Consider the following 72,089-nt stretch of genomic DNA (forward strand, 5'->3'; position numbering starts at 1 on the left):
CTGTTTAGTGTATTTCACATATAAACAATTTAAAAAAACACATAGACGATAACACATAAAAGGACATGTGACGTGCAGCAGAAACACGGATTGAAAAAGAAATGCACTGAAAATGAAAAAGTTGTAACTTTTTGTCGACGTGATGTTTTTACTGTGAAGCTCATGAATCTCACGTCACTGATTCTGTTGTTCAGCGACTAAAATGTTTGTAAATCACTGGTTTAGAGGACATTTGTGCTTTTGGTGAAAGAGAAGTTCTGCTGGACTGAAAGATCAGATAGTGACTGATAATTTTATGTTTCCGGTGAAAACAGATTACAGCCATTGTAGGTGAAAAAAAAGGATCCAGAGGACGAGGTCATATTTTGATAAGATTTAAGAAACTAAAGTTAAATTAAACGTTTATTCTCAATCGTCACAATTAACGACATCTCTTCAAAGTCCAGATGTTTAACATACATATGTATCTATCTATTGGGCAGCTTCTTACCTGACCACCAGAGGGCGGGCTCTTCTGTTAAACCAGTGGACTCACCTGCAGTGAAGGGCTGTAAAGTGTGATACAAACAGCATCTTGAGTGAGTTGTGAGTCGAGCTGTGACGTTCACGAACGAGTCAAATCTTTTTAACGGCTCTTTGAAATGAACCAGTAACTGAGTGACTGAAAGTCCATTATTAGCATAAACCAATGGGCTGTGCCGATTGTTCAGTCAGCCAATGAGGGTCATGTCGGCCAATTCTGTGGTTAAAAAAAGTCTTCTTGCTGACCGGCCCACATTAGGTCAATGTGGTCCACCCATGTTAGCAGAACTTGTAATGAGTGAGTTTTATTCTCCCAGCAGGTGGCGCTCTGTAGAGTTGTTCCGATTCCGATACCGGTATCGGAAATGCCTCCGATACTGCCGAAAATGTGGGTATCGGTATCGGCGAGTACTGGAGTCCATGCACCGATCCAATACCACGTTATTTAATAGAGCTCCGTTAGCGCTGACGCGGTTCTTCTTCGCCGCTCTTGAAACAGTTGCGCTGTGCTGTTTTAGAGGCGTGAAGAAGAACTGATCGCCCGACACCTGTAGACAAGGAGCTAACGTTAGCTCATCATGTCGGCAGTTTGGCAGTATTTACCAGTTAGCTCCTTTAGCGTTGTTAGCTGCGCTAGCTCCGTTAGCGCGTCTACAGTCAAACTGGAGCGGCCCGTTTATTAAACGAAAAGAGCAGCGCTACAACTAACCAGCGTACCTGTGTCCTGCGTATGTATGCCTCTGTTTTTAAAGTTTAGCGTTACTTCAGAGACTCATTTTAACAATCTGGAGTCGAGTAAAAATGATGTCACACACGTCCTTTCCCGGTCAGTCGTCATGGAAACATGAAGCTCTGCCAGTGCCGCGGTGTTTGGACCAGAGTGAAAACAAACGTACAAGCTGAAAAACGAAATAACATATCACTGGTAAAAATAAATGATGTCCATTTGCTGTATTCGTTCATGTTTTACAGAGGGTTTAACCTGAGCCAAACCTTACCACCAATGATTTATTTATATATGTATATATATATATATATATATATATGTTTATTTCGGTCATGTCAGTTAGATCACTCATCATCACACATCACCCTGGATTTCCACTGGACGCGGAACGGCCGCGGAACGGCCGCGGAGCGGTAGCCGTTGCAAATCGCTTCCATTCTAATCAATGTGAGCATTCCCACCGGCCGCGCTGCGGCGCGGATCAGCAGCGGCCCAGAAGCGGCTCGCCGCGCCGCAGCGCTATCGATAGGAATCAGTTCTATTTTTTCCGTTGCCGCTGCTGAACCTCGTAAATTTCAACGAAGCAGATCGCACAAGACAGGAAGTCCGACACAGTATCAAAGTAAAACACTTCCGCCCCCCTTTCAAAATAAAACACAATACGCAGGTCACAACTTCACCTCAACGTTACGTCATAACCGGTGCTCCCAGGTCAACAGTCATTTGATCCGAGGGTCTCGGAGACAATGGACGACGAGAGACTGATTATGGAAGTGGAGAAATGAAAGAACAGACAGACAGACAGACAGACAGACGACTTTATTAATCCCTTTGGGAGGTTCCCTCGGGGAAATTAACAGCTCCAGCATCCATACACAGCACTGTTAAAAATAGAGAATAGAATAAAATAAGATAAGAATAAAAATAAAAATATAAAAATGAAAGTGACCCATGCTATATATATGTATGTATACCTACATACACACAACCAATGTATATATATATATACATACATACACAGATACATGCATACATACGCACACATACATACATATAAATACACATATACTTATATATGCATACATACACATACATACATACATATACACACATATATACATATATATATATATATATATATATATAAGAAGCTGTGTTGTTGTTGTTTCCTTTATACACACAGTCTATCGCGGGATCTCGCGTCCGTTCGAGATTATCGCGCGATCTTCCGTGAATACCGCTGGCTCCCAAGGCTCCGCGCCGCTGCCGTAACGCGCCCGGTGGGGATTGACGTTTGGGAGAGGACGAAGCAGAACCGCGCCGCGGCCGTTCCGCGGCCGTTCCGCGTCCAGTGGAAATCCAGGGTTAGTGTAGTTTACACAATACACATAACCAAAAGGGAAAGCCGGAGAAGCAAAAGCTTATCTAGTCCCGTCCCCATTATCCACAGAATACATATTTTCATCATACAATACATCATTTTTCTTTTTCTTATGACATTTTGACAAAAACATGTTTCAGCATCAGGTAGCACTCAGAGATGCAGTCTAGCTCTAGACAGTCAATCAGACTCCATGTATGTCAGCTGTTGTTTGGTTACATTTGCTTCCACTGCCGTATCCACATGGTGTCTACAGATTTCTGTCTCTGACCTTTGTCATACTTTCCTCCTGGGTCATTCTGTATCGATTAATGGTCATCTCTACATACTTCTTTTTAAATACACTCCGTTTTGCTGATTTTTTCATCTCCTAATCCAGATTATTCCACTGTCTGACACCCGTGACTGATACGGTAAAGGATTTGGTGATGATAATCATATCACAGTCATGCAGGCGTAGTATGATATATATTTTTTTATAACACACTGGTATCGGTATCGGTACTCGGTATCGGCCGATACCCACAGCACAAGTATCGGAATCGGTATCGGGAGGGAAAAAATGGTATCGGAACATCTCTAGCGCTCTGCTATGAATCAGATCAAGGACAGTGAAGAGGAAGCTCCGCCCTCTAAAACCACTCTGTGTGAGGAACATGAGGGTCAGAGGTGAGATGAGGATCTCATGGATCATGTGACTCGTCTCCATGTCACAGCTCAGTGTTTTATTTACACATCATGTGTTTGTTGGAGGATCCATCAACAGAGACCAGACTCTGCTGGACCTGGACCTGGACCTGGACCCAGCTGTGTGTCCATGAAGAGTGACTGGTCCATGGATGAACCTGTGACCTTCAAACAAGAACAGAGGTCAGATGATGGAGGGTGGAGGTCTTCACAGGTCAACAACTCAAATGATCCACCATGTAGCACCAGAGACACCTAATATTTGAGAATTCAGACCCAGACCCATGCAGACCTAAGACATTCTGGACCAAAGTCCCAAACAGACCCGTCCCCATTTAATCTCAGATCTGGACCCATGAAAAATAAGAAATGTTGAATAAATGTGGAACAGTCCTGGCTCACGTGCTTGGGTTTGGGTAAAGTGATCTGACTGAAGATGTGGAAGTCTTAAATGTGTTAATCAGTGTAGTGTTTGACACCATCTGGGTCACACTCAACCATTTCTGACACAAACCTGTTTTCCTTGTGTCTCCTGATACTGTAGATCATTAATGAGATCAATCACAGCAGATGTTGTATTTACATGTCATGTCCTGAGTTTGTAGGAGGATCCATCAACAGGGACCAGACTCTGCCAGTCCTGGACCTGGACCCAGCTGTGTGTCCATGAAGAGTGACTTGTCTATAGATCGTATGTTTAATTTCAAGGATGGACAAAAACATGGTGAACTGATGTAAGAATTTCACACATAGTAACACACACTTACATGATCCTCCACCAGGGGGAGCCTGTCTAGTCCAAAACATGTTTAATCCAGAAGAACACTCTTCTTCTCTTTGGTGGACCAATGTTGTTTTTCTGTCTCCACTAAACTTCTTCAGCCTGTCCTCATCTCTGAATACGTTTCCAGCAGTAAATCTAGTCAGAGTCCGTGATTGGTCAGGGACTCATGGACAAGCCTCTCTGATTGTGTCTTTGAGACTTCACACATAACAAACACTAGAGACTATCCTTCAGGGACTTTTGTCTTCAACCTGTCAAACTCATGTCATGTGAACTTGGCTGAAGAAGAATCGTAGGTGCAGCACATTGAAAACCTCGTAGAAACAAATGATTGTTTAGTAAATGACACTGAATCTTTTCAAGACAGTCTAGCTGCAGACCTGCACTGTCAGGACCCTTCGTTGCAGACCTGCACTGTGAGGTCTCCTGCACTGTCAGGACCGGAAGTTGATTCGAAGCCTTTCAAAATAAAAGCGACCATACCGGAAGCACGTATTTTTCGTTCCCAATGTTTCTTGGATCTTTATTTTATGTTTACAATGTAAATATGTTTATGTGTATCCATGTGTTTAATGAAAGAGATTTTAAAAAAACTGTATATCTTTCCAGTTCAACTGTATAAGGTGAAAAAACTCAGAAAAATGTCAAGATAAAAAACGAACAAAATATTACAGTATATATAAAAAAAAGAAAATACAAAACGTTATGACCACTTCTAGGGTTATTCTACAGATAATCAGTGCAAACTAGATGTACAGCTATTGTTATGATCCCCTATAAACATAATTAGCCTACTCAAAAATGCATTATTTTACGCCAGTATTTTAATTTAATATAATTCACAAAAAGGACAGCTGTTAGTTTAGTCTGCACTACAAATTCATATTGAAACAATACATCTCTGTAAATACACCTTAATGTGTGATGCATCTACACTCCAACCTATTGCTGACTGTTCTTTGCTTCTATACCATTATTTATCATTGAAAATTTAGCCCCCTGCACTGCTGGATCCATTTACATATTGATTTAATTTTTTTTTTTTTATATAGGCATATCTTATGTTTGTTTGCAATTATAACACCTCATAATTCATTTAATAATTGCTTAATATTGTTTGTGCTATGGTCTTACCTTGTGCTGTTGGACCACATGAAGGGTGTGAGGGTTGATGATTTTAAATGAACTTAGCTTTGTGTATTCAAAGTGAATTACTGAATACCTAGTTACATGACCCAGGTAACCAATATCTCCTAAGCAGTTTTTTTTAATGATTTTAATTATTAGTGTTTTAAGAACAACAACAACAACAACTTTTTCCACAATTTTAACTTTTTTTTTTTTCTTTCTACTCTTTGTACTCACAGTTCGCCAAGTACCCTCGTTTGTCCATAATCTCTTTACAGAAGAGCCACATATCTTCAATCTGGTAAAAAATAAATTTAAAAGGCTCAAGAATTAATTCTTTCTCTTCCTCATTCAGATCCATGGTGTCAAACAGCTTTCCCATTTCCTGTGCAGCCTCCTCAGTTTGGGTGCTGTTCATATTCAAAATCTGAGGCACTCTGGCTGCAAACAAGTGTTGATGTCGTAATAAGTAAAACAAAATTATATTAAAATTATATGATATAACTCAGTTTTCTTGGTCTTTGAGTAGGAAAATGGCACATTTAAGTGAGCACTATCATACGATAACAACGCTGAAAACTACCCAAAAGTCCAAAACCCAAAAATTTCTTTCAAATTAATATAACTTTACAGGACAATATATAGTGTGCAACATAACGTTCTAGTGAATAAAGACTGTTTCTGTTTCTTCGTGTGACGCAAAGTTGTTGTCACTTGACTGTTACTCACCTCGTCGTCTTCACACTTCACATGGGGAACGAAAAATACGTGCTTCAAGTATGCTCACTTTTATTTTGAATATATGCTTCCGGTATGCTTGCTTTTATTTTGAAAGGCTTCGAATCAACTTCCGGTCCTGACAGTGCAGGAGACCTCACAGTGCAGGTCTGCAACGAAGGGTCCTGACAGTGCAGGTCTGCAGCTAGACCCCTCTCAATCTTTTCTCCTCAGAGTTGATCAGCAGAGGACAGAGGTTCTCAGTGGTCAGTCTGTCCAGCAGCATGGAGCAGACCTGGACTCCATATTTAAGGTGTGTAAATGTACAAACATGACACTACTGTTAATACTGAAGCAGAGTCCTGGGGCCTCATGTATAAACCGTGCATACGCACAAAAAGACGGCGTACGCACGGTTTCACGCACAGACGGCATGTATAAAAATGTACTTGGCGTGGAAGTTTGCGCATCGCAGCGCAAACTCTCGAGCTGCCGTGAGAATTTGCAGAGAGCTCCGCAAACTCTTGTCAGGTGGAGATGCTGCAATATTAAGCTCTGAAACTTATCACAGTGTTTGAAAATAATATTATTAATGTGTCTACAGTGACAAACATGAATTTTCTGTGACAAACAATACTGATGCACCACGTACGTTTGAACATATGTGGATAACATCAGAGAGGACACTGAAGACGAAACTGATCCTGTGAGCGAACACACACACTACAAACCTGTGTGTGTGTGTGTGTGTGAGAGAGAGAGAGGGAGACTCACTTATTTACTTTGAGCAAATTACTGAAATTAATTTTCCACAGATGAATATTTTCTTTATGTAACACAGTGATGTAAACACAGCTGCTGACATGAACACATGAACACACGTCAGTCTATAATGTTTTAAACACAAAATAAAGTTACAGACTCATTTGTTGTAAGAAAACGGGACTTGAACGTTGAGTAGAACATTTTCTTTATCCCATTTTAATCCACACGATAACGAAATAACTACGAAAAAGTTATTCCACCACCGCTGCGCCTTTCATCGGAAGAGAAAGGCGCAGCATCCACAACACAATCAGTGACAGTAATGAATGGTTACATGGAGTAACTCTGTGAACTCTGTCTGCTTATTTTGTGCGTAATGTGTGTAGATGATGACGTGTGACACTTATAGATTGTTGAAATAATCTGTAAATTCAGCTCACATGGATCAGTCATGTCTAAACCAGGGGTCGCGTTAACCGAATATTTTCCGTCATTGACCGTTTTTTTAAAACGGTGACGGAAAAATCTGAGCGCCATCCGTCATTTTGACAGATTGCAATTCACACCCTTAAAAACGATGTTGATAAAAGAGGTGAAAAAAGAGAGATAGGTGCAGATGAAGGACAAACTCAGCCCTTGCCCTCAGGGGAGCGAGGAAGCGCTAGTAAGGAGGTTAGTGGGAGCGGGAGTTCTCCTGGCTGAGGAGGGCGGATAGAAAAATGTTGTGCGACAAAATAAAGATTCCCATCGGAGAATCTGAGCAAAATTTCTGACCTGGACACCGTACTCAATGCATCTCGCTATCCTTGTAGTGCTGACAGCGTGTTAAAGAGCTATGGACAGGAGGCTTTGGAGCGCGTCTGTGACCGGTGCAGCTGATCCACTGGTGCAGAAGGAGCGCATGTTGCGGGATTTCCTACCACGCGCAACTACGCGCAAGCAGGCACGCGATTTAAGTCCATGTGGACCAGGAGGAAGGTGTGAGACTGTGCGTTTAGGCCACAGGTGAACTGTTCATATTCCACTGCAATTGAATATGTCATTATTATCATTTAAAGTGACCGGTAAAAATTCATTATGACGGGATTTTTATGACCTGTCAGTCAAAATGACAGACAACGAAAAAGTCTAGCGCAACCTCTGGTCTGAACACAGTTAAACAATTTACTATAATGCCTTCGCCAGAGCTCAGCAATAGCACTAGCACCAGAGACTCCATCTACTGTATATGGTAAGGAGGGTTTGCAGTTATTAATGCATTTCACCTCCTTCCAGAAATCTTTATTAGTATTATCTAAAAGTTTCTTGGCCATAGAGTCAGCCCTCAAAGATTGCTCGTTTTTACTAATGAAACGTATTGCATATCTATATTTTGTGTTTGTACTCTTTTTATATTAAAAAATGGGCCCCTGTCTTGGTTTACCAGCCATTGCCCAGGATTTAGTGGCTTCACGAGCCTCAGCACAAAATTTAGCCACATAGGTATTCCAACCAGGCCGAACTTTTCCTCTCTTTATGTGCTTAAGACGAGGCTTACTAGCTTCAAGTAAAGCTGAGACAATATCAGTATACATTGCAGAAATATCTGTCTTATGTTTGGTATTTGTACAATTACTGTTTTTACATATGAGTGCCTCTCTAGAGAGACATATATTGCTCAATAACTGATCAGTATATTTACAGTAGGAAGCAATGTCTTCACATGAAAGAGAGGACCAGTCCAATTTACCAAGATTAGAATTATTTGCACATTTTACAGTTGCAGGTATGTACTCAGATCTGATGACCATCTTTACAGGAATGTGATCAGAGGTGGATACATTGTATAAGATTTCCATGTGTGCCAAAGAAGCGTGAGCATCAGCTGTAGAGAGACAATGGTCTAACCAGGAAATATTCATGTCACAATACCTATGTGCTGATCTAGGTGACTGATGGTTTCTTCACTGGAGTCATCATCATTATAATCACTTATAGCTACTTCATCTGATTGAGTAAAACACAGTCAAGAAAAAGTAAAGGATAAACACACATAAATGATACACTAATGAAAGTGTATGATACGCCATAAAAATGATGTATGAAAATAAATTAACCTTCAGGATTGATCTCAATGTCATCCAACCCTTTCCCCTGCAGGTCAGACAGTTTTCCTTTTTCCATTGCAATCAATAGTTTGCTGATTTTTGCAAGCTGCAGTGTACTCTCTGTAGAATTCTCGGTGCACACGGATGTCATGGCCAAGAAAGGTGGCAAGTTGATCCATTTCATTTTCTTTTAGGTTGAGCACTGTGGACAAAGTTGCAACTTGTTTCCGCAGTCTTGTTGACGTGAGTGCCTCTGGGTTTTTTGCACCACATTGGTTGGCGTAGGTGCGAAGGCAATCAGACCCTCTGTAATGGGAAAGAACACCTGGGCGTGCAAATAAGTACACATTCTCTGCGTGGACTTGACACTCAATTCTGTTTTTTATAAGCAGATCCATTGCAGCAACCATATCAGGTGTAAGAAGCACAGGCACCATTCTTGACCTTTTACCACGAATCTCAACTCTGTCAAAGTGCTTTGCAAGATTCCTTTCCAGCTCAGTAAGGCCCATCAATGTGTCAGGATTCAACCGTGTACGGTTTTGGGATGTGAAAGTCTGCAGCTCCATTTTTGAAACTTCCCCCTGCCTTTTTCTGTTAAAAAGTACTACCTGCAGGGGGCGCAAGGGAGCAGCGACATGTGAGGACGTGACTCTGTGAGCTCTGCTTAGAATGGACATTTATTTAATATTTCTCCTCCCTTCCTTGTTTTTTTCCATTATTACCGTGTCTCTAAAGTGCTAAGTTCTTCATTTCAACCGGGTTTTGCAGTCTGAAATGCCTAAATCTCAAAAATCGAGGCCAGGGCCGGGAGCCTCGGACTCGTCTGGTCTTGACCCGGCTGTGGAGGCGGGATCAGGTCCAGATCTCGACTCGATCATGGCTACCATAAAGCGGTCGGAACAGAGTGTGCTAACTAAGATCGACTCGTCTGTGATGACGGCTGTAGGTGAACTGCACGGGAAAATAGATAACTTGGCAAGTGATTTAAGGTCGGAAATCCTGAGTGTGCGCGCTGAGTTTAAGAAGTCAACTGAAGAAGTGCGGAGGGAAAACGCCACACTTGCAACCCGCATCGGTGATCTCGAAGAGGAAGCTAACGGCCATGCTAACCGGGTTGTAGCGCTCGAAGCTAAAGTTAACACATTATCTACCCAAGTATCCAGGTTGACAGATAAGACTGAAGATTTGGAGTCCCGACAGCGACGAGATAACTGCAGGCTAATCGGCGTGGAAGAAGGATTTGGGAACATACGACCAGAGAAGGAGTGGCTGAGTTGACCAGACTACACGCCGGCGCTTGACCGGGCGCACAGGAGCCTGCAGCCGAGGTCAAAGGATGGGGTCGCCCCGAGGCCAATAATCGTCAAGTTCCACTACTTCCAGGAGAAGGTGGATGTTCTTCGCAAGGCCATGGTTGCAGGCACCATCACCCACAATGGCAGGCGTTTTTCCATCTACCCGGATTACTCGGCCGCAGTTAGGAAAAAAAGAGCGATCTTCACCGAGGTGAGAGGTTTGCTTCGCCGATGTCCGGGCGTGAAATACGGCCTTCTATACCCAGCCACACTGAAGATCACAACCCCAGCTGGTGATCAGGTATTTTTTGAAGACCCGATCAAGGCGAAGCACTACATCGAGACCAATCTGTGTCCACGGGAGACGGGGGAGAGTGTCAGTTAATTCACTGGGACAAAACAGGTGCCATAATGCTGCATGTTATTATTGTTTTAGTTTGTGCAGGCTGACGTACGAGGTGACTGATAACAGATACCACACTGCAGTTGGATGCTCTTTATGTTTGAACCATGTATAGGGATGCATAATCTGCAGCAATACTAATGATGGGGGATGAGTCGTCACTGTTTTAAAAGCACCCTTATTTCTGTTTTTATTGCTAATTTTATTTGATATTACTCTTTAGTTGTGACATCTTCCAACTCTGTGTGGTCCTTTTTTTTATTTTTTATTTTTTCGTTTCAGCCTGTGATCAAATAAGGTCCAGTACACATGCAGCAGAAGCGATGTTTTGAGGAAAGCCCTATTATTATATTCTGTTCTGCCTTTGCAGAGTTTGAGTTAGTGTTGATGTGTTATATGCTTAGGAGTGAGAGGAGAGTTTGTAGAGCAGTCTCAGGTGTAAGGAAGACCAGCTCAGGGGTCCAGGATGGTAAGGGGTTCATGTATGTTTATATGTTTTTTGTTCGCCCATTTTTGGGACTGTTTGTGGTTTATGGTTTGACTCAAACATGCGCACGCATACTTGGATGTAGCCAACTTGCAGGACTGGTTCACTACATATTACTATGTTGTGATTCTGGATAGTGTAAATAAGCAACAAGGAGAATTTTCGTTCATTAGCTGGAACGTCAAGGGACTGAATAATATGATTAAAAGGAGCAAAATATTCAGTCATTTGAAATCATTAAAGCCGGATGTGATAATGCTGCAGGAAACGCATTTAAATATTAATTCCCAAAAAAGGCTAAGTTGCAAGTGGATTGGACAAATGTATCATTCTCGCTTTAACTGTAAAGCCAGGGGAACGGCTATTCTGATTAGGAAGGGGATTCCATTTGAACACTTTGAGGTAATATCAGACCCTAACGGTAGATATATTGTTGTAGTTGGTAAACTATTTAATACACCATTGATATTGGCTAACATTTATGGACCAAATTGGGACAATGCACAGTTCTTTGTTGATTTCTTTTCGTCTCTCCCGGACCTTAACTCCTACAAACTGATACTAGGGGGAGATTTTAATTGTGTCCTTCATGCCCAGCTTGATAGGTCACGACTCAGGCTTAATAACACTCTCTCATCAGCTGCAGTGGCCATTAACTCCTTCCTTCATTCTTATGGTTTATCAGACCCCTGGCGGATAAAAAACCCAGATGTGAAACAATTTTCTTTCTTTTCTCCTGTTCATCATAGCTACTCCAGGATTGATTATTTTATTGTAGACAATCAGCTACTTCCCTTAATTTTCAAAACTAATTATCATAGTATAGTGCTATCAGATCATAGCCCGGTCCGGATGGATATAATTTTTCCAGCTAATGTAGCACCCCAGCGAACTTGGCGTCAAGATCCTCAATTACTTCTATGTGAACGTTTTAGAACATTTCTCAATAATCAGATAGATTTTTTTTTGGAAATTAATGACACACTTTGTATCAGTCGGAGGTAGATACTAGCTCACCTGAGATTCATTCGTTTCTTGATTCCCTGGATACCCCAAGACTCTCTCCAGAAGCTCAGTCATCTCTAGAACAGCCATTATCACGTGAGGAAATTGCAAATGCTATCAAGTCGTCTCAAACAGGAAGGGCGCCGGGACCGGATGGATTTCCCATAGAGTTTTATAAGCAATTTTCTTCTAAGCTTGTACCCATTCTACAGTCAGTCTATGATGAATCATTGGCTAAAGGACACTCACCCAGGCCACGATTTCGGTTATTTTAAAAAAGGATAAGGATCCTGTGAAGTGTGGTTCATACAGGCCTATAAGTCTCCTGTGCTGCGATTATAAAATTCTAACCAAAACCCTTGCACAACGATTAGACCCTATTATTTACACTATCATTAATGAGGACCAAACAGGCTTCATTCCCGGGCAGCAATCTTTTTTTAATGTGAGACGGTTATTTAATGTGTTATTTTCCCCCCATTCAACAGTGCAACCTGAAGTCATTTTAAGCCTTGACGCCGAAAAGGCGTTTGATAGAATTGAATGGACTTATCTTTTTGCAGCTCTCGGAAAATTTGGGATGGGGCCCATTTTCTGCAGTTGGGTTAAGGTGCTATATTCAACACCTATGGCTGCGGTCAGGACAAATGGTCTGATTTCAGAATATTTTCAGCTCAACAGGGGTACAAGACAGGGTTGCTGTCTGTCGCCCTTCCTGTTCGATATTGCTATTGAACCGCTGGCAATTGCCATTAGGTCAGAGAGCAGGATTAAGAGTATATCCAGGGGAGATACAAAACATAAAACTTTGCTTTATGCTGATGATCTGCTCTTGCAAATATCAGACCCAATCGAGAGTATGCCCTATCTTCTCGTCTTGCTGCAAAAATTTTAGTAGCATATCAGGATATAAAGTTAATTTGTCAAAATCTTTGTTATTCCCATTGAATGATCTGGCAAGACAGATTGCTTATGAAAATCTGCCTTTTAAAATAGAAAATAATAAATTCACTTATTTAGGGATAGAGATAGCAGGTTCAATTAAGGATATCTTTCGATATAACTACAGGTCTATTCTGGACCGTACCAAAACTGATTTAGATAGATGGTCAAAACTCCCATTCTCTTTGGCAGGACGGATAAATGCTGTGAAGATGACTGTATTGCCCAGGTTTCTCTATTTATTTCAAATGGTTCCCATCTTTCTTCCAAAATCTTATTTTGTCCAGCTGGATCGCTTTATTTCTTCGTTCATATGGAATAATAAACCTGCGCGTATAAAGAAGGCAAGCCTGGAGAGAGTTAAGTCCGATGGTGGTTTGGGTTTACCTAACTTCCTATTTTACTATTGGGCAGCTAACATTGTCAAGCTCACATATTGGATAACCATGTTTGCGGATAGGGAGGGTCCGGTGTGGACGGATATGGAATTAAGAGCTACACTCTCTGTTTCCCCAATTTCAATCTTAACTGCCCCTCTCCCCCAGGATACCAAATCATTTGACCTGAACTCAAATTTGGTGGTCCAAAATTCGATTAAGATTTGGCGCCAGTTCAGAAAGCATTTTAATATGACAAATATGTGTAGCCTCTCTCCAATAATGTCTAATCATCTTTTTGCACCATCTCAAATGGACCAGGCATTTGCAGTTTGGCATAGAAGAGGCTTGATCTACTTTCAAGATCTCTTCACTGATGATGGCGTCGCATCATTTAAATTTTTATGTGAAGATCATAATCTACCAGAACAGCATTTCTTCAGGTATCTTCAGGCTCGTAGTTTTGCTTCTAAATATTTCCCAGGGTATCCGTCTTCACCTTCGAAAGATCTAATGTATTCTGTCCTTAATGTAAATCCATTTAATAAAGGAGCAATATCTAGGATTTATGCATTGGTTCTGAATAGTTGCCCTCAAATGTGGGACAAAGTTAAGGCGGCCTGGGAAGGAGATGTTGGAGAAACAATACCGGAGGGCATGTGGAAAAAGGCTATACAGCGCATACACACATCTTCTCTCTGTGTTAGACATGGCCTGATTCAATTTAAGGTTGTTCACAGGTTGCATTATTCTAATGACAGACTGGCTAAGTTGTATCCGAATGTTGCACCTAACTGTCCAAGATGTCAGTATTCTCCTGTTTCTTTGGGACACATGTTTTGGTCATGTCCATCATTGTACGTTTTTTGGTTGTCAGTTTTTCAGTCACTCTCAGCAATACCTGGCAAGATACTGCAACCTGACTCGCTGTTAGCTATCTTCGGTGTAATCAGTGATGAGCTAATTTTTATCACATCTCCACAAAACTGCACTCGCCTATGCATCGTTACATTCCCGCCATCTGATACTGCTGAATTGGAAGGGATACGGTAAAGGGGTTGGAGGGTAAATATGACAAAACTTGGTCACAATTCATGACCCATGTCAGGAACTTGCCTTTTACGTGACCTCTTGTTTTTATTCATTTATTTTTATTTTTATTTTGCTTGGGTAGTGGCCCTGGTCTTCTTGATACCCAGATTCGGATGTTGCACTATTTTTTATTCTTTCTTTTTTATTTTTATTCCTGTACCAGAAGTCCGAATTGTTGGTGTTACGACCATACTCGTCGCTATAGATCATTTGAGTAATTTTTGTTGGTGTGTGTTTTTGTATTTGTTTATATTTATTTGTTTTTGTTTTCCCTTTCCGTGTTGTGTTACCGGGTTTGTAGTTTGTACAGTGTGAATGTATTTGTGGGGATGCCACCTGGATGGGGGGTGGGAGGCAGGGTTAACAACTTGTGTAATAAATGCTTGTATAAATACTTTTGATATGGAAAAATTATGAAAAAAGTTGAAAAAAAAAAAAAAAGTACTACCTGCGTCAAAGTCACTTTAGCAAGATTACCAAAGCTTGTGCTGTCAGGTTTTTCCTCTAGGTCCTTCATGCATTTTGCACACTCAGTAGCAAGAAACCTGTGCATCAACGTCACATCCTGAGTAAATAGTCAAACCAGTGGTTTATTCCATTTGGCTTGTTGAAGTGTACCCAATGCAGCAACTGAAATGGACTCTGTCCACAATTGCTTGGCCAACTCTGCAACTTCAAGGCGATTTTCAATGATTGCATTGCACTGCACAATGCCAGCAACTTTGGCCAAACTGTGCCCCAGTTTTAAAGCCAAGGATGGGATTTTGTATGAGTTGCTATCCAACTCATAACCAGCAACAGCTCTGACTGCTTGTATAACATGACAAAAATGACTGGGCATGACAAGGTCTTCTGTGCACTTCAAAGGTGTTGTAGCTCTAGCTGTTATCAATAACCTTGCCATCTCTCTCATTTTTTGGCGTATGTAGTCATTCCTTCTCTCATGTGGTTTCCTTGCATTGTACAATGACTCGCCAAGGCAAAGAATTTCTCTTTCACTCCTTACTACCAAGCAAATCTCGTCCTGGTTCATTTCACAGGCAATCTTCCAAACAGCTTCATGAATTTCATGAGGTTTTGGTAAGTCAAGTCGGATCCTCTTCTGCCCAGTGGGAAAGTCTTCAACTGACCTCTGAGGGCACCTTCTTACGTGTCTCCAAAGGCAATCTCTTGCATAAAGTCCATGACAATATTTGCAATGACTGAAATGATCAGATTGTTTCGCTGATGAAGGTCTTCGACAAGGAACCCATTCTCCAGCACCATCACTTGCCGCAGTGGCATTATGGTCAAAGTTTCCTCTCTTCTTAAGACACCTAAACAACTCTCTTCTTTTGCGAGATTTCTTATCAAAACTGAGAGCCTTTGCAACATCAGGCTGATTACTGTGATTAAAATTATTTACCCACAGAATTATTAATTCTGCTTGCCAGACACAAAGTCCTAAGCCTCTCTCTCTCAAAGATCTTTATTTTGGCTTCATCATAACGTTTCTCACAATGAGAATGGTGTCGCTTCAGATTTTGCAGGCGGAGGCTTCCTGTCAGCTGTCCCAATTAAGAATCAGATGTAAAGTAATGAGATTATTAATGCTGTGGACATTTTTACATCAACTGATACAGTAATTATTGTTTTAAGAAAGTACTTTATGGTGCAATGGACCAAACTGAGATATCTATTATATTCCAAATAGAAAAAAATACATGTGTAATCACCTGTTTATAGGATGCAGTGGATCTCTTGCTGACTTCAGTGTCTGCTGAATTAGTCACAATCTCAACACTTGATGTCTGCAACAAAGCACAACAGTACACAGTCAGATATATTGTGTACTATAACATACAGTAGAGCAGAACTTATTATAAAACATAACCACACTTGTTTCATGAAGATCTGGATTTATTCTTCCAGACTCTACAGAAACTGTTAATACTGTAAATGATATACTTCTCAACAATATGGGGACACTGTAACACACACACACTCTAAAGTCAGTGGATCAGACCATATGAGGACGTCAAAACAAACACACACTCAAGTCTTTCACAGCTAAACAATATGAGGACCTCAAACCAAACACACACTCAAGTCTTTCACAGCTTAACAATATGAGGACGTCAAACCAAACACACACTCAAGTCTTTCACAGCTAAACAATATGAGGACGTCAAACCAAACACACACTCAAGTCTTTCACAGCTAAACAATATGAGGACGTCAAACCAAACACACTCAAGTCTTTCACAGCTAAACAATATGAGGACGTCAAACCAAACACACACTCAAGTCTTTCACAGTTAAACAATATGAGGACGTCAAACCAAACACACACTCAAGTCTTTCACAGCTAAACAATATGAGGACGTCAAACCAAACACACACTCAAGTCTTTCACAGCTAAACACTATGAGGACGTCAAACCAAACACACTCAAGTCTTTCACAGCTAAACAATATGAGGACGTCAAACCAATCACACACTCAAGTCTTTCGCAGCTAAACAATTAAGAGGACGTCAAACCAAACACACACTCAAGTTTTTCACAGCTAAACAATATGAGGACCTGACGACTGAACACATGTATGACTCATGTCAATAACTACCAGCATCTTCTATTGTCGGGTAACAACAAACTGTTGACAACATTTTAGACAACTGTCTCTGTACATGAAGAATAACGTTTGTTTGGTTAGTTTTACAGCGTGTCCATCACCTTAATTGTTAGCCAATTAGCTAAGTTAAGCTCACATGGGGATTGTTAAACTTAAACAGCCAAAATTAACAAAACTTTAACTCTGTATGAAGGTGACAATAAAGAAAAATTAATGATCAGGCAATTTGTCTAGTCAGTTGGAATAATTTGTTTGCAGTTCCTTTTAAATTACCTTTAACTTACCTCTTCAGATCAGTGTTAGCGTGTCCGCATTGCAAATGACATCAAAGATCTTGTATATGCCAAGATGGATATCTCTACAGTACTGAAATTCCTGGATGGGACGATCGTCAAGAGTGCCAGTGCGGTCTACGTTTCAGAAGCTTTAAAGGCGACATCGAATGCTTGTATCACACATATATGTTAGTTATGGAGGTCTACTTACATATATTAACTTGTTTTCATGGTTCAAAACCTTCTAATCGCTGCAAACGAGCCGATCAAAATATCTCCTCACTGACGCTCTCGTCAGCCGCGCTGTTTCAGACCAAAACCACCCCCCCAGAACGTGGACTGTGTTGTGATTGGCCAGCCAACGAGAGCTTTCCCACTTTCCTGTGATTGGCCAGGTACCTGGAAGTGACGTGTTTAGAACGTCAGCTCTCAGATACGCAGCTCTTTTTTTTTTTTTTTTTTTTTAAACAACTTTATTGAAATACGGTTACATTACAAAAGTGAAGAAAGAAACATATTACATTAGTGAACAAACAGAGCAAAAACAGGAGAAATAAAACTTTGCCAGGGTAGCTGATGAGTTATTAAAAAGAGAAAGAAAAGGAAGACCAAACATTGACAGTCTTAATTGCTTTTTTGTTATTAGAGCCAGAAATCAAATAAATCAGATACGCAGCTCTCCCTCTGGCACGATTGATGCTCTGCTCGTCATTATCAAAACATTGTTAAATGGCTGTGTCACGACCCCGCGCCGTAATCCCTTACACATTTGACCCGGAGTCTGACCCAGAGACAGAAGATACTGTCGCAAGTGAAACACCTCCACAACAAAGACTGCTGCAGGACGCCTCAGAATGGTAATGTTTTCTCTGTGTATATTCCCAATACTGTATGTGGTTAATTGTAGGGAGACACTGGTTGAGGCTTGATAACCCGCCCCTCCCCCCACCATTTTTTCTAAGTATAAGCTACAGCAATACCTGTACATGTCTTTTTGTTTTCTATTTAGATTTTATCACTTGCTGTTTGGTGAAACGCTCATTTTAACATTTTGTGTAGATATCTGGTGGGACTGTAATGAAAGTAGTTTTGTTCCCCTGTACGTAATATGAGTAACTGATGAATAGAACTCTTGAATCTATGAAATGTGTTACTGTACTTTTCATACACAATACTGTATCTCTGGAAGGTGCACTTGTGGGAACTGCATGACGATGCCCACAGAAGGGGAGAACGTCTGCTGTAGAGAAACACTTAAGGTATTATTTTGCCCATAAGCAATAACTAAGTGTTGTAAAATAATGGATTAGTAAATGTTAGTTTAGATTTATTTTTTTATAAAGCAATGTAGTACAAATTTAACTATTTTCAATCCTGTAATTAGGCCAGTGCCCTATAATGTAGCTCCATTTTCTTTAATCCTGTCTGTAACTATGATTGTACCAACCTTTTTACAGTAATAATCCATCACTTTTTGAGTGATCCAGCTATTTTCACCTAATTACTCTATGCCATTACTGTAACAGTATTGCTCTGCCCCTTTTTAGGTTATCCGAAGAATGAATGAACTTCCGGACACACCAACATGCATGATCTACCATCCAGGCCTGGAGCCTAACTGTTTGAACCCATACACACTGCAGAACATGAACAACATCTACCGGGCAGACTATGGGCCTTTGCGGGGAAGAACAATACACGAGTATGTATGTAACATACAAATAAGAGGCATATTTAAATCATAACACACATAAGTGATAAAAGAATTGTGTATTAGAAATGTTTAATAAAAACTTTTTACACAAAATGTGCACAGTGCAAGAGCAGCATTTAATTTTTTTTACATTTCTATCCACTTTCCAGTCGCTACCGGCATTTAGCATACCGCAGCTTTGTCAGCTGGTGCTGGGGATATTTGGGACGACGTGTACGAGTTGTCATCCCGTCGTGTGTTGTGTGCCGGATACGCCAGGAGTTTCCTGATCTGGCTGGACAATATGTTGGCTTCCGCCCACCCCTTGACTGAAGCGGGTCACATGTGAGGCAATGACTTCCTCCTTTGAGGGTCTGTCATACTGGGCTGACAGGGTCTCTGGGATGGCGATCTTCCTCATGTCCTCAGCGAAAGACTCTGGGTCCTCCATCACCTCCTCGAACACCAGCCTCATCAATTCAGCCACATAGTCTTTAAAATGTAACAGAGAACCATGACATTACATTCAGACAGTAATTTCTTTACTGTGTCATTACATTTTCAGCTATTTAAATTTAAATGTGTTATTTGTTGTGTTAGGTGTTAATTTAAGTTAATAAGAAAGAAAAAAAAGCCAAAAAAAGTTTGTCAGTATTTGTCAGTTTTTGTAAAACATTTTATTCAATGTAAATAAAACATTTTAGTGACTTACTGTACGTGGGGTCTGTTTTGACCGGCTTTGCGGTGGGTTCTCCCTTCTTGGCCTTCGAATACGACACTCTGTAGACAGCTTGGCCTAAAGCTGTTGTTGCCTGCTCACGGCTGGAATTTTCGTTGTGATGCATGGATGCAAGGTACAACCTATGTAATATAAAGATTCCAATCAATGAGACAGTCTTGTTTTGATTTTTAGTTCCAACGGTTATGATACCCAATACTTACTTAGTCAACTGCTGTTAGAGAATTCATTATAATGTATATTACCTGCATAACATCCCAACATATGGAAAAACCACATTTTTAGGAGCAAACCGCAGAACCAAACTGTGGAAGGACTCCAGCGTAGAAGTCTGGTAGTGGTGGCTTAGCTTCTCCACGTCTTTCAGGACCCTCTTGTTGGTCAGGGTCTTTTCTACCTTGTACAGTGCAACTGACCCTTGAGTAACAAAAGGTATTTATCAAATACAAATCTTTTAATTTGATTGCAATATGTTCATTCGATAATTGTTGATCTTGCATTTGAGAAAGGTGGGTTTATACAATGAATTTGAAAGAAAAACAGTATCATTTATCACAAAGTACTTATAATATCCATTTCTTTTTCATTACATTTGGAAAGTTTTTTCTTTTTCTCACCTGGCTGGAACCACTTGTTTTTATCCTTCGACACCCTGTCAGCATGTGCACACTTTGGGTAAATGGGGTTGTCGTGAGTATGCACATCCTGCATGTGATTTAGTATAGATGTCCACTTTGCCACCTTCTCTGGGCCCGATGTTGAGGACGTTGCACTGTAGTACACGTGGTTCTTTATGGCACGCAGCCACTTATTCAAAATCTGACAGTCTTTGTTTTTAGCAATTTTCTGCAGTTTCTTGGACAAACCTGAAAAAAGAGAGAAAATACAAATACATTTTATTTAACACATTTTCACCCTGGCCTGGCCTACTGACAAATATGTGCAATATGTCTGTACATGTTGTTATTCATCCATGTCTTAGGTATCAAAATGTGGTTGAAGCAGTAGTGAAAGGACTCAGACTTTAGTTTCTTAGTTACTTAGTCTGTGGTCGCTATTAGAACATTTTTTTCTTAATTTGCGCAACATAGTAATACAAGTGCGTTATGAAAAGCATAGTGATAAAATATTACCTTTTTCAAAGTGCCACACGTCATAAAACTGTGTAATTTGTAGATCTCTCAGAAACTTCTGGATCTGTGGGCGTCTGTCTGTAACAATATAATCCACAGCCAAGCCATTGGATTGCAGATGGTCCAGACTTCGTCGTAGTCCCTCCTTTTCCATGTGGTAGCTACCACCCACACTACCAAACACAAAGTAGAAGCAACAAATTAAAAACATATCTTTCTTCAAAGTAAAATGTCACGAGAATCCTACACACCTGAACTATATGAAGGTCCAAAATTTTGTTGCTGTCCATGTGCATCAAGGAATAGCTCCCAAATTTTGCAGAGTGCCCTGAAGTAAACAGAACAATATGAATTCATTTCTTGAAAAAAACTAGTGATTGATTTTTTTTTATGTTTACAAGTGGTATTTATGATTTTGATGATGGTCTGATTTTTTTCATTACCTGGAGAATCTGCACGCATGTCTCCTGCAACTTGAACTTTCCCCCCCGGTTTCAATGTGGAGAAAAGGACCTGCTGGTCACTCTTCCACTTGTGGACGATTGCAGGTTCCAGGTATTTCCTTGCATGTTTCCGGAAGGTGTCATAATGAGAAATCTGGAGCTGCAAGGCACGGCATAGCTAACATAACAATAATACAAACAGTGTTTAGTAATTGTTTATTGGTCGAAAGTGTCATATGATTTGGACGACAAAACATTAATAGTAATACCTTTTCCAGCTGGATGAAGGATGCACCAGTGAAATATGTAGCAGCAGATAACTGTACATTGCCAACTGGGGTGTTCTTAATCATGGGCTGACTTTGCCACTTCCTGGAGTAGTTGCATTTTGGACACGTTTGATGAAATGCAACATACGTGCCCTTCTGTTGCTGCTGCACTTCGCAATTTCTCTTGCACACTGGACATGTGTCAAAAAGCTCCCTCAGGCAGGACTCAAATACAATGTATTTTTTATCCATGTATACAGCACTTTCCGTCCTACAAATGTAACAAGACAAAAAGCATTTAGCCTCACTTCTTTGATCTGAAGTGACATGCCTAGTGAACTTGAAGTCAGTACTTACAACATTGTTGAATCATGTGTTGTTAGGGATCCGCCAGGAGTAAAGGTTGGGTCATTTGGGTCGACTTGTGACTCTGGTGAGGTGAATCCCTCTTCCTCCTCTGACTCAACACGTGCTCTTTTTTGTGGTCCAAACCCTGGCCCCTTTATAGGTGTGGATGAAAACATGTACTCCGGCAGTGTGGTTTGTGTGCCAGCAGTCTCATGTGACAACACTGGTGTCTGGGTCCCTATGGAGTAGATACAATGTGTGAACATTTCATGCTCTTCAATAATTTGGTTCTTATGAAATTTCAATTCTACTTACTTTGGCTGTGCACGTGTGCTTTCAAGGTCCCAATTGACAGTTGAGTGGCACATGTTCTCACACTTGGAGCTTCTGTTTGTGTGCCCGTGTGGATAAAACGATCCTGGTATGGAAAATAGTAAAGGTTAAAACAATAATACAGATCATGCTCAAAAGACTGGCTTTCTACTTCATTAACTTTCCTGAATCTGCCCCAATTCGACTATAACTTGTTCCCTACTTTAACATAAACACACGTTTCCAACACCGCCTGAATAACGTTGTGTTTACAAGTGAGAGAGACACATGCACGCAATTGAAACGAGCGAACACGGTCCCAAACTTCTACAGCGATTAGCCTGCTTAGCTCTGTGCTCCCCGGATAGTCACCCAAAATACAGCCGTGTTTATCGGCATGGAGAGACGCATACACGCAACTGAAACGAGCGAACACGGTCCCAAACTTCTACAGCGATTAGCCTGCTTAGCTCTGTGCTCCCCGGTTAGTCACCCACAATACAGCCGTGTTTACCGGCATGGAGAGACGCATACACGCAATTGAAACGAGCGAACACGGTCCCAAACTTCTACAGCGATTAGCCTGCTTAGCTCTGTGCTCCCCGGTTAGTCACCCACAATACAACCGTGTTTACCGGCATGGAGAGACGCATACACGCAATTGAAACGAGCGAACACGGTCCCAAACTTCTACAGCGATAAGCCTGCTTAGCTCTGTGCTCCCCGGTTAGTCACCCACAATACAGCCGTGTTTACCATACGCATACACGCAATTGAAACACGAGCGAACGCGTGTAGCTTAGCATGTAGCCGGCTATCGCTAATGCTAAACGGCAGAACGAGCACACAAAGACAGTATTACTGTTTGAAATACTTACTTGTGCTGCAGGTAATCCAGCATGTATTGTAGGTACTGCTCCTTCTTTGAGGCGAAGTGTGGTGCTGTGCCCTGCTTTGTATTGCGCGAAGTTTGTGTAACAATCCTCCGTGAAGTGGTTGCCACATACATGGAGAATTTTGGGAAATGTAGCAGGCACATTCCCATCAAAAATGAACAATATCCACTGAGCTTTTGTTTGCTCATTGGTGGGGAGCTTGTGGAGCGTCTGTCCTTGTTTACTACAACCCAGAACAGAGCAAACTGATCTTTTTTTCGAAGACATGTTCTCAACCGATATGCTCAGCAGCTACAACGAGACTAGCTCTTCTTCTGCGGTTGAATTTACGCAACCGGATGTGCCCGGAGTAGTGCCCGCACCAGGAGGAGCTACGGTGGTGAGAGGAGTGTTGAGGATTTCTGATGACATCATCAGCTTCGGGAAGTGCAGATCCGCTTGGCAGAGCCCAGGACAACAATACAACACTATTTTCTCAGCAGTGGCTGAACTGTTTGTTCTGAAACTTCAGGGTTTCATAAACGAGGTAATGACGCAGATACACACACAAACGCAGCGTTAATTGGAGCTTCCGGTCTTTGTCGCCTTTAACTGACACTGAAAACAACTGCTTTACAAGTCACAAGACACTCGTTTGTGTGTGTGCGTGTGCTTGTGTGTGTGAAGAATGTCCTTCATTTGCATAATTATAATAAGAAGAATAATAACCATTTTGTATTTAGTAGTTTTAAGAAAAATCGAAAATCGTATCTGATCTTAAACAATCCAGTAACTGTAACTTACTGTAATATAGTACAACCACCAGCAGTGAATTGACAGTGTGCTTATAAATCAGTATCATCAGTTGGGTCTATCTTTCAGGTGGTTACAGCTCAGAAACTGAAAGTCCGCGGTCAACAAGTAGTTCAACCACACCTCGTCAACTGTCTGACAACAGCTGGCATTTTAAATTTCAAATTCCTTGGCAGAAAATTCCATCTGAGATCATCAGAAAGCTGGAAACAGGAAAGCGGCCAACAAAGAGTGAGAGACTTGAAATCATACCACTCAGTGTCAGTGAAATCTTAACCACGTGCCCAACACCTGGGAAGAAACATATCAGTGTGAGAGCAAGGAAGATGACTAAGGCCTACCCTGTGGCATTTACTGATGTCATTGAAGGTGAAGTTGTAGGCAGTGGGTATGACTCACTCACCAAACAGATGGTCAGCAGAGGGGATAACCTGAAGAGAGGAAACACTTCACTTTCCTTAAAGAGACAAGTTATTAGCAGCAGTGAAGGAGAGGGTACCCCAACTCCCAAAAGAAGACTAGACACTTACGGGTGTATAAACTGCCAACCAACACGGCTGCCACCTGGTGAAACCCCTGAATCTCAGAAACATGCACAAGAAGAGTTAAAGAAAATGTGGAGAGTAAGATGCTGTGACCGCAAAGCCATTGAGAATATGATGAGAGACACTTTCTGCAGTCAGAGAAAAGACATTATCAGTGGGACTGAGACTTCTGACTTGACAAAGGAATGGCCATATCTGTTTGAGACAACTGGCATGAAGACTCATTTTATAGAGCTTAAAGATGTGGACATGGAAGACAAAAACATAGCTAATAAATGTGCCAGAGTTATTTCATTTCTTAAATCTGGTGACAAGACAGGGAAGATGGGGACCATCTTCAGGGAAATGGAAACATCAAGCAAAAATGATGTGAATGTTGCAGAGTTTCTTCCACTGCTCCTCAAGTACTTCAATGAAGAAGAAGAACAGATGTTCTACAAAGTGGATCAAACAACCCTGCCCTCTGAAGTGGACTGTGCTGGACTTCCAAGAACACCATGTATTGTTATGTGTGGTATGAATATTTGTCTTTCTAAACCACAATATATTAAAACCAAAAAACAGAAAACTATTACTACTATTACTTTGATTGTTATTGTTGTACTGTAACATAATTTCATTTAGTTGTTGTTGGAGTTACGGTCTTTTGGCTCAGTTTGTCACAAAAATGTTCCCCTTTTCTCTTGTCCTTGTACACAACAGGAACTCGACTTTGAAAGTGGAGAATTTTATGCTGTCTGTGGACCAGACTACTGTGAACGGCCATATCAGAATCTTCAGTGATGCTCTTACGCTGATGTTTGGTTCGTACTACTGTATGAACATATCTTACCCAGAAGCCCAAGCATCAACTTTGGAGTTCTTACAGAGGTAAGACAGCACAAGTCAATTTAATACATCAAAATAAGATGTATAATGCACATACTGTAAAACTGACCACTGCTCAAGTGCTGAAATGATTAGGGTTCCAAAACTTTGGCAACTCAAGGCCCACTTGAGCCAGCATTTGGGACAGACAAGCACTTGACCGAAGTTACGTTCTTCTCCCTGAAATAGTATTTGCAATACTTCTACTACTAATAATAATGATGATAATGGCTTGGATTTATATTGCGCTTTTCAAGGCACCCAAAGCGCTTTACAGAAACTATTATTCATTCATTCATTCATTGAGGAAAGTATGACAAAGGTCAGGGCAGTGGAAGCAAATGTAACCAAACAAAAAAAAAAAAAAAGTGAATGTACCCAAACAACAGTTGACACTGATACAATTGTCAACACATGAGAAGTATTTAGCTGCCACTGTGAAACAAGTCACTAAGGAGAATCAATTGATCCAAGATGGAACTGCTAAGCTGGTCACTGAATGCAGAACCTGTTCTCAACAAGAAGTACAGGTTCTGGTGAACCTAGTTGCCCAGATGGGACCTTCATGGCTGGCTACATTCGGGACGGATGGGATAAGTGGAAAGTTGTGTGCCTTGCCGCACTGGCTGTAGAGGATGTGTACATATTCACATTCATGATGATCGGAATGCTCTCCCTGGGATGAGGAATGTTCCTGCAATACCGGGAACTGAGAAAGATTGGCAATGAGATGACCAATGAAGATGCATTGACCTCTATTGATTGGATTATTTTGTGACTTTTGGGAAGTTGAACATGCCAGGCAACAAGTCGAGACTGTCACTCGCGACGGAATATCATGGACACATGTACAGACACACATGGAGTCTGATTTGACTGTCTAGAGCTAGACTATATCTCTGAGTGCTACCTGATGCTGAAACATGTTTTGTCAAAATGTCATAAGAAAGAGAATAATTATGTATTGTATGATGAAAATATGTATTCTGTGGATAATGGGGGCGGGACTAGATAAGCTTTTGTTTCTCCCGCTTTCCCTTTCGGTTATGTGTATTGTGTGAACTACACTACGACGATGTGTGATGAGTGATCTAACTGACATGACTGAAATAAATAAATAAATAAAATAATATACCACCTTTTTACATAAAATAATGCCATTAAATTTTAGCATTATTATTCATATTACAATGTTAATTTACCAATTTACCATCTTCATAGGTAATTTCATAGTTTTAAAACATAAAATGTTTGTAATTAAACAATAAGAACAACGTAAAATAATTAAATATACATGCGATGTTATCTAAAATTAACAGTAAATTATTGCAGTTGTAAACCAAATATCTAGTTTTTCAACATGTTTTGAAAGATGAATCACATTATTTTGTGTGTCATATACTATTATATTACATCAAATATAAATTATTATACAACCTCTTTCCATAAAATAATGTCATTAAAACCAACTAATAACAGCACATTTCTGTAAATGTAAGCATTCATATTCGTAATAGCAGGTTAATTTACAATTTTTCTAGGTAATTTAGTTGTTTTAAAATGTGAAAATGTTTCTAATTAAATGTTAAAAACAATCTGAAAATAAGGTAAAAATCTTGTTAAAATTACAACTACAAACTGTATTTTAATTATAAAAAATAACCGTATTTTTTATGAGAAAGTCATTTTCTGTTATTTCACAGTATGTTTTTGGCGCCCCAGCTGCCGGAAAATGACAGTTTTTTTAGGATTTTTTTTTACAGCGTATAACCACTTTCTCCTCTTTCTCCCACACTTCCACCACTATATACTCCTGATCCTCCCCCTTTTCCAGCACCCTGTATGGAATACCTTGCTTAATGAATGTGGCACACCCCACCCCCCTCTCCTTATCACTGTATACCCATGTACCACAAAGTCTAACCTTGGTTTTAGCCATGTTTCTTGCACACATACTATATCTGGTCTTACCGCCATTTCCTTGATAAATTGCTTAAACTCCTGTCCATTCGCCAGCAAGCTCCTCGCATTCCATTGTAAAAGAATTACCATGATCAATATCAACCCACACATGTTGCATCCTGGCTCGACTGATTTGTGAGGTTCTCCCTCACTTCTTCCCATGTCAGTCCCAATAATCCCAAATGGTTCACTGCTGCTTTAACGATGAGCTGGATTTGAACACTTTTTGATTTCACTTCGGCTGTACTATTGATCACTCCTGTTATGAACGTCACTAAGTCTCTTTTCTTCACATGCATCCTGTCATCTGCCCTTAGTTTGCTCATTTATATCTTGATTCCGTGTTCTTGATACACTCACAGCTTCTGCATCGGTGATTCTTCTCTCAACTCTTATTTTTTGAATATTCGTTTCCCTTCTCATAGTCTCACACCCACCATATGCTACACTATGAGCTCCCCCACAGCTACAGCATTTAGGCTGCACCCCTTGTCACCCCCACATCTTGCACACCTCCTCTTCTCTTTGCAGTTCTTGGCTATATGTCCAAACGTTTGACAGTTAAAACATCTTAATGGTTTTTGCTCTCACTGGGAAACTCACAAAACCCAGGAACACTCTCTTGGGCACATTCTCGCCTTGCAACTCAATCATCACTGTTTCACTATCTTTTTTCACTCCATCTCTTGTCGTCTTTAGCCTTTGCGCTTCCTTTACTTTTCCACCTTTGATGCTTTTCTTTAACTCCTCCATTCTTACATTCATAGGCACTCCCGTTATTACTCCTTTGCACCCTCCTCCATTTTGTGTTCCCACCCTTCTGGTGCTGACCACCTTGTTGTTCCCTATCTCTTTTAAACTTAATGCTTTATCAGTTTGTTCTTGACTATTACACCTCACCAACAGATTGCCATCACTTAGTACCTTTGCTTTTGTATTTCTCCTATTTTACTGGACAGATTTGTTGTCAGCGTGAATGGATTTATTTTCTTCATTTTTTCCTGTCCCTTTTCATCAAACCTTATTATAGCAGTACACCTCTCCTGTCTCACCGTTTGTGTTTGCTCAAGCCCCACTTCTTCACTCTCATTATGCTCATCACTGTCCCTTCTTAATCTCTTCTTCCCTTTTGCTAGGCTGCGTTGGTTCATACCCTTATATCCTCTCCACTCTCCCTCATTGTCCCCCTCTCTCCCTTCACCAAATTCCATTCCTGCCCAGCTGTCTATCTCTGAGTCATTTTCAGAGCAGTCACTCTCAATCGCCTCAAACACGTCATTTGCACGACTTGAACTTTCTCGATCGCTGCCACCTATCGCCTCAGTCATTTCTGACAGAAAGAGTTTGATCCAGAGTCGTACACAGATATCGTATACCGGAGCTTACAGGTCATTGGCCGATATCCATCCTACCACTCAATCCAACTCCTCCTCCTCCCACACTCCTTCAAACTACTTTTGATATGTTGTTAAATCACTCGTTATTCCAAAAAACACGCTTTCTCCCTCTAACCGAACGCCAAACACCCTGCCGACCCACTGTGACGTCCCGCCCACAGTCATCAACTGCACCTGTGTCAACACGCCCAAACATTGTTTACGTCAGCGGCGCACTTAAATGACGACGATGGCGGGACGCTTAGTGTGACGTCACTTTTGTTTGTAGTTCCATTAATTATTTATTAATTTGGTTTATTAAAGATGGGGACAATAAATATTGTGGCACCGTTAATTTGGGACATATTTTGGCTTTATTTTCATCTGGGTTGTTTGTTATAGTAATCATGCTTGTGTTCATTTATTGTGATTTTTGGATAATTGATGTTTGGATGGGAGGGGCAGAGGACCTATATAAAGAGCGCTCTACCTCCCACTCGAGCAGTGTATATTGGGTTACAGAGGAGGTAACACACCTATTTTTGCTCACAACTGAATTCAATTATTTTGATTGAGACTTGTACAGGTTTTTTTTTTTGAAATAGCATTTTGGGACAATTTTCTAATTTTTTTTGATTTTCACCTGTAAATATTTTTCACGGTATGCATCTTGGGTTGGACAAATAAAAAGGGAAACATAACATCAGTCGACTACGCCATCATCTTTGGGTCTATTGAGAAGTTGCAGCAGAACCCCGTGACACGTGAGAAATCAATTCATTTGACTGAAGATGGCAGCATTGTTGTTCTGTGTTAAGGTCTGTTCTGTTCATGTTTGACTCCAGTTGATGCAGAGATAAGAGCTGACACTTGGTTTCCTGTTCAAAGCAGCAGTCATTTTGTGCTCAAATCAAATGTAGCAAAATAAACAAACAAAAACAACCAAGTGGATATTAACGCTCTCTCACTTGCACATGAACAAGAAGTTGTCTGTTGACGTCTTCTTCATGTGTTGTTTGGGTAACTCTGTGCTAACACCCGATACAAAGGGGGCACTGGAATGTTAAGGCGATTTAGGATTTAAGGAGTTGTTTGAAGATGGAGTGACAGATTCAGAAATGTCCTCCACGCTGCAGCAGGTCTTCACTACGGTCTTCGGTTGTGTGGACACAGAAGTCTGATGATTGTTTTTGCTGCCAAGGTTTTATAGAACAGTGAATAAAGTCTGGGATTTGTAAAGTTTCAGGAATTTATTTGAATTACGTAAACCTCGGAGAACACAGGCAACATCAAGACAGGCAAATACACGACCTGATGCTACCTCCAATTCTGACGCTCAGTCGTCCAGATGAGGCTGTTAATTTTCCGTCTAACAAACATGTTTCATTAGAATCAGGAAAAACACCAACTCTCTCTGGAATATCGTGCTCTCAGTTCCATCACTATCTGTAGCCGTGTTTCCATCAGCTCAGTCTGGTACAGTACGGTATGGATTGTAACAGTAAAGCCCTGGGTCAGGCTTGGGTTTCCAGTACTTTTACTTGGTAGGCGGGGTGTGCGCTGTGCCTGATGGCCACGCCAGTGAGATACGTAGTGTGACGTAACAACAACAATGGAGGACATCCTTTTTTGCTCACTTTGTATGAGAATAGACTTGAGGTGTTGAAGAAACACCGGTTGAGTGACGCTTTTCTGTCACTGACTTTCTAGGGTCGAGCTCCACCCGTACCGTACCATTACTCCCCCAAGGAAAGGGTACAGAGAAAGGTAATGGTTGGGACCGGTTATTTTGGTACTATTCCTGATGGAAATGCAAAAAAAACCCTGTCCCATACCAAACCGTTCCACTCGGTGGAAACACACCACATTTTGGTTTAAAATAAAAGGAGAGAAACTCATGGTGTGGCCCCCATCCTCCCCTGACCTCAACCCTATTGAGAACTTTTGGAGCATCCTCAAGCAAAAGATCTATGATCTATGTCATGTCAAATGACTCATTTCTCTCTGGAGTTTGGTGCAGAGAGTGAGTGGTTTACAAACTTCAGTTTTCAGTCAGAAAAAGTAGAAATTTAAATAGACCTTTAATTGAGCTCAAACTCGTGTAATAATAAGATAAACAGATATTATGTCAACACACTTCTGACAGGAATGTGTGATCTCAGGGTCTGAGGTGTAATTAACATACTGACGCGCGTCAAACAACACACAATCAAGTTGAAACGTTTCCCTGCAGCGAACACACACACACACTCTCCCACACACACACGCACACACAGACACTCACTCACTCACACACACACACACACACACACACACACACACACACGCACACACACAAAATCCTTTGTTCAGATTGACGTCAGTGACACAAAGTGACCACACGAGGCAGCAGAGGACCAGCAGCTCCTGTGTCCCCGCAGCTAAAATCACTGGTTTTCTCTATGGGCTTTGGTGTGGGAGAGTGAGTGGATGGAGCTGTTAATCTATGACCTAAAAGAGCGTAGACTTAATCTGACATAGATTGTATTAGGTGTCAGTACCTCGTCATCAACACAACAAAGTAGATTAAAGTGATATGATGTGGTTTTTATTGATGTTGAAAATGTCATTCTTCATTAAGCCACAGAAACAGAAACCACAGACACTGATGATGTTTGGAAAGTGCAAAAACCCTCTGAGTGTCATGAGTTTCCTGTCACTGTGGACACGTTCTTCGCTGTCGTTCACAGAGCAGCAGGAGGACAGAGGTCATCCTGAGGTCACGCACACTCAGTTTCACCTGCATCACAGCAGAAACCACACTTCCTCATTCATGGCATAATCTGCTCATGTGTGTTTCATTTTCCATGTGTGTGTGTGTGTGTGTGTGTGTAACTCTGAGTGTTGTTCTGCTCACACACAGCAGGGGGTGCTGTTGTCAGGCAGCATGAAGAGGAGGAGGAGGAGAAGCAGTGCATGCTGGGACAGAAAGGCTCGTCAGTGAGAAGATGATGTTCTTCAGACAAAGAGTCAAACTCTTAACATCTTTATTTACTTTGTTTTCTATTGGATTGAAAACCTTGAATTTTATTTTATATTATTTTGACTTCTTTCTTTTTATTTTATATAAAGCATTTATTCATTTTTAATTGATTTTACTTTCTGTATCTTTTAATTTCACTTTCAAACATTCACTTTTTGTTATTTTTATCTCAGTGTGTGTGAACCTGTGTGTTTCAGGCTGGTTCTCAGCAGCAGGGGGCGCTCACAGCGCAGGACGGCGGCTCAGTTAATGACAGACATGTTGATTTTTTTAAGTCTTTTTTTATTGATGGTTTCAACAAAGAATGACTGAGACGAGCTTTGACCTCGTCCACCACTGAAGCTGCTGTCTCTTCATGTCCTACAGAGGACACAGAGACACTGAGGAATCAAGACAGACCCAGAACCCAGGATAAACCGGTTCAGTGAATGTGGTCCTGAAGGTGTGGAGGTGGATCAGTGAGTCAGAGGAGACGCTGTAGAAGGACAGAGTCCCAGTAGGACAGTCCACATACACTGATACTCTGTGAGAGACAGAGGACATGATGGGTGTTCGTGTCCCACAGTGAAGGACAAAGTAACCAAGATCATCAGAGCAGATCAGACTCCAGGACTGTTCATTACGTCCAAACAAACAGTCAGAACTGTGGCCTTTCCTCTTGATTCCTCTGTAACTCAGTGATATATAAACATCTCCTCTCCACTCGACCTCCCAGTAACAGCGACCAGTCAGACCAGGTCTACACAGCAGCTGAGACCAGACGTCAAATCTGTCTGGATGATCAGGATACGACTGATCTTCTGTCACAAGGGTCACTTTCCTGTTGTCGTCAGACAGTTTGAGTTTTCTGTTCATTGTGTTTGTGTCCAGTTCCAGTTCACATGAATCTGATGAAGACAACGAGACACAGCTGCAGTTTATTGATGATCAGCTGATATGTTGTTATTTCCTGTAAATCCATACTTACACTTCCTGAGACCAGGTTTTAACCTCTGCTCTCCAGCATGGTCCATCCTGGAGGAAGAAACAGTCTGAATGAGTTTCTGTCCAACATGAGTCCAAACTGTTGTCTTAATGACGCACTCTGGTGGACACAATGATGAACTACAAGGACAGGTGTGTTTCAAAGAGAAGACGGTGTCTGCAGAACCAGAGACCACAGTTTCAGGAGGCTACGCATTTACTCAACAGCGCCACCACGTGGACAACACAGAAGACAACTTCTGTTTATACATTTGAAACCCACCACGAGTAAACCAGCAACAAGTTGGCCCAGCACAAACCAAGTAAACAAAGAAAATAGATAAAATAGAGGGATTTCATTTTTATTTTTTACAATCTTTCAAATCGCAGTATTGTGGGTCTAAAAACCATAAACTTTGTATTTGAATTACGGTTGTTTGATCGCTTGCTTGAATCGATACCTAGTTTCCAGTGCTTTTGTGGTTTTTTCAGCTGCGCGTCACAGAGGAAACACATGGCTACTTATGCAGCTGCTGCTGCGGAGGCTCGTCGCTGTTACTGCTGCTTCCAAAACTTGTGTGTTTTCACCGTTGAATGAAGAATGAAGAACAACTTGATTGTAGCTGTTAGATGACGAACATCTCGTACACAACTCACTACAAACACCACAGAATAAAGACATCTTTACTTTAGTTTGACCGTAGACTGTTTGAAGTGGACCAGGACTGTTCTGTACCCAGTACCAGGACTTCTCACATGATGCTGCTACTCTGTGCAGATGATCTGTCCAGTTCATGGTTCTGGTCGTTTCTCAGGCTGAACTACGTGACATTCTCTCGTTCTCACCAGAGTCTAGTGTTTGTTTCTAGTTTTCTAGTTTATTGTCAAACAAGAACAATATCTATCAGGCAGATGATCTGCTGTGGCGCCCCCTAAAGGGAGGAGCCAGAAGACGGAGAAGAACAACAGGTGTTTAAAAAGTGTCACTAATGTTTGGTTATACTCACTGACAGAGGAAAACATAATAACAGGACATCTTCAACCTGAACCTGCTGACAAGTTTGAATACTGTTGATGAACATGAAGAGGAAGGAGGAGGAGGAAGAGGAGAATACCTGAGAGTGTCCAGTCTCCAGTGAGGACTCTTCAGTCCAGCAGACAGCAGCTTCTCTCCTGAGTCTCCTGGATGATTGTAGCTCAGGTCCAGTTCTCTCAGATGGGAGGGGTTGGAGTTCAGAGCTGAGGTCAGAGAAGAACATCCTTCCTCTGAGACCAGACAACCTGACAGACTGGAGTTAAGAAGATATGATGAACTCAGTGATTCAGAAAAAACATCTTCATCAATAAGAACCTAAAGAAGCAAAGAGTCTGAGTCAGAGTTCTGACCTGAGAGTCTCCAGAGAACAGTGAGGACTCTTCAGTCCATCACACAGCAGCTTCACTCCTGGATCCTGCAGGTCGTTGTTACTCAGGTCCACGTGTCTCAGACGAGAGGACACAGAGCTGAGGACTGAGGACAGAGCTTCACAGCTTCTCTCTGAGAGGTTACAGCCACTCAGTCTGAGGTAGAAAACAGTGATAAACAAAAGGTTAAACATGTTTGTCTTGTGCTCTTTAGAATATGTCTTATTAATATTTATATACTGATCCACGTACAGAGCTTTGTTGGAGGCTTTGACCACCGGCAGCAGCTTCAGAAGAGCCTCCTCTGAAGCAGAGTATTTCTTCAGGTCAAACTCTTCCAGATCTTTTCCTGATGACAGTAAGATGAAGACCAGAGCTGACCACTGAGCAGGAGACAGTGTCTCTGTGGACAGGAGTCCTGATGTGAGGGACTCTTGGATCTCCTTCACAAGAGAACGATGGTTCAGTTCATTCAGACAATGGAACAGGTTGATGCTTCTCTCTGCCGACAGATTCTTACTCAACTTCTTCTTGATGTACTCAACTGTTTTCTGATTGGTCTGTGAACCGCTTCCTGTTTGTGTCAGTAGACCTCTCAAGAGCTTCTGATTGGTCTCCAGTGAAAGACCCAGGAGGAAGCGGAGGGACAAGTCCAGGTGTCCATTTGGACTCAGTAAGGCCTCGTCCACAGCACTCTGGTGCAGATGATTCAATTTAGGTTTTTTTCTAAACGGTCTGGTCAACTGGCTTGTTGTTGGTTCTGACAACAGATTTGTTCCAGAGGTGATGAAGGTCAGATGAACATGAAGAGCAGCCAGAAACTCCTGAACACTCAGATGTACAAAGCAGAAGACCTTGTCCTGGTACAGGCCTCTCTCCTCTTTAAAGATCTGAGTGAAGACTCCTGAGTAAACTGAAGCTGCTGTGATATCGATGCCACACTCTGTCAGGTCTGATTCATAGAAGATCAGGTTTCCTTTCTGCAGCTGCTCAAAAGCCAGTTTCCCCAGAGACTTAATCATCTTCCTGTTCTCTGGACTCCAGTGTGGATCTGTCTCAGCTCCTCCATCATATTTGACCCTCTTCACTTTGGACTGAACCACCAGGAAGTGGATGTACATCTCAGTCAGGGTCTTGGGCAGTTCTCCTCCATCTCTGGTTTTCAGCATGTTCTTCAGAACTGTTGCAGTGATCCAGCAGAAGACTGGGATGTGGCACATGATGTGGAGGCTTCGTGATGTCTGGATGTGGGAGATGATCCTCCTGGCCTGCTCCTCATCTCTGAATCTCTTCCTGAAGTAGTCCTCCTTCTGTGGGTCCGTGAACCCTCTGACCTCTGTCACCATGTCCACACAGTCAGGAGGGATCTGATTGGCTGCTGCAGGTCGTGTGGTTATCCAGAGGCGAGCAGAGGGAAGCAGTTTCCCCCTGATGAGGTTTGTCAGCAGCACGTCCACTGAGGTGGACGCTGTGACGTCAGTCAGGATCTCAGTGTTGTGGAAGTCCAGAGGAAGTCGACACTCGTCCAGACCATCAAAGATGAAGACCACCTTAAAGTCTTCAAACCTGCAGATTCCTGCTTCTTTGGTTTCAGTGAAGAAGTGATGGATGAGTTCCACCAAACTGAACTTCTTCTCTTTCAGCACATTCAGCTCTCTGAAGGTGAAGGGAAACATGAACTGTACGTCCTGGTTGCTTTTGTTTTCAGCCCAGTCCAGAGTGAACTTCTGTGTTAACACTGTTTTCCCAATGCCAGCCACGCCCTTTGTCATCACTCTTCTGATTGGACCGTCTCTTAGAGCTGAGGCTTTAAAGATGTCTTCTTGTCTGATGGTTGTTTCTGGTTTGTCTGGTTTCCAGGAAGCTCTTTCAATCTGTCTGACCTCATGTTCTTCATTGACCTCTCCAGTCCCTCCCTCTGTGATGTAGAGCTCTGTGAAGATCTCATTCAGAAGGGTGGGGTTTCCTGCTTTAGCCACGCCCTCAAACAAACACTGGAACTTCTTCCTCAGGTTTGATTTGAGTTCACGTCGACAAGCTGAAGCTCTGATTTCTGACAGAACACAAGAAAAAAAATCAGTGAGTGGATCATTGAGAAAATAAGATGTTCTTCCTTTCACATTAAAAGTCCTCTTACTGTCAGCGAGCTTCTCCTGCTTCATCCTCCTTAAGAATAGAATAGAATAGAATAGAATGCCTTTATTGTCATTATACAAGTTGTACAACGAGATTTACTTGACTTCACCTTGAAAGTGCATACAGCTAACAACGAAGAACAATAACAACAACAACAACAACAACCAGTGTATGGGTCAAGGACATTAAAAAGAAAAAGTGACCCTAGTTAACGTGAGGTGGGTTTTCAGTTGCAGCGTACTACATTAAAAGGATATACAGCCATCAAATTCTTATTGCACAATATGAAATAGCAGGTCTGTAGCAGGGTTTAAATATAAAAAGTGCATTTCTATGAGACGTGACCCATAGCAGGGTATAAAAAATAATAAATAAGACTATTTCCACAGTATGAAGTGTATTTTTTTTTTTTTTTTAACAGTATATGAAATATAGAAATATAAATATCACAGTGTGAGATATGATTTTAGCAGCATATAGAATATAAATATCACAGAGTGAAATGTAATTTTGCAGTATATAAAAATAGAAATATAAACATTTACACAGTATGAAGGTGATTTTAGCAGGGTACCATTTAAAAATACAGATATTGCACAGTTGGAATGTAATTTAAGCAGGATAAAAATCTGTATATACAATATAAGTAGTGCACAGTATATAAGTATTGCATAGTGTGGAGTAAATTATTAAATAAATAAGCATTTCAGCATGAAATGTAGAGTATTGCACATGCCAGAATGTGTGAGAGTATGTGGTAGAGGTAGGATGGTCAGTGCATGTCCATGTTCAGTGTGGTTATGGCTCTGGGGAAGAAGCTGTCCTTAAGTCTATTTGTCCGAGCTCGGACACACCTGTAGCGTCTGCCAGAGGGCAGCATGTCGAACAGATGAAAGCCGGGGTGGGAACTGTCCTTAACAATGTTCCTCGCTCTGTTCAGGCAGCGAGAGTGGTAAATGTCCTTTAGGGAGGGGAGAGTGCAGCCGATGATCCTCTGTGCTGCGTTGATGACTCTCTGAAGACCCTTCCTGTCTGCTTCAGTGCAGCTGGCGTACCACACTGTGATGCAGTACAGCAGCAGGCTCTCTATGGAAGAGCGGTAGAAGTTCACCAGCAGCTTCTCATCCAGGTTGTTTTTCCTGAGCACTCTCAGGAAGTGCAGGCGTTGTTGGGCCTTCTTGGTGATCTCCGTGATGTTCGGGGTCCAGGAGAGGTCAGCCGAGATGACGGTGCCCAGGAACTTGAAGGTCTGGACCCTCTCTACACAGACACCGTTGATGTAGAGGGGAGCTGGGTCTGCGCGGTGCCTCCTGAAGTCGATGACGATTTCCTTTGTCTTTGTGGCATTCAGTGCCAGGTTGTTCGCTGAACACCACGTTGTCAACTTTAGGATCTCATCCCTGTAAGCAGACTCATCTCCCCCTGAGATTAGTCCAACCACAGTGGTGTCGTCTGCAAACTTGACGATGGTGTTACCAAGGTGGGTTGGGCTACAGTCATGGGTGTAGAGGGAGTACAGTAGTGGGCTCAGCACACACCCCTGTGGAGAGCCGGTGCTGAGTGTGCGGGTGGAGGAGATGTGGTTACCAAGTTTAACAGTCTGTGGACGGTTCGTGAGGAAGTCTTTTATCCATGAACAGGTGTGTGGGTGGAGGCCTAAATCCACAAGTTTACTGACCAGAATGTCCGGGATGATTGTGTTGAAGGCTGAGCTGTAATCGATGAAGAGTAGCCTCACATAGCTCCCCTGGTGTTCCAGGTGGCTCAGCGCAGTGTGGAGAGCTATGGCTATGGCATCCTCCGTGGATCTGTTTGCTCTATAAGCAAACTGATGTGGATCGAAGGTCTGAGGAAGGCTGTCTTTGATGTGGTGAAGAACCAGCCTCTCAAAGCACTTCATGATGACCGGTGTTAGGGCGACTGGGCGGTAGTCGTTGAGGCTGTCTGTGGATGATTTCTTGGGCACGGGGATGATTGTAGCTGTCTTCAGGCAGGATGGGATGGTGGCTTGAGACAGGGAACGGTTGAAGATGCAGGTGAAAACTTGTGAGAGCTGGTCTGCACAGGCTTTGAGCACCTTCCCTGGTATCCCGTCCGGGCCAGCTGCCTTCCTTGGGTTTACTGCTCTTAGCACCCGTCTCACTTCAGAATCCTGTACAGTCAGTGTGACGGTGCTGGGTGCTGGTGGCTGCGGAGGTGGTGAGGCTGTATGGGGCTCAGTTTTCTCAAATCTTGCGAAGAAGCAGTTCAGCTCCTCTGCCAGCGAGGCGTCTGGGTTCCCAGGTGTGATGTTACAGCCCCTGAAGTTTGTGATATGCTGTATGCCTTGCCACACCTGTCGCGGGTTGTTATCAGAGAGGTGGTCCTCTATCCTCTTCTTGTAGGCCGACTTAGCATCCTTGATTCCTCTCTTCAGGTCTGCTCTGGAGGCACTGTACAGTTCCCTGTCACCTGACTTGAAGGCAGCGTCACGCTTCCTGAGCAGCATTCGGACCTGGCTGGTCATCCAGGGTTTCTGGTTGGGAAAAACCCTGATGCTCTTTTCCACAGTGACGTTCCCAATGCAGTACCTGATGTATGACAGTACTGCTTCTGTGTGCTCTGCCAGGTCCTGGTGTTCAAATACCTCCCACTGAGTGTTCGCATAACAGTCCTGTAGCTGAGAGAGTGCATCGTCCGGCCAGGTTGTAACAGTCTTTTTGAGAGGTGTAGTTCTCCTCCTGAGAGGGGTGTATGCCGGGGTAAGGAGCAGAGAGAGGTGATCTGACTGGCCTAGATGAGGTTGTGGTATGGCTCTGTATGCATGCTTGATGTTAGAATAGACATGATCCAGTGTGTTTGCACCCCTGGTTGGACACTTAACGTGCTGAAAAAATTTCGGAAGAACCGTCTTAAGGTTCGCCTGATTAAAATCCCCAGCTATAATGTGAACTCCGTGTGGGTGCGCGCGCAGCTGTGTGTTTATTGTTTTTAGCAGGCTAGCGAGAGCTATGCTAACGTTAGCATCCGGAGGTATGTATACAGCTGTAACTATCACTACTGTTAGCTCTCTGGGTAAATAATGTGGTCTGCATTTAACTGACATGTATTCTATGTCCGGGGAACAGTGTTTATCTATGATTGTGCTATTGTTTGACCAGTCATTATGTACGTAAATGCAAAGACCTCCTCCTCTGCTCTTACCGGAGTCTTGGTTTCTGTCCCAGCGGTGGAGAGAGCGGCTAGCTAGCTCTACTGCGGCGTCGGGGATCCGCGGGTGAAGCCAGGTTTCGGTTATAATCATAACACAGCAGTTCTTAACATAGCGATTCCCAGCCAACTGTAGTTCCAGCTCGTCCATCTTGTAAACCATAGATCTCGCGTTTGTGAGGAACAAGCTGGGTAGGGGAGGCTTGTGTGGCTGTGTCCTGAGTTTCACCAACAGGCCTGACCGGCGTCCTCGCTTCTGCTTTCTCTCCCTCCGCCGTCTCCGACGCCTGCCGGACCCGATAACAATCCACGGAGAGCCCGGTTGCCTCGCGACGTCGTCGGGTATATTGTGAGTTCGTTGAAAGTCACTTGTGGTGGGTAACTTATGCCTAAAACCAACGTCGAGTAAGTCCTGACGGCTATAGCAGCGATTTGAACACGTACTTACGAAAAACACGAACGAAAAACACAGAAAATAGCACAAAAAGGGAGAGCCGTGAGCCGCTGCGTCCGTGCGCGCCGCCATCTTGGATAGTTATAAGAAGTCCTCTGTGATCTTCAGAAAAGCCTCTCTGCTGCTCCTCTGCTCCTCATCCTCCCTCTGACTCTCTGAGACTTCTGTGTGATCTGTATCCAGAACCTTGTGGATCTTCTTCAGCTCGTTCTTCACAAAGCAGATGATGTTCTCCTCCAGCAGCTGGAACAGAACATGTGAAGTTTAACTTCAGATGATCAGTGACAGAGTTAAGTCCTGCAGGTCCACAGAGCAGCATCCAGACTGTCAGGACCAGGAGCCTCATGTATAAAAGAGTGCGCAGCTTTCATACTAAAAGACGGTGTACGCACAAAATTTATAAAGTACGTACGCAAAGAAAATCTCAGATTTATAAAACTGTGCGTACGCCAAGTCCTGCGCACCTTTTCTTTATACATCCCATCAAACGTGAAACTGAGCGGAGATGAACACACCACGCCCACCCACAAATAAATATACAAATGACTCTAAAACGCCTTCGTTTTGAAGAAAAACGACAACTGCGGCTGCAAAGAAAGAGGGAAATAAAAGAAAAAGAAGAAAAGTGCACGATCAACTCGTCAATTTATGATGTATAAATCTGTAAAAATAGATCATTTTGGTCGTTTTTTTGGAATTAGTGTTAAACACAAAGGAACTCAATGTCAGGGTCACAGCGACTGCTCTCATATTAATATTGATGCTTAAAAAACTGGCTGTGCATTGATAGTTGATCCTGTGCATGTTTTTTTCTGGTGTAACATGTATGTTTAGACATGACTGATCCATGTGAGCTGAATTTACAGATTATTTCAACAATCTATAAGTGTCACACGTCATCATCTACACACATTACGCACAATATAAGCAGACAGAGTTCACGGAGTTACTCCATGTAACCATTCATTACTGTCACTGATTGTGTTGTGGATGCTGCGCCTTTCTCTTCCGATGAAAGCGCAGCGGTGGCGGAATAACTTTTTCGTAGTTATTTCGTTATCGTGTGGATTAAAATGGGATAAAGAAAATGTTCTACTCAACGTTCAAGTCCCGTTTTCTTACAACTAATGCGTCTGTAACTTTATTATGTGTTTAAAACATTATAGACTGACGTGTGTTCATGTGTTCATGTCAGCAGCTGTGTTTACATCACTGTGTTACATAAAGAAAATATTCATCTGTGGAAAATTAATTTCAGTAATTTGCTCAAAGTTAATAAGTGAGTCTCTCTCTCTCTCTCACACACACACACACACACACACAGGTTTGTAGTGTGTGTGTTCGCTCACAGGATCAGTTTCGTCTTCAGTGTCCTCTCTGATGTTATCCACATATGTTCAAACGTACGTGGTGTATCAGTATTGTTTGTCACAGAAAATTCATGTTTGTCACTGTAGACACATTAATAATATTATTTTCAAACACTGTGATAAGTTTCAGAGCTTAATATTGCAGCGTCTCCACCTGACAAGAGTTTGCGGAGCTCTCGGCAAATTCTCACGGCAGCTCGAGAGTTTGCGCTGCGATGCGCAAACTTCCACGCCAAGTACATTTTTATACATGCCGTCTGTGCGTGAAAGCAAGCGTACGCCGTCTTTTTGTGCGTACGCACGGTTTATACATGAGGCCCCAGGACTCTGCTTCAGTATTAACAGTAGTGTCATGTTTGTACATTTACACACCTTAAATATGGAGTCCAGGTCTGCTCCATGCTGCTGGACAGACTGACCACTGAGAACCTCTGTCCTCTGCTGATCAACTCTGAGGAGAAAAGATTCAGTGTCATTTACTAAACAATCATTTGTTTCTACAAGGTTTTCAATGTGCTGCACCTACGATTCTTCTTCAGCCAAGTTCACATGACATGAGTTTGACAGGTTGAAGACAAAAGTCCCTGAAGGACAGTCTCTAGTGTTTGTTATGTGTGAAGTCTCAAAGACACAATCAGAGAGGCTTGTCGATGAGTCCCTGACCAATCACGGACTCTGACTAGATTTACTGCTGGAATTTTCAGAGACGAGGACAGGCTGAAGACGTTTAGTGGAGACAGAAAAACAACATTGGTCCACCAAAGAGAAGAAGAGTGTTTTTCTGGATTCAACATGTTTTGGACTAGACAGGCTCCCCCTGGTGGAGGATCATGTAAGTGTGTGTTACTATGTGTGAAATTCTTACATCAGTTCACCATGTTTTTGTCCATCCTTGAAGTGAATATAACGACCTATAGACTGGTCACTCTTCATGGACACACAGCTGGGTCCAGGTCCAGGTCTGGCAGAGTCTGGTCCCTGTTGATGGATCGTCCTACAAACACAGGACATGACATTACATTATGACATGTAATGTCACGTAACATGTAAATACAAGACATGTAAATACAACATCTGCTGTGATTGATCTCATTTATGATCTACAGTATCAGGAGACACAAGGAAAACAGGTTTGTGTCAGAAATGGTTGAGCGTGACCCAGATGGTGTCAAACACTACACTGATTAACACATTTAAGACTCCACATCTTCAGTCAGATCACCTTACCCAAACCCAAGCATGTGAGCCAGGACTGTTCCACAATTATTCAAAATTTCTTATTTTTTCATGGCTCCAGATCTAAGATTAAATGGGGACGGGTCTGTTTGGGACTTGGGTCCAGATTGCTTAGGTCTGCATGGGTCTGGGTCTGAATTCTCAAATATTAGGTGTCTCTGGTGCTACATGGTGGATCATTTGAGTTGTTGACCTGTGAAGACCTCCACCCTCTATCATCTGACCTCTGTTCTTGTTTGAAGTTCAAAGGTTCATACATGGAGCAGTCACTCTTCATGGACAGACAACTGGGTCCAGGTCCAGGTCCAGCAGAGTCTGGTCTCTGTTGATGGATCCTCCTACAAACACATGATGTGTAAATAAAACACTGAGCTGTGACATGGAGACGAGTCACATGATCCATGAGAATCTCATCTCACCTCTGACCCTCATGTTCCTCACACAGAGTGGTTTTAGTGGGCGGAGCTTCCTCTTCACTGTCCTTGATCTGATTCATAGCAGAGCGCCACCTGCTGGGAGAATAAAACTCGCTCATTACAAGTTCTGCTAACATGGGTGGTTCTTTAGTTTCTTAAATCTTATCAAAATATGACCTCGTCCTCTGGATCCTTTTTTTCCACCTACAATGGCTGTAATCTGTTTTCACCGGAAACATAAAATGATCAGTCACTATCTGATCTTTCAGTCCAGCAGAACTTCTCTTTCACCAAAAGCACAAATGTCCTCTAAACCAGTGATTTACAAACATTTTAGTCGCTGAACAACAGAATCAGTGACGTGAGATTCATGAGCTTCACAGTAAAAACATCACGTCGACAAAAAGTCACAACTTTTTCATTTTCAGTGCATTTCTTTTTCAATCCGTGTTTCTGCTGCACGTCACATGTACTTTTATGTGTTATCGTCTATGTGTTTTTTTATATTGTTTATATGTGAAATAAACTAAACAGCTGATGGAGACTGAGAGTGAGTCAGAGGAGGCGGAGTTAAGTCATAAGAACATGATGGATCTGTAACAGGGAAGTGATTGTTTTGCAGTTAGCAGCACTAGCCAAATTAGCTGAGAGAGGATCCACTTTTCAGACAAAGGTCAAAGTAAAAGAAAACAAGTTCATATCTTAGGAATTATTGAACAGGAAATTCCACTTTTCACTGTAGCTGTCACTTTTACTCCATGATTGATTCTTTAGCTGTGACAAAGGAACACGACTCTCTCTACAAAAACAAACACAGTGAACTTGTAGAAAAGTCTTTTGTTACAACCAGGTGACGTTTGAGCTCCAAACAACATCTGGTCGTTAACAAGAGTTTGTGTTTATAGATGTTACATTTAAATATGTTTGATGTCAAACCATCACTCAGTGAATTAAGACCATACAGAAGTTCAGCTTGTGGGTTCTGAGCATCCACGTGATTCCAGTGTGTAATATCACATGTCAACCAGCAGATGTCAGCATTTATACTGTGTCAGCAGAGCTGCTTCAAAAGGGTTGGGCCTTCTTCACGTTCAGAGGAACCAGGACATGTTCACATCCCATAATAAGACAAGATTGCAGTATTACACCAGACATTGAAGCCTCTCAGTGTCACTACAGGGTCAATTCATTCTGTGTAAAAACCTCAGTCACTGAACAAGAGTCAGTGACGTGAGATTCATGAGCTTCACAGTAAAAACATCACGTCCACTCAAAGTCACATGTGATGAGATGAGTTTAGTTTTGTTACCTTGTGAAAGCAGGAAATGATCGTCATGAAGCTGCTGAACGTCTGTGAAGTGATTCTGCTGCTGAACAGGAAACAAACCACAGACCAAAGTTTTCTCAAGTCTCATCTGAAGGAAATGTGATGAATGTGATCAAATAACTGCCCTGATCTCAACTTTACTCTCATCGACTCGACTCAGTTTAGTATCAGCTATGTTGTTTTCCGTGACTTCGTAGCGCCTCCTCAAAGTGGGCGGAGTCATCACAGCAAGCCTGCGTGATACTATGGTGACGTGGTTTTCTATGGGAGACTAGTAAAGGATTGTCTCCTTAATGAACCTGTTTTGCCAGTTTCCAGCAACATTTGTAGACCGTCAAGGGTGCACACTTGCTGCTCCTACATAATCATCCTGTTAACATTTCTCACTCGTTTCCATTACTCCCTTTAAATGAAATTCTTGATCCCCTAATTTCCTTAGATTATTTTTCATCACCTCTGGATTTGCCTCATATGCCCTACACCTCAAAAGTACATGTTCCACAGATTCCTCCTCTCCCTGACACCTCTCACACAGTCCTGTCTGATGTTTCCCTGCCAATTTAAGTGATTTATTCAGTGCACAGTGCCCTAGCCTCAACCTCATTATCACAACCTCCTCTCTCCTGTGTCCCATACCTACCCTATTGACCCTAACACTGTTCTGTATTTGATCTAAATGCCTCCCTCTACACTCTCTATCCCACCTCTCTTGCCACATGTAGTTGTTTTCCCCCAAAATTACACTCTTAACCTCAGCCTTACTAACACTCACTTCCATTTCCACTCTTTCTTTCCTAAATGCCCTCTTTGCCAATTTATCTGCCCTCTCATTCCCCCTCACTCCTACATGCGCTGGTACCCACATAAATCCAACCTGACGTCCTCTGTTCATTACTCTAGTAACTGACTGCAATATTTCATACAACATGTCCTGTCGGCTATTAGAATGAAATGAATTCATGCTCCACAGAACTGACGAGGAATCTGAGCAAATCAGTACCCTGTTGTGTCTGGCCTCTTCCACCCATCTTAGAGCTACCAACACTGCCAGCATCTCCACCGTGTAGACCCCCAACATATTCAATGTTCTCCTACTTAGCCCAATCCTGCTCTCTGGCACAGCCACCCCTAATCCTGTCACTCCTGTTTCAGGTTCCCTAGCCCCATCTGTATGTATCAGCACAAAGTCTCCATACTCTCCCATTACATGACGTTCAAACGCACCTACCAAATCGATTTGACCCTTTCCTTTTCTTTTAACTTTTAACAGATGCCAGTCTATTTTCGGGCCCTCAAGCATCCATAATGGTGTTGCTGGACTACAGACGATTGTGGGGCTTATTCTCACCGCTAAGACTCCCAGTTCATTTGCCAATTCCTCTCCTACTCTCCCTCTGATTTTCCCTCTGACTCTTCCCATTCTCCCAGCACTCCTGCAGTACCACTTTCGTCGGGTGAGAATCATTGTGTCCCTTCAAATTCGCCCAGTAATTTCCCATCAACTGCTTCCTTCTCAGCCCCAGAGGCACCTCTCCCATCTCTACCTGTAACACAGGTACTGGCGTTGTCTTAACAGCCCCACTGCAGACTCTCAGCGCCTGTGCCTGAATCACATCCAGCTTCTTAAGCCTTGATCTAGCAGCTGACCCATAGGCAATACTGCCATAATCAAACACTGATGGTATTAAAGCCACATACACTCTTTTCAGTGCCGAGCAACTAGCTCCCCAACTCCTACCTGTCAAACATCGCAACACATTGATCACTTTTTTGCATTTCTCTTCTATTCTACCAATATGCCCTGCCCATGTTAACTGTGAGTCAAACACTACACCCACAAATGTAAATGTTCCAACTCTTTGCAGCTCATTCCTGTACATTTTCAGTTTCATTCCTTCCTCTCTTCGTTTCCTGCTAAAATACACTGTCTAGGTTTTTTTCCACTGAGAACTGGCATCCCCAGTCATAGCCCCACTCCACCACCTCATCAATAGCCCCTTGTACTTTGCCCACAACATATGCCACATTCCTTCCTCTTTTCCACAAGGCCCCATCATCTGCAAAGAGTGACCTACCTATCTCCTCTGGTACTTTTGAGAACACGTCATTGATCATTACTGTAAAGAGTAAAGGGCTAATCACACTCCCTTGAGGGGTCCCATTCTCTATGTAACCCGGTTAAGAATCCTTACTAAAATAAATGGAATTCATGGTTTAAAAAAAAGGTTCATATTTGGTTAAAAGTGTATTAAAAATTTAAAAAGGAATAGTTCATAAAGGTTAAAATAGTTTGATAAAAGAGTATAAGATTGAAATGACACAAATGTACATATTTAATATTTTATTTTATTTTGAAGAAACTCGTAGGGAGAGAGGAAGTACGGATGGAGAAGAAGTGTGATCCTGGTCATTGATTTGATTAAGGTGCGATTGACAGGTTCAGACCGGAGGTGAGCGAGTGGAGAGTGTGTGGTTTTTGAAGGGAACTTGACAGAGCGAGTGAGAGAGAGGGACGACGGTGTGAGAGCTCAACAGAGATGCATGGTGCGAGTATGACCTTTTATAGATTTAATCATTCAAGTGTGTAGTTTTCAGTGTTTAAGAGACTGTCTGCTCGGCACTCCCGGACATTGGAGCTACTGTTGTTGGGAGTACAGTTCAAGAATTTCAACGCTGGACTTCTGGCGAAGCTGCACAGTTTTAGCTTAGCCCAGCTACTGAGCTAACTCGAGCGTGTTGTTAGCATTCGCTATCAAAGCAAACGTATTTAGCCGCGAGGAGTTAAACCAGCTTCTGATATCGGCTGTGCCTTGTTGTTATCATAGCCGTGTTATCATAGCCGTGTACATTCCACCGCGAGCTAATGCTAAGCTAGCACTGGAGGAGCTGTACTGCCTCATTAGCGGCCAAATGAACGCGAATCCAGAAGCGGCTGTGATAGTGGCTGGGGACTTTAACCATGTGGAACTAAAGGCTGTCTTCCCCAAATTCCACAAATTCATTAAGTTTCCAACAAGAGACAATAACACACTGGATCAACTGTACTGTAACATCAAAGGGGCATACAAGGCTGCAGCAGCACCTCACTTTGGCATGTCAGACCATATTTCTGTGGAGCTGATTCCTGCCTACAGACCTCTGATCTGCAGGACCAAACCTACCACCAGGACCTTCCAGGTTTGGACTGAGGAGGCCTCTGCAGCCTTACAGGACTGCTTTGAACAGACAAACTGGGAGGTGTTCAAAAGGGATGCAGACCTAGAGGATTACACGTCATCTGTGCTGTCCTACATTCACTTCTGCACCGACGCTGTTCTACTCACAAAAACAATCACGGTTTTTCCCAACCAGAAGCCATGGGTGGACGGCACAGTGCGGTCCCTGCTAAAAGCCCGGGATGCAGCCCACAGAGTAGGAGACAAACTGGCTTATAGCAGGGCCCGAAAAGAACTGAAGAAGGGCATCCAGCTGGCAAAACATCGGTACAGGCAACGCATCGAGGAACACTTCCGCGACAACAACACCCGCAACATGTGGAAAGGCATCAAGACCATCACTGACTACAAGCGTAGTGAGCAGCAGGCCAGCCACGACCCCACTCTGCCTGACACTTTAAACAGCTTCTTCGCACGCTTCGACTCTCCGAGCAGCAGAAGGACTGTACATCTTCCTCAGCCAGAGGTGCAGCACCAGCCTCTCACCCTGCAGCTGCACCAGGTGACGTCCACCCTGAGGAGGATCAACACCAACAAGGCGGCAGGCCCAGATAAGGTGTCAGGTCGGACACTGAAGTCATGTGCGGATCAGCTAGCAGCAGTTTTTCTGGACATTTTCAACATGTCGCTGCAGCTCTCCTCAGTCCCTGTCTGCCTGAAGTCCTCCATCATTGTGCCTGTGCCCAAAAAATCCACTGTCACCTGTCTCAATGACTTCCGTCCTGTCGCCCTGACCCCAGTCATAATGAAGTGCTTCGAGCGGATCCTCCTGAAGTACATCAAAGACGCCATCCCTGCGGGCCTGGACAGTCTGCAGTTCGCCTACAGGGAGAACCGCTCTACGGAGGATGCTGTCTCATTAGCACTTCACACGACCCTGACTCACCTGCAGCATCCAAACACCTACGTCAGGATGCTGTTTGTGGACTTTAGTTCAGCGTTTAACACTGTTCTCCCGGACGTGTTGGCGCTGGAACTGCACAATCTGGGTTTGGCACCATCGCTCTGCTCCTGGATCAGCAACTTCCTCACCAACAGACCCCAGGTGGTTAGGATACGGGGGTCCACCTCTGCACCGCTGATCCTCAACACCGGAACGCCACAGGGTTGTGTGCTCAGCCCAGCCCTCTTCACTCTCTTCACACAGGAGTGCTCTGCCATCCATCCCACAAACATGGTTGTAAAGTTTGCGGACGACACCACCGTGGTGGGTCTCATATCCAACAATGATGAGACCCACTACAGAGAAGAGGTCCAGCACATCACACAATGGTGCTCCAGGAACAACCTCATCCTGAACACCACCAAAACAAAGGAGGTCATAGTAGACTACAGGAGGTCCAGGAAGAATGAACACGCTCCACTCTGCATACAAGGAGAGGGAGTGGAGCGTGTAGACAACATCAAGTTCCTGGGAATCCACATTTCCTCTGACCTCTCATGGAGTGTGAACACTTCGCACCTGGTGAAGAAGGCCCAACAAAGGCTCTTCTTCCTCAGGAAGCTGAAGTGGACTGGACTCTCTCCTCAGCTGCTCACAAACTTTTACAGAGCCACGATAGAGAGCATCCTGTGTCTCAGTGTGACGGTGTGGTACGGCAGCTGCACGTCACAAAACAGGAAGGACTTAACCCGGGTGGTGAGAACTGCACAGGGGATTGTGGGCCGCCGTCTACCTGATCTGGATTCTGTTTACACCGCACGACTCCAGAGGAGGGCCAGACGGATAGCAACAGACCCCACCCACCCGGGCAACGCTCTTTTTGCACCACTTCCATCAGGAAAACGGTACAGGATCATCAAATCCTCCACCAAAAGACTCAGGGACAGCTTCTTCCCCAGAGCTGTGAAATCAATAACCCCCTCCCCCCTCTGTAGTGGACGACACAGGTCTTGCACTAAGCTGCACTTTATATTTATATTTATATTTATCATACAACTGCCCCTTTTTCCCCCTGTACATACATTTCCCTGCACTGTTCACTTACAATTTGCACACTTCACCTGCAATAACCTTTCTTGTTTTCTGTTTTGTTCATTTCTGTTTCAATGTTGCTGAGAGTCTCGGGAAGAAATGTTGTTATGCTTGCATAATGACAATAAAGAATCTTGAATCTTGTGGTCTCAACGTGGGAGCATAAGGATTCGGCATCGGACGCTGGCAGTGTGTGTGTGTGTGTGTGTGTGTGAGAGACTCGTCGTCGTTGGACAACGTCCCGGGCTGCGAGGGTGGCTCCATCTCTGTTCACCGGTTTGTCTTCAGTCTACCTGTAGTGTCGTCTGCTTGGAGGTAACACTTTCCCTTTACTTTTCCTGGATCATTCGGAGTAGTTGGATTTCCGCGCACTCAGAAGTCACCATATCAGGCCTGCAACGGGGTTATTTTGTTTGCCGGCTGTGTGTATGTGTGTGTGAGTGTGGGCCCACTGAGTTTTGTTTAAGTGTATTAATGAAAGTTACTGAAATCTGAATATTTAGGGGTTTGAATGTAATTTGATTAATCTGAAAGTATTTTTGCATACCTGCAGTTAAAGTGTTTTGTTCAAATACATTTAAAACCTGAATTAAATAATTGATTTGTTTATTTTTTCTAAAAAAAGTCTTGTTATAATTCTTCAAAGTCACCATAGTTCACGTTTAGATTACAGACAGTTAGAAAAAACATTTTATTCAAAGTTCTATGGCAAAAAGGTAAATTAATCTAGGTGTATCAGTTGAGTGTGTATTAACAAACGAAATCCAAATAACTTACTGCATGCCCTTAGTATAAGTTCTATTGAGGGGAGTGCTACATCTACTTAATCCAGTTGTACACCCTTCCTCTTATACCCATCTTGCACAGCTTTATTAATAATCCTTCCTTCCACATCATATCATATGCTTTCTCAATATCAAAAAACACTGACACTACTGCTTCTTTATTTGCCTGTGCCTTTCTTATCTCTGCCTCTAGCCTTATCACTGCATCCATTGTGTTTCTTCCTTTTCTAAAACCAATTTGGGTGGAGGAGGATGCTGTGGTCGATGGTGTCAAATGCTGCACTGAGGTCGAGGAGGAGGAGGATGGAGAGGGAACCAGAATCGGCGGAAAGGAGGAGGTCGTTGGTAAATTTTAGGAGGGCTGTTTCAGAACTGTGATGGGGACGAAAACCGGATTGGAATGTTTCAAACAGTTGGTAGTTGAGAAGATATTGCTGGAGCTGTGAAATGATGGCGCGTTCCAATACTTTTGACAGGAGTGGGAGGTTGGAGATGGGTCTGAAGTTGTCCAGGTTGTCGGGGTCCAGGCCAGGTTTTTTCAGCAGTGGTGTGATGGTGGCTAGTTTGAGAGTAGGAGAAACAATACCTATTATTACTACCTATATTATATATATATATATATTAATACCTATTACTATTCCTTTTTGAACGTGTGCATCATGTTAATAGTACTTATTGCTAACACTAGCTAATGTTAACTCAAAGAAGAGTCAGCTGAATGTTAATGTTCGCTTCGTGTCCTCAGTCTGAGGACGGCTCACATACCGGCGAGTGTGCGTGACTGTATCATTTCTATAACCGTGATTTTACGCAATAGAAAAGCGATTCTACCGCTGTCTGGGTAAAGAAGTGTAGCAGGCGCTATGGAGGAGGTTACGTTGCGAACACCGCGAGCTGCTTGCAGCGCGTTGATCCGCTTGACCCGTCCTTGGCCGCTCTTTTTCCCTCTCACTCACTCTCACACACACGCTCGTTAACATGTCAGTTTTCTCTGTAACATCGGCGTCGTTTCGCTTCTAATACCTTATTGTATTTAACAGTGACGTTGTTGAGCTGAGTTGTTGAACTAAACATGTTCTCGTTTTCTATTTTTACAGATCCCTGTGGTGTGAGGAAGCTTTGGAAGTGTAAGTATTGTGAGTTTATCTGTGATAAAAGGGGTCACCTTTTAAAACATTATCGTTTCAAACACGATCAAATAAAAGTGAAACTGCTCAAGTAACCTTTCACTGTCAGTCATGTGATTTTTCTGCACCCTGCACAGAAGCATCTTTCTCACTCACTTGCACAGTACACATTTAAAGGTAAATCACAGAGTCCAGTGTAACTTTCACACACATGTGTATTCTTCATTTAATGCACACAGAAGTAAGGAGCACAGAACACACAACTGGAAGATGTTCAGGCCAGAAATAGTCTCTAGTAGTGTAACTAATTTAGTGTGTAACTCTTTATTTATCAGGTGTTCATGGAGTTCAGCAGGATCGTGGGCAAGAACCTCAAGCAGGACTTTTATGAGAACATCGATCGGCACAGTCCTCGTCTCCTGGAGATATTTGGATCCAAGAGAGGGAATGTTGGACAGTTGTTGACACAGATTTCACAACAGACCAATGTAGGTCCATAGACATTTTGTACTTGGCATTGTTTTTCACAGGTTTTGAAAAACATCATATCACAATGATACTCTATTAGTTGTATAATTGAATCCAAACATTGCTTGGTTTGTTTAAGCTTTCTTATAGATCATTATTTGTTTTTCATTTTAGCTATCTAACTTGTGTTACTGTGTTTAATTCTCAAAAGACTACAGAGCCAACTGCGCTCCGGACACAGGTGCTCAGAGGGCTTCCTATCATCCTTGGGGACAACCCCACAAACTTCTTTAAAGCAGGCTTTGTAAGTAAGCTCTTGCTTTCTTATCATTTTTGCCATGACACTCTTATATTGATGAAACTTGTTTTTCAAATGAGAACTCTAATGTAATGATTGTGCTCTTCTGTTACTCTTTATTAAGGAATCTGATGATGATGATGATTCTTTTCGTGACCTTGACATTGGGACACTTGTCATTGAGCGTGAAGGTGCTGTGCACACATCTTCCCAGCATCTCAGTCCAGCCTCGTTGCAAATCATCATTGAGGGAGAAGTTGTGATGGACAACATTCAAAATCTGCCGACAGCAATGTGCATTCTGTTTGGACTCACGTATGCACTCCATCTTAACTACCCCAAGACTATGAAGCTCACATTTCAGTTCATCCAACAGGTATTGCTCTCATTAGACCTAAAGCCAAAGCTACAGCGTTTGAAAAATCAGCTTGAAATGTAAAGAGATGTCAATTCTTCTGTAAGAAGCTGTTGACTAATTTTTTTTGCCACACCAGTAAAACAATTTCTGACGTGTGGGGAAAACCTTTATATTTTCTGTAAAGCAAGCAGATGAACTGACACACGTACAACGCAGACACACGTACAACACACACAAACAACACTGACACACACTTAAATGCTGTAGGAAGCGTGCTGAAGGAAGGGAAAATTGGACAACTGAAGACAGAAGACATTATTGTTTCAGTTCTTCATCAGTCTATGTTGATGGAATTAGATATTGTTCTGATATGATGGTTCATGCTCTGGTCTGTCTCCCTTCATTTAGGAAGATAAAACATATCCTGTTTATTTGTAGTTTCTTGTACATTTGAGTGAGGGTTTCCTGTGAATTTTGTTTGTTTATGGATTTACCACTTTAATCTCAGGGGACATCCATGTTTTTTTCTTGTAAATCTGTGACACATTCAACATCCACTCAAATAACAGACAGACACTTACAACACACACGTAAACAACACCAACAGTCACAACACAAACACGTACAACTCCCACTGTCACGGCCCTTGGCTGTGACGCCCTGCCACAAGTGTTTGTCATGTGTTAAGTAAACAGAAGACGTGTGCCAGCCCTTGCTCCTGATTGGTGGCTCTGGTTCCTGCCTGGTCTTCCTCCACCAATTCACCCGCCTGCCTCGGCCTGCCTGTTCTCCTGCACTGTGATTGGGTCACCCTGCTCCAGCTTCACCTACCCAATCCTGCCTCAGCTTGTTTACAGTCACACCTGTTAAGAATCAGCAGCAGAGAGTCACTCGTGGGCACTGTGCTTTCATGTGAGCAGTTGGCCCTGTTGTCGCTCTGTTTTGGGAGCAGCTTTTGAGTATTCACTTTGAGATTTGTGAGTTTTGACTGTTGTGAGTCCTAGTTTGTTTGTTAGCCACTTTGTCTCGGCCTGTGCGCCAGACTTTGAGTTAAACTATTCCTTTTGGTTTTAAGTGTGTGTGCTCTACATTGACAGCCCTGAGCCTGTATTTTGTTTAGTTGCCAAACCCTGTCCTTGTTACATCGGACTTAGGGGTGCTATTCCCAGTTTGGTGTTTTGGTTTTGATGTGTTTTTGATTTTGGGAATAGCCGCCTCCTCCCTTGGTTTATTGTTATTGATTTATGTTAAATTTACCTTCCGTATTAATAAAACAAACTAATTTTTGCTAAACCAATTCCATCTGGTTATTTGTTATTTCCCCTTCCCCAAAGAGTTAGGGTTGTAACACCCACACATAATTGTTGTTTCAAATATTTGAATACGTTTGTCATAACAAGATGTTTGTTTTACCTTTTTTCTGAAAAAATAAAATGCATTGGAGCATTTACAGGTGTTTCTTTTTTCCATCCAAGTTAATTGAAACTATGTTTTATACCATATAAAAAAATCAAAAGGTAATTAAATTAGAGGAAAATACAGTAATTGTAATAAATGATGAGTAGCAATAATATGCCATTATAGTTTTATTTAATGATTTACAGTGAGTAAACACTATAATAAATATAAGTACTAAACATAAGGTTTTGTGTTAATGAACGATGAGCTGGATTTGAACACTTTTTGATTTCACTTAGGCTGTACTATTGATCACTCCTGTTATGAACGTCACTAAGTCTCTTTTCTTCACATACATCCTGTCATCTGCCCTTAGTTGTGTTTCTTGCGTTTCCACAGCTCTTTGCTCATTTCTATCTTGATTCTGTGTTCTTTTTTTTTATATTATACTTTTTTTTTTGGAACAAAGAACCAGGAAAAGAAAATCCCCCAAGAACAAAGAGGGAGAGAAAAAAAACAAAACAAAAACAAACAAATATAGGCAACAACAAACAAAATAAAATGCACAAGTAATCAAGAAAACAGGTACATAAATATAAAGAACAAATAAACAAAATAGAACAAAACAGAGGGAGGCGAAAGAGAAAATCCACAATAATAATAGTAAAAACAATAGTATAATAGTGTGCTCACTAAAAAATGTTATATGATAAAAAAAAAAAAAAATTTTAAAAAATTGCATCAGATTGATTCAGTTGGGGTCCAGAGAGGAGAGGGTGTTTACATATGTGATGAGAGATTCCCATCTTTCATAAAAATTGGCAGCTGAGCCTCTAAGGGAATATTTAACTCTTTCCAATGACAAAAAAGACATTAAATCACTTAACCAAGAAGTAGTAGGGGGAGCGTTCACGCTTTTCCAATGTAATAGAATACGTCTGCGGGCTATGAGCGAGGCAAAAGCAACAACATCAGAGTTTTTCTCAGTGAGACTAGATGGAGTACGAGGTACCCCAGAGATGGATATCAGTGGGCAGAATGTTCTAACTTGATATTGAGGGCAGTGTTTAATAATTTAAAAAAACATGACCAGTAATGGACTCATTTGGGACAAGAAAAAAACATATGAACATGGTCTGCTGGAGATAAACCACATCTATCACAAATATCATTTGTGCCTGAAAATAGCCTACTAAGTCTGTTTTTGTGAAATGTATTTTGTGGAGAACCTTAAATTGGATTAAACTAAGACGATCACAAGAAGATCTAGAATTTACCCTGATCAGTGCCTCTCTCCACCACCAGTCTGTCAAATCAAAGCCAAGCTGCCTTTCCCAACTTTCCTTGACCTTCACAAGGGAGGACATGTTTGAAGATGATATGAGGTCAAATAATCCTCAAATCCTACCACGAGCCACTGGAAGAGAGAGTACCTCAGTAATAAGAGATCCCATTGGTGATTGTGGGAAAGAAGTAAAGTTTTTTTCGAGCATAGTTCCGTGCCTGGAAATAACGAAACATATGAGATTGGGGTAAATTATATTTATCACGAAGATCATTAAAAGTAGCGAATAAGCTCTTTAAATATAGATCCGAAAAACGAACCAGACCTCTCTCTCTCCACAAAGAGAAAGCTGTGTCTGCATTAGAGGGGGTAAATAAATGATTTTTGCAAATAGGGCTTAATGGAATGGGGGTTGAGAGTTTGAAATTTTGCCTGAATTGTTTCCAAATTTTCAAAGAGGAAAGTACAATTGGGTTTTTAATATAACTAGGATATCGAGAAGCCAGAGGAGCACAAACCAGAGCCACCAGAGATGAGGGATGGCAAGAGGCATCTTCCATTATGCACCAGTCTAAATTGGGAGAATTACATCAGGCATGGATTTTTTGAAGATTGGCCCAATAGTAGAATAATAAGTTAGGAAGTGCGAGGCCCCCATCTGATTTGCTTCTTTGGAGTGTTGTTCGGCGTGCTCTTGGGTTCTTACCAGCCCAAATCAATTTTGAGATAATTTTGTCTAACATATGTATAAATGATTTAGATAAAAAAAATCACGGAAGAATATTCATTTTTATAGAATTGATTCTGCCTATCAAAGAGAGAGGGAGAGAGTATACTTATACAGTGAGGTTAGGGAGTGAGAAATATTAATACCTAAAAAGCAAAAGCGGTTATGAACTCATCGAAATGGTAGTGCATTTGATGCATTGAAATTTCCCCAAAACAGAAAACAAGTAGTCCCATTCAACCCGATCAAAGGCTTTCTCCGCATCTAAGGATATAACCATTTCAGCAGCTTGGGACGTGTTAGGAGATAGCACAATATTTAAAAGTCTTCTAATGTTAGATGATAGTTGGCGACCTCTTTGATCTAAAGAAATTATATTTATGTTTATACTCCAAAAAAGAGCCTTGAGAATCCTACATCATGCCAGTTACAGAGAACATACAAATCAACTATTTACCAAATCAAAAATACTCAAATTCTATGACTTAATAAAATACCGCACAGTACAGATGATTTATAGGGCTGCCAACAAAAACCTCCCTCACAATCTACAGACATTATTCCTGAACAGAGGGGAGGGACACAATCTAAGAGGGAACATGAGGTTTAGGCAGAGAAGGGTAAGAACTACATTAAAATCCTTTACTGTATCGGTCACGGGGGTCAGACAGTGGAACAATCTGGATGAGGAGATGAAAAAATCAGCAAAACTGAGTGTATTTAAAAAGAAGTATGTAGAGATGACTATTAATCGATACAGAATGACACAGAAAGAAAATATGACAAAGGTCAGAGACAGAAATTTGTAGACACTGGGGGAAACGGTGCAACGGCGCGATGGAACACCATGGACAGATGTACATACACACATGGAGTCTGAGTTGACTGTCTAGAGCTAGACTATATCTCTGAGTGCTACCGGATGCTGAAACATGTTTTCTTTGTCAAAATCTCATAAAAAAAATAAAAAAGCAAAAAAAAAAAAAAAAAAAAAAGGAAATTAAATATATGATGATAATGGGGGCGGGACTAGTTAAGCTTTGCTTCTCCCGCTTTCCCTTTCGGTTATGTATATTGTGTGAACTGCAATGTTATGTGATGAGTGATCTAAATGTCATGACCGAAATAAATAAATAAATAAATAAACATTTGGTAGACAAGGGTCCAAACGACATGCTAATACTTTGGCTAGAAGTTTTAGGTCTGAATTTAATAAACTTATCGGTCTCCAGCTGCTACATTCGTCTAAGTTCTTGTCTTTCTTAGGAATGAGCGAGATTGAAGCCTGATTCAAAGTTGGTGGCAGAGAGCCCTGTTTCAGCGAATCATTAAACATGTCTAATAACAAAGGAGCAAGTTGGTGGCAGAACTTTTTATAGAAGTCAACCGGAAATCCATCCAGCCCTGGAGCTTTATTATTTTGTATTTATTTAAGACAAGAAGTTAATTCTTCCAACTGTATAGGTTTTTCCAACTCCTCTTTAATACGAGGATCTATGGTAGGTATATCAATGTTATCCAGGAAATTATCCATTGTAGGCGTATTTGCAGGAGGTTCGGACTGATACAGGTTAAAATAATAGGAAGCGAAGGTGGAGTTTATTTCAGCTGGGCTGTGAGTTAGGGAATGAGAGGAGTCATATATTTTTGATATGAAATTTGAGGCTGACTGACGTTTAAGTTGGAGGGCAAGGAGACGGCTGGCTTTGTCACCATATTCAGAGTAAGTCTCTGGTTCGTCTTAAAAGGTAGTCTGCTTTATTTGTAGAGAGAAGTTCGTAATCAGATTGTAATTTAACCCTTTTAGCATACAATTCTGGACGAGAGGAGCTTGAATATTCACTATCTATGCTGAGGATTTCATCAATAAGCTCTTGTTGTTTTTGTTTACTTTTATTTAGAGAAATAAGAGAATTCTTTTGAGAATGGGTGGAGCAGGCGCCAAGCATCCACGCAGCCCAATTGGCTCATGATAGATGATAATGTCTTCCACATGGCAGAGGGTATAAGTACTTTCGGGTGGGATCTGTCGAGTTTGGGGTCTATTACTAGGTTCAGGTCTCCCCCTAAAATGAGACGATGATTATCCAAGTTGGGAATTTTTGAAAAAAGGGACATCATAAAATGTCCCAATTAGGGGCATAAACATTTACCAATACAATTGAAGTCTGATATAGTGTGCCACTTACAAAAACACAGCGCCTGTGGGGATCAGATATGACCCGATCAGGGGAGAACTGGATACGTTTGCTAATAATAATAGCAGTACCACTGGATTTACTATTGAAAGCTGAATGGAATATTTGCCCAACCCATGGTTTACGCATTCTGCAATGATCATTTATACGCACATGGGTCTCCTGAAGGAAAGCAATGTCAGTGTTAAGACCCGAACACTTTGGATGGCTTAATTGGGCCCCCAAGTCCGCGAACATTCCAACTCACAAGACGGATACTCGACCCACTCAGTCCTCTCTGGGAGATACTTGGACTAACCATTAATCACTTGTAAATGATTATTGAAGATATTAATAAGAATGGTAGGATATAAATGAGCATCCTGGTTAAGAACCAGATAAGCATCACGGTAGCATCCAGATGAAGTGAGCCTTAAGAAAGAAACTCAAAAAACCTCCCAGCAACTAAAGAAAAAGCACACATTCTTACAAAAACACATTGGCCAGTGCTTAGACTGTAAACCATCCAACAAGTTACGTCCTAAACTCGTCATAACGGAACAAGACGAGTTGAAGGACAGGAGTATACACAACCGGTTTACCATGCAGTAGATTCTACCTCCTGATGAACCAAAATATACACCACATAAAAGTTTGTAACACCTATTTACGCAAGCAATCTGGGGTAACACTGAAAGGCGGGAAAAAGGAAGGACCAGTAGTTGTGCCAGACTAAACATGTAATCCTCCAGCTAAAATGTGCAGGCAAAGATAGGAGAAAATCCCTTTTTTAAATTATAAAGTGAATCAAAAAATAAATAAACAAATAAATGAAAATAAGAAAATACTCTAAAATAAATACTTTCAGGCCATAAACTGGTGACTTCAAGCCCTATGCAAAGTAAAGACAGTGGTGGATTTCAATATCCACATGTCAGGGAATTAAGTGTGTTTTCCTTGATGAGACGCGACGTTTTATATATAAACAAAACACAAAAGCCACAGGCGGAATAAAGCAAAACAGCTGGCCATTAAACACTGTCCACATTTAGCTGGAGATAATGATTAAGTAAGATGTGGTACTGCACATAGTCTGTGGTCCATTTCAACAGTGTGGTCGCGCCTTACCTCAGGAAGTCCAGTGAAAAAAAAAATAAATAAAAAAGTATCGCTAATTCACATGTATCGGCGATCGTTCCGCTCGTTCCCTCTTGCGTTCCTCGTAAAACAGCTCTGCTTGCTCCGGGGAATCAAAGATGTGGGTCACACCATTGAAAGTGATGCTCAGCCGGGCGGGATAGATCATGCCGAATCGTATCCCTTTCTTAAAAAGCAGGGATTTCACCTGGTTGAAAGCAGCTCGCCTCTTCGCCACTGCAGCACTGAAGTCCTCGTAAAACTCGATGTTATGACCCCGATAAGTCATGTTGCCGTGTTCCTTTGCCCAAAGCAACACTCTCTCTTTGTCGATGTAACGGTGAAAGCGCACTATCACAGGACGGGATCCTTGACGAGGTTTAGGTCTGAGACTACGATGGGCATAGTCCAGTTCAGGTGTGGAGTTCGATGGTGCGTCTGCAGCCACTTCCTTAAATAAATCTGCCATGAATTGTCTTGGGTTGTTACCTTCAATGTCTTCAGGAAGCCCAATCACTCGTAGACTTTGACACTTTGAACGAGACACCAAGTCTTCCACGGCAGCCTGGAGAGCACTGTTCTCTTCCGTTATGGAGGTTAGCTTGGAGCGTCGCTCCACTACGTCTTGCTCCAGGCTAGTGATATTATCTGAGTGGGTTGAGAGGGCCGTTCCCATCTCTGAAATTGTAGAAGTGTGTTTAGCCACGGTGGTGGCAAAAGACTCAAGAGCTGAATTAATCGGGGCGAGGGCCGCGTTCAAAGAGGCGGTGAGCTCCGCAGTTGTGCTTTTCCTAGATTTCTCCAGTTTGATGATGAGCGGAAGGCCCTGTCGCCATGTTGCTGGCTTCCCGACCAGAGAAGGGGAGAGTCTGCTGTTGTGCTTGACTTTTCCAAGTTTGTTTACTCATTCTTATGCAGATTTGACGCGACGTTCATGAAAGTAGGTAGTTGCAACGAAAAAATACTTGAAACTATGATGTAATTATCACATTTTCACTAAATAGTACGGAGGTATGCCCCACACGTCTGCCCTCTACATCGTTAAACCGGAAGTCCGAATCTGTGTTCTTGATACACTCACAGCTTCTGCATCGGTGATTTTTCTCTCAACTCTTATTTTTTGGATATTCGTTTCCCTTCTCATAGTCTCACACCCACCATATGCTACACTATGAGCTCCCCCACAGCTGCAGCATTTAGGCTGCACCCCTTGTCCGCACTTCCCATACTCATGGTCACCCCCACATCTTGCACACCTCCTCTTCTCTTTGCAGTTCTTGGCTATATGTCCAAACGTTTGACAGTTAAAACATCTTAATGGTTTTTGCTCTCACTGGGAAACTCACAAACCCCAGGAACACTCTCTTGGGCACATTCTCGCCTTGAAACTCAATCATCACTGTTTCACTATCTTTTTTCACTCCATCTCTTGTTGTCTTTAGCCTTTGCGCTTCCTTTACTTTTCCACCTTTGATGCTTTTCTTTAACTCCTCCATTCTTACATTCATAGGCACTCCCGTTATTACTCCTTTGCACCCTCCTCCATTTTGTGTTCCCACCCTTCTGGTGCTGACCACCTTGTTGTTCCCTATCTCTTTTAAACTTAATGCTTTATCAGTTTGTTCTTGACTATTACACCTCACCAACAGATTGCCATCACTTAGTACCTTTGCATATTGTATTTCTTGTTTTTTACTGGACAGATTTGTTGTCAGCGTGAAGGGATTTATTTTCTTTATTTTTTTTTCTGTCCATTTTCATCAAACCTTATTATAGCAATACACCTCTCCTGTCTCACCGTTTGTGTTTGCTCAAGCCCCACTTCTTCACTCTCATTATGCTCATCACCGTCCCTTCTTAATCTCTTCTTCCCTTTTGCTTGGCTGCGTTGGTTCATACCCTTATATCCTCTCCACTCTCCTTAATTGTCCCCCTCTCTCCCTTCACCAAATTCCATTCCTGCCCAGTTGCCTATCTCTGAGTCATTTTCAGAGCGGTCACGCTCAATCGCCTCAAACACGTCATTTGCACGACTTGAACTCCTCGATCGCTGCCACCTATCGCCTCAGTAATTTCTGACAGAAAGAGTTGGATCTAGAGTCGTACACAGATATCGTATACCTGAGCTTACAGGTCATTGGCCGATATCCATCCTACCACTCAATCCAACTCCTCCTCCTCCCACACTCCTTCAAACTACTTTTGATATGTTGTTAAATCACTCGTTATTCCAAAAAACAAGCTTTCTCCCTCCAACCGAACGCCTAACACCCTGCCGACCCACTGTGACGTCCCACGCACCAGCGTTTCACCCGGCACTTCCGCAACATGTTTAGGCGATTTAGGATTTAAGGAGTTGTTTGAAGATGGAGTGACAGATTCAGAAATGTCCTCCACACTGCAGCATGTCTTCACTTCGGTCTTCAGTTGTGTGGACACAGAAGTGTGATGGTTGTTTTTGCTGCCAAGGTTTTATAGAACAGTGAATAAAGTCTGGGATTTGTAAAGTTTCAGGAATTTATTTGAATTACGTAAACCTCGGAGAACACAGGCAACATCAAGACAGGCAAATACACGACCTGATGCTACCTCCAATTCTGACGCTCAGTCGTCCAGATGAGGCTGTTAATTTTCCGTCTAACAAACATGTTTCATTAGAATCAGGAAAAACACCAACTCTCTCTGGAATATCGTGCTCTCAGTTCCATCATTATCTGAGCTCAGTCTGTACAATAACATGTTCTAACAACTGGTCTGTCCATTAGCAATGGCTCTATGTTAACAATACATATGAATTAATAATGCTAAAGACTGACAAAGGATTAGGAATGTTCTAAAATGAGTGTAAAAATGCAGCTGAATCAAGTTGCAACAGTTATCAAGACTTTAATAGAAGACACTGATTAAACCGTCTTCCACCCCTGCAGTGTCAGTGTTTCACTGCTGACACAGAGACACTGAACCGAACCACACCCTAAAGCCAGGGTACAGTAGGTCAGAGAATTTGAAGTTGAAGGTGTAAAGGTGGATAGGTGAGCCGTCAGAGACTCTGTGGAAGGACAAGATACCAGCGAGACAGTCCACATACACTCCTACTCTGTGAGAGATGGAAGGCGAGCGGATGCGTGTCTCTTTGTTGTCGTGCCACACGGAGTAAAAGTCGTCACAGCAGCTCAGACACCAGGACTGATCATTTCCTCCAAACCTGCAGGCTTTCCTGTATCCTTTCTTTCTGATTCCTCTCAGGGTCACTGCTACGTCGACTCGTCCGTACCACTCAACCTCCCAGTAACAGCGACCACTCAGACCACTCTATTTCTACACAACAGCTGACAGAAGATGTCTGACCTCTCCGGATCGTCGAGGTAAGGCCCCGGCTTGGTCACCAGATCCACCTTCCTGTGGCAGTCGGACAGTCTGAGGTTTTTATGCGCTGATTTCAGGTCCAGTGTGAGTTCACAGGAAACTGGTGCAGGGAAGAAAAAGCAGTTTTTCATCAAACATAATGGTGTCTGGTGATGTCGCCTACCTTGGATTCGGGAGCCTGGCCCAATAACCTCAGATCTGACCACCTCTCATCCACTTTTACCAACATAAACTGAAATTGTTTTCCTTAACCTTACCATTACATTACATTACATTACATGTCATTTAGCAGACACTTTTATTCATTTTCTTTTTTTGTCGTCGTCTTAGTAAAGGTAGAGTCGGAAGAAATGTGTTTTTAGTCGGCGACGGAAGATGTGGAAGCTGTCCACTGTCCAGATGTTGATGGGGAGCTCGTTCCACCATTTGGGAGCTAGGACAGTGAACAGTCTCGAGTTCTGCGAATGCCTCTGCAATCCTCTCAGTGAGGGGGCAGCGAGCCGGTTTGCCGATGCAGAGCGGAGTGGGCGGGCTGGGGTGTAGGTTTTGATCATGTCCTGGATGTAGGCTGGACCGGATCCGTTTGTAGCATGGAACGCAAGCACTTGAGTCTTGAAGCGGATGCGAGCAGCTACAGGTCAAGGAGGTTAGAGAAGATCGAGAAAAGTTTTTTGGGGTTAGAGAAAGAGAATAGAATTTTAGTCTGATAGAAAGATTGTTTGCCTGCAGAGATAGAGGTAGTGAAGGTGGAGAGAAGAGAATGATAGGAAAGCAAGTCGTCAGGGTGTTTTGATTTCCTCTATTTCCTTTCTGCTGCCTGTGTTGTGGCTCTCTCAGCACGCACTGAGTCAGACAACCACAGGGCTGGGGTGGACTTACGAACCCGCCGTTAAGTAAGAGGACAGAGAGAGTCAAGAGAGGAGGACAGAGTAGAGAGGAAGGTGTCTGTGGCAGAGTTGGGATGCATGAGGGAGAAGGAGTCAGCTGAAGGAAGTGCTGATAGAACAGTTGAGGAGAAAGAGGAGGGAGAGAGAGAGCGAATGTTACGACGGACAAGTGCAATATCTGATGAGATGAGATCATCCGATTGGGAGACTGGGAGAGAGTAGGAAATCTTGAGGTCGGAGGTGGAGCAGTTTCTGGTGAAGATGAGGTCAAGGTGGTTGCCAGCTTTGTGAGTTGGTGGAGAAGGTGCAAGTGAGAGAGAAAGAGAGGAAAGTAGAAGAAGTAGATTGGATGACTTCTCTGACTGGATGTTGAAGTCACCAAGAAGAACAAGTGGTGGGCCATTTTCTGGGATGTTTGAGGGGAGGACATCTAGTTCCTCCAAGAAGTGTCCAAATGGGCCTGGTGGACGGTAGATGACAACAATGATTAGTTTTACTGGGTGAGTTACAGTTACAGCATGAAATTCAATTGACTGTGAAGAGAAGTGTGGCAGTGGGTAAAGAGTGAAAGTCCAGTTGGGGTTGATGAGCAGACCTGTCCCGCCACCTCTTCCAGTGGATCTGGGTGTGTGGGAGAAGGAGTGGGCGGAGGAGAGAGCTGCAGGGGTGGCTGTGTTGGAGGGTGTTATCCAGGTCTCAGTGAGAGCAAGGAAGTCCAGGCATTGCTCAGTAGCAAAGCCAGAGATGAACTCAGTCTTGCGGGTAGCTGACTGGCAGTTCCACAGGCCCCCTGCAACAAGGTGTTGGATGTGTGTGGAGCGGGTGGGATAGATAAGTGAGGACAGGTTAAGGTGATGCTGTGAGTGATTGTGAGGTTTGTAATATCTATGAGAAAAAAAAAACTAACAGGAATGGAAAAAGTGCACATATGTGAAAGGTAGAAAACACTTGCAGACAGGTACTTAGCCTCGTTAGCCTCCTTGTTAGACTCCGGTTTAGACTCCTTTGTCTTCCTGAGACTCTGGTTTAGACTCCTTTGTCTTTGTCTTCCTGAGACTCAGGTTAAGAATCCTTTGTCTTCATCTTCCTGAGTCTGTCGCTGAAGCTGCTGCTTCAAAGTGAGTGCTGCTTTTTAAAAGACACCTGATCAGGTGCTGATTGGTTGCAGCTGTGTGGCCACTCCACGTAGCCAATGAAACTTCATTGAAGCTTTTTTCTAAAAGAAAACACCTGATTAAGGGCTGATTGGTTACAGCTCTGTTGGCCACTCCCCTGTAGCCAGTGAAACTTCACACCTGGTGATGGTGATGGCTCAATAGAAACTATGTCAAAACAGCAACAATAACAACTTTCTCTTTGACCTAACAGACAACATATCAACAACAAACTTTCACCTTAACTAAACAGACAAGTCAAAAGTCAAGCAACCCAGCTAGATACAATAGCAATTAATGAAATAGCAACCAAATAAGAAAGACCTACAGAAGTGATACTTATCTTAATTCCAGTAGTCCTATGAGATACCCACATAGTCCAAATGCACACACTTACCAAAGAATCAATGTCAACCTCAGCTCAGGGTGTTGAGATTGTGGCCAAATCTCCAACCATCATCTATGTTTAGCAACCTCAGGGTTCTGTCACTGAACCTTCCCTGACATCAGCCAGAACCAGACCTCATGGTCATACCCTGTCATTTCATCATCAATTCCTTAATCCTTCTTTCAGCCAACGACTGCAGATCAGCCTCTGCTTGTCCAGGTACTTCTCAAACAGCAACTTGTCAACCCCAGAGCATCTTCTACCTCTACCACAGGCTAAGCTTCCAGCTTAAATTATTGCATTAAAGAGACTTTCTTTGGAGGTGCTGAGAGATTTCCATAGTTCAGGCGGCAAAGCATCTCAGGAACTCTCTAATGATGGGAGTGTTTCACAAATCGTTAACAAAGTATAGAAGTTGTTGCTGATGCTTTCTAATATCTGAAACACCTTCACTCTGACATCACAGGAGTTCTTACCGTCAACGCCTAACTGGCTAAAGATGATTGATGATTAACTTTGCACTGTTTAACATAAGGACTGTCTAAAGAACTTTGGAGGTTTCTGTCAGAGCTGAAGAAGCTTCTTCAATAACAAGTGAAATGTCTTCAACTTAACTCAATAAAGTCCACTTGTCCATATCTACTCTCCAGAAGATACTAGGACCTGGATTCCTGAGATCGCACAGATGATGTCACATCCTTCATTATTCTAATGTCAGTACAGTCACATGTTTGACTTATATCTCCTTCACATCTTTCTTTGACCTTGTGACCTGTTCCATCCAGATCAAGAAAAGGTGGTTTGGAAAGAATGTACAATGTGTTCCCAATTATTATGCAAATTGTATTTAAGTGTCATAAAGAATTTTTTGTTTTTCAATTAAACTCATGGCTGGTGTTGTGTCTCAGGGCTCTTTGGATCACTGAAATCAATCTCAGACACCTGTGATAATCAGTTTGCCAGGTGAGCCCAATTAAAGGAAAAACTACTAAAGAAGGACGTTCCACATTATTAAGCAGACAGCCATTTTCAAGCAATATGGGAAAGAAAAAGGATCTCTGCTGCTGAAAAGCATGAAATAGTTGAATGCCTTGGTATGAAAACCTTAGATATTTCACTTAAGCGTGATCATCGTACTGTTAAGAGATTTGTGGCTGATTCGGAGCAGCTTATAAAATGCCATTACAAAGCAGCAAACAGTATTTGAAGCTGCTGGTGCCTCTGGAGTCCCGCAAACATCAATGTGTAGGATCCTCCAGAGGCTTGCAGTTATGCAATACATGAAGACTAATTTTCAAACAGTATTGTTGACTGATGAGTGCCGTGCAACCCTGGATGGTCCAGATGGTTGGTGGACGGCCACCATGTCCCAACAAGACCGTGACATCAGCAAGGAGGTGGCGGAGTCATGTTTTGGGGAGAGAGCTGGTCGGCCCCTTTAGGGTCCCTGAAGGTGTGATAATGACCTCTGAAAAGTATGTGGAGTTTCTGACTGACCACTTTCTTCCATGGTACAAAAAGAAGAACCGTGCTTTCCGTAACAAAATCATCTTAATGCATGACAATGCACCATGTCACGCTGCAAGGAATACCTCTGCATCATTGGCTGCTATGGGCATAAAAGGAGAGAAAATCCTGGTGTGGCCCCCATCCTCCCATGACCTCAACCCTATTGAGAACCTTTGGAGCATCCTCAAGCAAAAGATCTATGAGGGTGGGAGGCAGTTCACATCCAAACAGCAGCTCTGGGAGGTTATACTGACATTCTGAAAAGAAATTCAAGCAGAAACTCTCCAAAAACTCACAAGTTAAATGGATGCAAGAATTGTGAAGCTGCTATCAAATAAGGGGTCCTATGTTAAAATGTAACTTAACCTGTTAAGATGTTTTTGATTGAACTAGCTTTTGATTTCAATAAATATGACCTCCTAATGCTGCAAAATCAACAAATGACCATTTTCAGTTCTTTACAACCTATAACATGTTTTGAAACTATGTTGTGCATAATCATTTGGAACAGTGCATTTTAAGTTTTTTATTTTTGAAAAAAATACTGTTATCATTGGAAGGTTTGTTCAATAACATTCAAATTATAACGGTTAATGACTTGAAAATAATGCTGACTGTCATTTGCATCGACTATTTAGATAAATTAGAGAAAAATATCACTTGCATAATAATTTGGAACGTGGTGTATGTTATATTTCTTTGTACTAATCTGATTCAACCATTCTTAGCAAAACAACGATTCAGCCCTGGATTTATTAAAGGCTTTGCTAATTCACTCACGAGGCTGACCACCAGGATTTGTCCTGACTCTGCCAATGTCCAGTTAGGACCTTGGTGTATGAAAATCACTGTTCGGATTGACGTCAGTGACACAAAGTGACCACACGAGGCAGCAGAGGCCCAGCAGCTCCTGTGTCCCCATGAGCTAAAATCACTGATTTTCTCTGTGGGCTTTGGTGTAGGAGAGTGAGTGCTTTACACAATTTCAGTTTCCTCTCAACAAGAAAACCCCAGCTGGAAATAAAGTAAGCTAACGTGGATTTTATGAGGGAAGCATTTAAAATGGTGGTAATGGTGGTACAATTTCATCAGCATTATTCGTCATTTCCTGTGTGACGACCCTTATTTGTGGGAGTGTTGTGCTGACCTTATTCGTTTTTTTTCAGGCCTGGAGGCGGGTTCATCATCATCACAGGGATGAGCTACACCTGGACACCACTTTTAAGAGGCCTTCCTTCCTCCCTCTGCCTTCTCTCTCAGACTCTGGCTGGCCTCTCTCGCACAGACACCATTGGCATGGGCCTTGGCACGGCTGTTTGTTTTTCGTTTTAGTTTAGTTTTGTTTTATGCATCCACACACACACGCATACCTGTGTAACAGGGTAGACCTGTATCAGGATAGATCAATGCATTTTGTGACACTAGTGGTGGATTTGGTGGTGCGTGTGTGTGTGTGAGGATTTCAGCCAGCTGAATTACCCCCTCACACACTCTCTTCGAGTCTCCCTCTGCTCTTATCTGTGATAGGTATCTGTGTGCATGTGCTCTGAGGTTTCTCTAAGAAACTGTCATTTGAATGTTTATCTTGTGTTGTGTCTCCCTCTGCTCTTCTCTGTGACAGTGTGGCGTGTGATGTGGGCTGGAGTTGTCTTAAGACGATTGGTCGGACTGGAAGTAACTACAACGGCTGAACAGCAGCGCCTTGCAGCCACACAGTGGAGTGCAGCAGTCATCAGCAGCACAGCATGTGGCGTCAGCAGTGATAGCACAGCCACACCGAGTCAGTGTACCAGTCGACCAGCGGACCCAGCCTGCCAGCCTGGTGACAGTGAAGCTCAGCCACTCACCAGGCCACACGGAACCCACACCTTCAGTCACCTACTTTTAATTAATTTCCCTTGGACTCAATCAGCTTTTCAGATGTTTATATGAATAATAAAGGACTCGTTAAATTATACCTCTGTCTTGTTGTTCCCTTGCCCACTATCCGCTGGCTGGTCAATTGCACGAACCAAGGAACACTTTACACCTGCTTACACCTACTGATTACTGACACTGATATTTAATCCTCAATTGGTAAAAAAATTATTGATTTGCACTAGTCCTCGTCTTCTCTCCCTATTTTTGTTGCAGCCTAAGAGCTGGGCTGTGACAAGTGGGGGCTCATCTGCCTTTGGACTGTGAATTCCGTAGTGCAGGTAAAGGGGCCTGGTGGGCGGAGTTTCGTCCTTTATGAATGAATCCGGTGTCGTGTGACGTAGATGCACAGCTGATGTGAGTACGGCAGTGTTGTGTCGCAGATGTGTTTGGGAGAAGTTGACGATGGTAAGTTCGTGTTTCGATCAATTTTGCTAAATTAAGAGTTTGTTTGTAGCCGCCAGGTTTAAGGTGTGTGGTAGAAAGTTCAACAGTCCTGTGCAGCTTGTAAGTCACCGCTGTTTTCGTCCTTGTTAGGCTGAGGTGCGGACTCTGGTGTTCGTACGGGGGGCTGTGGTGTGAAAGTGGTTGGATCTATATGCTCCGGAGCACGGCCGAGTCTGCGGGCGAAGTCGCCAGATACTGGTTGCTTTACCGGGTCTGTGGTAGGGACGTGCATAAATACCCGCCACAACTAGCGCCTGAAGACTAGGTGGGAGCTTAGTTAGTCTTTGGTTAGGCAGTTAGAGGGACAGGGCTGCGGTGACGTCACAGCTGAGTTCGTAGTGCTGTTTTTTCGTGAATGAAAGTAGCAGATTTTTTCTGTGCGGGTTGTGTGGAGAGGCTGAGTAATGGCGAGTGTAGATGAATTTCTGAAAGCGCCGTCAGAGGAGCTGCTGGATCACTGCTCACGTGAGCAACTGTTGCGTATTGCAGAGCATTTTCAGTTGGAAGTCGGTGATAAACGGATGAAGGAAAACGTTAAAAATATCGTTAAGGCTAATTTGGTTGATTTCGGCATTTTTAAAGCAGAGACGCACGTAGACGTTCCTGTGGCCAGATCGTCTGGGTGTAATGATGGAAGTCTGACGTTTGAGCAGCGGAAGGAACTGTTGTTGTTGCAGACGGAGATGGAGAAGCTGGCATTGGAGAAACTGGAGTGAGGCAGAAATTAAAAGGCTGCAGCTGGAGGAGAGCAGGTTAAGTTTACAATCTGGAGTTGTCAGCCGCACCTCAGATGTTGCTGGTCGTTCGGTGGCATTGGATGTTGCCAGTAATCTGCGCTTAGTTCCTCAGTTTAATGAACGTGACCCTGACACCTTCTTTTCTTTATTTGAGCATGTAGCGGTGTGCTGAGAGTGGTCCGACTCGGATAGGACTCTTCTCCTTCAGTGTGTGTTAACCGGCAGGGCTCAAGAGGCATACTCTGCTTTGTGTATGTCTGAGAGCAGGATTTATTCCACGGTAAAATCAGCTGTTTTAAAAGCCTATGAGTTGGTTCCGGAAGCTTACAGGCAAAAGTTCAGGAGGTGGGAGAAATCCAGTTGTCGTGAACTATGGCTGAGCAGAACAAGGGACTCAAATGCAGGACTCAGAACACGAATCAGTCAGTAACAGAGTTTAATTCCAGGCAGAGGTTTGGTACACGGGAGGTCAGCAAGAGATCAGGCAGAGGTACAAAAGCGTCAGGCAAAAAGGCAAGGTCAAAAACGGCAGGCAAGGTTCAAAAACACGAGAAGGCAAGACTATGGCTGTGAAAAAGAGTGCTGGAACGTGAGCTATGAACTACAACGAACTGGCAACGAGACAAGACACAGAGGGGAATATAAGCAGTGCTTGATTAGGGAGTGATAGGATGCAGGTGTGGTAGACACAATCAGGTGCACGCAGACAAGGAAGGGGGCGGGGTAGACAGGAACCTGAAACAGAGACAAGGGTGAGTGATTTCAAAATAAAACAGGAAGACAAGACATGGAACGTGAAGGGAGAAACAAAACAAGATACTAAACGTAAGTGACAGATCATGACAGTACCCCCCCTCAAGGGCCGGCTCCTGAAGGCCCAGGCGCGTCAGGGTGGGCGGCACGAAAGTCCCGGATGAGGGAAGGGTCCAAGATGAACCTGGAAGGAACCCAGGAGCGCTCCTCAGGCCCATAGCCCTCCCAGTCCACTAGGTACTGGAGCCCCCGGCCCCAACGGCGAGAAGACAGGAGCTTCTTGACGGTAAACACTGGGTCGTTGTTGATGAATCGGGTGGGAGGAGGGGGCTTGGCCGAAGGGACGAGAGGACTGGTCTTGACGGGTTTGACGTGGCTGACGTGGAAGGTGGGGTGCACCCGCATTGACCTTGGTAGTTTGAGCTGGACAGAGACAGGGTTGATCACCTTGGCGATAGGAAATGGGCCGACAAACCTGGGAGCGAGCTTCTTGGATTCCAGCCGAAGAGGTAGGTTCTTGGTGGATAACCACACTCTTTGGCCGCTGCGATAGTGTGGGGCAGGGGTCCTTTTGCGATCCGCGGCTGCCTTGTAGGACTTGGACTGCCGAAGGAGGTTCTGGCGGGCCCGCTCCCAGGTTCTCCTGCAGCGTCTCACCAAGGCCAATGCAGAGGGCACAGAGGACTCACGGTCTGTGGAGGGGAAGAGAGATGGTTGGTAACCGTGGACAATGTGGAAGGGGGACAGACCAGTGGATGAACAGGAGAGCGAGTTGTGGGCAAACTCGACCCAAACCAGTCTTTGGGACCAGGTTTCAGGGTCCTGGGAGGCGGTGATGCGGAGGCCAGTCTCCAACTCCTGGTTTAGGCGCTCCGATTGGCCATTGGTCTGAGGATGGAAGCCTGAGGAGAGGCTGACTGTGGCCCCAAGAAGACTGCAGAACTCCTTCCAAAAGTGTGAGACGAACTGGGGACCTCGGTCTGAAACAATGTCTACAGGGAAACCATGTATCCTAAAAATGTTATTCAACATGACCTCCGCCGTTTCCTTGGCGGAGGAAAGCTTTTGCAGGGGAACAAAGTGAACCATTTTAGAGAATCTGTCCACCACCGTCAAAACCACAGTGTTACCGTACGAAGGTGGGAGTCCTGTGACAAAGTCCATGGAGATGTGGGACCAAGGGCGTTGAGGGATTGGCAAGGGCCTGAGTTCTCCCGACAGTTTCTGATGAGAGGTTTTGTTAGTTGCACAAACAGCGCAGGCATTGACATAATTGGTAACATCGGAGACCATTTTAGGCCACCAAAAACATTGTTGTACAACAAACAAGGTCGTTTTTTTACCCGGATGACAGACAGTCTTGTCTGTGTGAGCCCAATGAATCACTTCCCCCCTGAGATCCTGGACAACAATAAGCTTGTCCGCAGGACAATCTTAACCTTACCCTCTATCTCCCATGAGAGAACTGAAATAAAGCATGTTGCGGGTAGGATAGTTTTGGATTCTGAGTTTACTTGGTCATGGGCGAAAATTCGGGACAGGGAGTCAGGCTTAAGATTCTTGGAACCAGGTCTGTAGGAGAGGGTAAAGTTAAAGCGGCTAAAGAAAATAGCCCATCTAGCCTGCCTTGCGTTAAGCCTCTTAGCGGATTTAAGGTATTCAAGATTCTTGTGATCAGTCCAAACCTGAAATGGTTGGGAGGCTCCCTCCAGCCAGTGTCTCCACTCCTCCAGGGCCACCTTGACTGCCAGCAGTTCGCGGTCACCAATGTCGTAATTGCGTTCGGCCGAGGAGAGTTTC

General features: G+C 42.8%; 3 protein-coding genes across 3 annotated transcripts; all 3 read right to left on the bottom strand.

The window, feature by feature from the left end:
* Positions 1 to 19,055: 19,055 nt before the first annotated feature.
* LOC131443419 (uncharacterized) lies at positions 19,056 to 21,020 on the bottom strand. Its single transcript, XM_058613038.1, has 5 exons — positions 20,855 to 21,020; positions 20,339 to 20,587; positions 19,967 to 20,138; positions 19,695 to 19,843; positions 19,056 to 19,474 (listed from the first exon to the last, which is right to left on the bottom strand). The coding sequence occupies exons 1-5, from the start codon at positions 21,006 to 21,008 to the stop codon at positions 19,227 to 19,229; spliced, it is 972 nt and encodes a 323-aa protein (XP_058469021.1). The 5' UTR covers positions 21,009 to 21,020; the 3' UTR covers positions 19,056 to 19,226.
* On the bottom strand, positions 21,016 to 23,688 carry LOC131444097 (uncharacterized). Its single transcript, XM_058614238.1, has 7 exons — positions 23,105 to 23,688; positions 22,230 to 22,332; positions 21,924 to 22,152; positions 21,567 to 21,837; positions 21,298 to 21,457; positions 21,106 to 21,182; positions 21,016 to 21,027 (listed from the first exon to the last, which is right to left on the bottom strand). Exons 1-7 carry the CDS (start codon positions 23,387 to 23,389, stop codon positions 21,016 to 21,018), a joined length of 1,137 nt encoding a protein of 378 aa, XP_058470221.1. The 5' UTR covers positions 23,390 to 23,688.
* Positions 23,689 to 31,942: 8,254 nt separating this feature from the next.
* LOC131443439 (stonustoxin subunit beta-like) lies at positions 31,943 to 32,607 on the bottom strand (the record flags this gene model as incomplete). The annotated part of the gene is made up of 1 exon (XM_058613075.1): positions 31,943 to 32,607. A coding segment is annotated over one exon (561 nt), but the record flags the coding sequence as incomplete, so codon positions are not given.
* Positions 32,608 to 72,089: the final 39,482 nt, after the last annotated feature.

The sequence above is a fragment of the Solea solea genome, chromosome 17, assembly GCF_958295425.1.
Source record: "Solea solea chromosome 17, fSolSol10.1, whole genome shotgun sequence".
NCBI classification, from domain to species: domain Eukaryota; kingdom Metazoa; phylum Chordata; class Actinopteri; order Pleuronectiformes; family Soleidae; genus Solea; species Solea solea.

Bases quoted from the DNA above. Each gene is read 5' to 3' on its own strand.
- LOC131443419 (XM_058613038.1), bottom strand. From the start codon at position 21,008: ATGGAAAAGGAGGGACTACGACGAAGTCTGGACCATCTGCAATCCAAT. The intron at 20,588-20,854 runs GTAATATTTTAT...CTCTTTTTTCAG, and splicing joins CGTGTGGCACTTTGAAAAAG to GTTTGTCCAAGAAACTGCAG. The intron at 20,139-20,338 runs GTGAGAAAAAGA...TTGTTACTCAAG, and splicing joins AAACAAGTGGTTCCAGCCAG to GGTCAGTTGCACTGTACAAG.
- LOC131444097 (XM_058614238.1), bottom strand. From the start codon at position 23,389: ATGTCTTCGAAAAAAAGATCAGTTTGCTCTGTTCTGGGTTGTAGTAAA. The intron at 21,838-21,923 runs GTAAGTACTGAC...TTACATTTGTAG, and splicing joins ACACATGATTCAACAATGTT to GACGGAAAGTGCTGTATACA. The intron at 21,183-21,297 runs GTAATGAAAAAA...TGTTTACTTCAG, and splicing joins CATGCGTGCAGATTCTCCAG to GGCACTCTGCAAAATTTGGG.